General features: G+C 34.5%; 8 protein-coding genes and 1 non-coding gene across 10 annotated transcripts; 4 read left to right on the top strand and 5 right to left on the bottom strand.

Annotated features, from left to right (window-relative positions):
* The first annotated feature begins 8,548 nt into the window (after positions 1 to 8,548).
* LOC104884458 (glucuronoxylan 4-O-methyltransferase 3) lies at positions 8,549 to 9,655 on the top strand. The gene has a single exon (XM_010669106.4). The coding sequence runs from the start codon at positions 8,703 to 8,705 to the stop codon at positions 9,570 to 9,572; it is 870 nt and encodes a 289-aa protein (XP_010667408.2). The 5' UTR covers positions 8,549 to 8,702; the 3' UTR covers positions 9,573 to 9,655.
* Positions 9,656 to 16,801: 7,146 nt separating this feature from the next.
* Positions 16,802 to 17,494, bottom strand: LOC104884456 (protein RALF-like 34). Its single transcript, XM_010669104.3, has one exon. It carries the CDS (start codon positions 17,362 to 17,364, stop codon positions 16,966 to 16,968), a length of 399 nt encoding a protein of 132 aa, XP_010667406.1. The 5' UTR covers positions 17,365 to 17,494; the 3' UTR covers positions 16,802 to 16,965.
* Positions 17,495 to 18,469: 975 nt separating this feature from the next.
* On the bottom strand, positions 18,470 to 18,542 carry TRNAR-UCU (transfer RNA arginine (anticodon UCU)). Its single transcript has one exon. It is a non-coding gene; the product is annotated as a tRNA-Arg (tRNA).
* Positions 18,543 to 19,190: 648 nt separating this feature from the next.
* Positions 19,191 to 21,689, bottom strand: LOC125498921 (uncharacterized). Its single transcript, XM_057395456.1, has 3 exons — positions 20,441 to 21,689; positions 19,861 to 20,309; positions 19,191 to 19,709 (listed from the first exon to the last, which is right to left on the bottom strand). The coding sequence occupies exons 1-3, from the start codon at positions 21,687 to 21,689 to the stop codon at positions 19,191 to 19,193; spliced, it is 2,217 nt and encodes a 738-aa protein (XP_057251439.1).
* A 4,644-nt stretch (positions 21,690 to 26,333) lies between these two features.
* On the top strand, positions 26,334 to 30,497 carry LOC104883749 (triacylglycerol lipase OBL1). The gene is made up of 5 exons (XM_010668305.4): positions 26,334 to 26,899; positions 27,091 to 27,263; positions 28,299 to 28,332; positions 28,428 to 29,074; positions 29,886 to 30,497. The coding sequence occupies exons 1-5, from the start codon at positions 26,596 to 26,598 to the stop codon at positions 30,180 to 30,182; spliced, it is 1,455 nt and encodes a 484-aa protein (XP_010666607.2). The 5' UTR covers positions 26,334 to 26,595; the 3' UTR covers positions 30,183 to 30,497.
* A 12,303-nt stretch (positions 30,498 to 42,800) lies between these two features.
* LOC130591710 (triacylglycerol lipase OBL1-like) lies at positions 42,801 to 43,445 on the top strand. The gene is made up of 2 exons (XM_057395455.1): positions 42,801 to 43,333; positions 43,437 to 43,445. The coding sequence occupies exons 1-2, from the start codon at positions 42,839 to 42,841 to the stop codon at positions 43,443 to 43,445; spliced, it is 504 nt and encodes a 167-aa protein (XP_057251438.1). The 5' UTR covers positions 42,801 to 42,838.
* Positions 43,446 to 47,871: 4,426 nt separating this feature from the next.
* Positions 47,872 to 52,698, top strand: LOC104883777 (triacylglycerol lipase OBL1-like). The gene is made up of 5 exons (XM_048647529.2): positions 47,872 to 48,218; positions 50,302 to 50,501; positions 50,594 to 50,627; positions 51,086 to 51,717; positions 52,296 to 52,698. Exons 1-5 carry the CDS (start codon positions 47,933 to 47,935, stop codon positions 52,617 to 52,619), a joined length of 1,476 nt encoding a protein of 491 aa, XP_048503486.2. The 5' UTR covers positions 47,872 to 47,932; the 3' UTR covers positions 52,620 to 52,698.
* Positions 52,699 to 53,294: 596 nt separating this feature from the next.
* LOC104883751 (uncharacterized) lies at positions 53,295 to 60,463 on the bottom strand. Its single transcript, XM_010668306.3, has 14 exons — positions 60,212 to 60,463; positions 59,766 to 59,966; positions 59,584 to 59,673; positions 58,219 to 58,284; positions 57,241 to 57,306; positions 57,030 to 57,118; positions 56,865 to 56,910; positions 56,700 to 56,754; positions 55,509 to 55,585; positions 55,011 to 55,200; positions 54,792 to 54,916; positions 54,608 to 54,712; positions 53,840 to 53,986; positions 53,295 to 53,617 (listed from the first exon to the last, which is right to left on the bottom strand). Exons 2-14 carry the CDS (start codon positions 59,781 to 59,783, stop codon positions 53,549 to 53,551), a joined length of 1,143 nt encoding a protein of 380 aa, XP_010666608.2. The 5' UTR covers positions 59,784 to 59,966; positions 60,212 to 60,463; the 3' UTR covers positions 53,295 to 53,548.
* Positions 60,464 to 63,880: 3,417 nt separating this feature from the next.
* LOC104883752 (uncharacterized) lies at positions 63,881 to 68,575 on the bottom strand. Of its 2 annotated transcripts, none has more exons than XM_010668307.4 (4): positions 67,616 to 68,575; positions 65,577 to 65,955; positions 65,292 to 65,373; positions 63,881 to 64,219 (listed from the first exon to the last, which is right to left on the bottom strand). In XM_010668307.4, exons 1-4 carry the CDS (start codon positions 68,253 to 68,255, stop codon positions 63,998 to 64,000), a joined length of 1,323 nt encoding a protein of 440 aa, XP_010666609.2. In that variant the 5' UTR covers positions 68,256 to 68,575; the 3' UTR covers positions 63,881 to 63,997. The 2 variants fall into 2 exon arrangements, with proteins under 2 accessions (XP_010666609.2, XP_010666610.2); XM_010668308.4 differs by having other exon boundaries at positions 65,577 to 65,952; positions 67,616 to 68,568.
* Positions 68,576 to 71,677: the final 3,102 nt, after the last annotated feature.

The following is a 71,677-nucleotide window of genomic DNA, read 5'->3' as shown; positions in this document are numbered from 1 at the left end:
TTAAAAACAAAATTGAGTAAAAAGAAACAAGCAATGCAGCTTAATTTCATTGTTTGTGAGCAATTTCTTTGTTTAAGTGAATTTTTTTGTGTTTAACCATGAAAGTAATGGTTGGGTGTGATGTGTTGTTGGGTTCCCTTTTAGCCCATGAAAATGGATTTTAATTCAGTGAAAAAGAGGGCATAAAAAATTGTTGAGTTGAAGATCGAGTAATCTTTACGAGTGTGTGGAAGTCGTAGTCAACACAGAGACGGTTTCCGAAATTAAAGTAGTGGACTTAGTCAATTTGCAAGGCAACGTCAAAATGAGTTTATGGAGAGAAGTGCTTCATTGAGTGAAGGTTGATGATAATGTGCATCAACAAATTAAGATATGGTGTTGGTGATAATGTGTATCAACAAAAAATGGTGGTGATGAGAAGTGCATCACATTAGGAAGAGAAGTGTTTCCATGTTAATGGAGAAAAATGCTCCATTAAGATAAAAAAAAAATGAAGGTCCATCATGTGGGAAGAATTACCAAAAATCAAGATTGTGACATAATGTTTAATATTGGCTCCTACAAATTTTGGAGCAAGGGGGTATGTTGGATTATGCTCCAAAATTAGTCAAATAGTTTTCCTGATAGCTAGGATTAGTTGCTAATAATCAGTTAGTGGGTTAACAAGTAGTTGTCTAGATAATGGTCTAGTTAGTGGGATAGCAAGCAAGTAGTGGGCTACATAGTGGACATGTTATAGTGCTTTGTATGTCTATTTAAAGGTTGTTTTGTTTATTCATTAAGTGAGTATGAAAAATATATAAAAATTTATTCTTTTTAATCCTCTCCAAGTTTCTCTCTTTCCTCCTCTAAAAATTCTACAATTTAGGGATATATATCCGAAACAATATGTGATATTTAAGCCATTTCTTTCGGTTAGACTAGACTTGAATCAATTTAGTTAAACTTAAACTCGACCCAAAACCTTTAAGAATTGAATAGACAAGAGTCAAGACCCAACTCTACTAGTAATTCTATGAGTAACTTGATACCTTCTCTATTATTAATTTTATGCGTAATAAAGTTATCTCTTAGAAGAAGAAAAACACTCGAGTTCTTTTTGTTATAATTTCAATCAATTTGGTGAAAGTGGCAAGTTGATTTGGCGAAAAATATATATGTGGTTGATATAGCTTGATTCATTCACGGTTGACTCACTTAATTATCGTCAATTTAAACTTATGCAGTTGTTCCTAATTTTTCGTCTGAAAATATGAGATTCTTTCCATTAACCTAAACTTGTGAACTTAAGGAGTGCTATATGCAATTATTCTTTTTTTTTCACAAAATGCCCTCGGTTATATGGTGGGCATGCATCATATCCCTAATATGTCATATTACTTCAGTTTGTGATTGCCCCATATTATTTGTGTTAGTATTTACATTTCATTAGTTTAAGACATCAAATGTCTTTATGATTATAGTAAGACAGTTTTTCCGGCCTTGGTTATGGCTTGTTTTTATGTTTAAGCAGTGCCCATTACATCGACCTACAACTCTTTCCCACACGTCTTAATAAAAATATATATTTAGTATTATCATTTTGTGTTTTAAATATGGTTTTGATATATATAGCCATCATATTTACAAATAAACATTAAATATATTTTCTAGAATAATATTAACTTAAGAACTTATGACATAAACACGGATCAACTAAAGTAACTAATCCTTATTTATTGGTTAATATTTTCATAGAGTTGCATGTATTATTTTCTTATATCCTCAAATTTCATTGTTTTGAGATATGGTTATAATCCTAGAAAAGAAAATTTATGTTTTTTATGCATTTACTCTTTCTGAAATTAGATGTTTGTTATATTACTTAACATATTATCGTCATGTGTTACCATCAATGCAATTGGTATATCATGAGAAAGAGATCTTCCGTAGAAAGATGCTTTGTTCAATTTTTAACTGTGTGTCAATATATCAATATTGGTATGGTTATCTTTCCACTCACCAGACACAAAAAAAATGGTGAGTGTAATCCTAGTATAGTATACCTTCATCATTCTTGTGAAAAGTGAAAGTCAACATTTTAATTGAGAACTAGTTATTAGGCTCGGGTATACCTCAGATAATAAAAAAATTCATTTATTAATATAATACTTTATGACAATAACACTAAATACAACTTAGCCTATCGGTTAGAACTTTTTTTTTTTTTGAAAGAGAAATTTCATTAATTGAAGGCCAAACGGCATCTACAATAGATATTAAAGAAAAACAAGATACAATTAAACAAGGTTAAATCAAATTCGTCCTTCGAAGAAACTATAATGAACCAGATCGAGCAATACAGCGCAGCCCCCTTGTATTTGCTGAATCAAACAGCTATTGATGAGGAAGTCTATCATTCTGACATAGTTTGGGAAGAGTCTTCTTGATCGAGCCATGTTAACCGCATCCGAGATTCCAATACCTTCATGTTGAGTTTTGAACTTCAACCAACAAGAACAATTTCTCATACCTAAAAACAAAACAACCACACTCACAACTCCCATAGAGGAGAAGGAGATCTCCACAACAAAGACTAAAAACCCCATAACAGGGTTTAAGAAATCTCATAAAGAGATACTGATTTATTCAACAAAACAAGAAAATAAACTAAAAACTGAAAATAAAAGGAAAAAGGGGGCTTACCATGGATGAAATCATCCATGGCAGCCCCTAACTGATGAAGAAGAAGTAGGGGAGGCTAGGGTTTTAGAGAGAAAAAAGAAAGAGGGAGGCTAGGGTTTTTTTTGCACTCCTATCGGTTAGAACTTTAGTATATGTACTTGAGGTCTTGAGATCAAACCTTATACTATGCAATTTCTTTATTTTTTTTTATTGTACATGGATTACATGAACTAAAACTCCCTAGAAAAAGCGTCACACCGCACAGTTTCTTGTTTTCGCACGCCTTTTAATATATTTGTACAGATGATTTGCATGAAAAACACTTGGTAGAAAATAGCTGGTTTTTCTAAGACCAGATAGAAAGCAGCAAGCCCGACCCATACATAAAGGTTTGGGCCCTTCTTTAGTGAGGCTATTATCCTTGTGGGGCCTATAATCATGATCACGTTAACTAAAAGAACCCAATCATTTGCCACTTATATGCACCACCGTTGAAGCCCAATATTGTATGTAAGTCTGGACCATATAGATCAATGCTTGCATGATTTGTTAGGATCCAACTAAGGCTTGATATTTTATGTCTTGGACCTTTATATTTGACAAGAAAAGGCCTAAGAATGATGAAGGTAGGCCGTATTGTCAGCTTTGGACCAAATTAGTGCCCTTCAATACAATTACGGGGTGCAAATGTGCTAACACGTTCACAAGCTATTCGTGAAAGAATTCGGTCAAAACTCGATTTTCAAGTCAATAAACACGTTTGATCAAAATTTCAACTCATTATTAAATGAGCCAAGCTCGAAACTTCATGTTCGTGAACCACTCATTTAAGTTTGTTTTAAAGGTATGTTCTATTCAGCATAGAACATCTAAACTAAACTCGAAAAATTATCACAAAATTTACGATTTCTTGTTCAAACTCGAAAAAATTTCACAAATTTCAAGATTTTCTGAAGGTAGATGACCAATCATCAATTGTTCAAACTCGAAAAATTGTCAAAAGTTTTAAAATTTCTTGAGTACCTTTGTATATCTTTCACAAGACATTACAACTTTTAAAAGTACAACGTATATTGTATATTGTATATTGTATAATGTATAATTATAAAATGTTAACTTTTTATATGGAATGATTGGCAAAAATACCAGTTTAATTTACTAAATGGATTAGATCTTCAAGGAAATCCTCATTTCATAAGGTAACTCAAGGCTCAATTATTTAATATATGAAGCTCCAAAATTTTAGCTCATTCAAGCTCAAGTTAGAAATGAAAATACAATTGAGCATCAGAGCATGCATGCATATTCCTAAACAAAGCTCAAACAAGCCAAATGAAGTGTATCCACTACTCATGCGGAGAGATCAGAGTACCTTTGCCACTGCCACAGAGAACACCATTAGATAAATCATAAAGCCACTTAACATGATTAGCCTTAATTAGAGGCTAGAGCTTACAACATTTTTTACTTTAAAATTCTTTAATTGGGACATTCTAATTCAATTGTAGATTTAAATTAGAAAACCAAATTTCTTTTATAGATGTATCCATCCCGATGAGACTATTATTTCAAATTCGACATGCAGATGTTACATGAAAATTATTCAAGGTTGGTTAGTCAACCTTCAACATGTAGTGCAAGGCACGACAGTTTCCTTATATTCTCCATACCATTTACATGATGTGGCTAATATGCCACGTCCTCAAACTCTACTCTCTCTTAAGTATTATTTTTATGTTTTGGGGGGTGGTTGTTTGATCGAATAAAATGTCAACGCATTGATCTAAACGTGTGTTCTCTGATTTTATTACCTCCGTATTTTTTTAGTTATATTATTTGGTTTTTTGACACTATTCATTAACTAAATTTGTTAAATTAATTATCTCGCATTATTGTATAAGAAAAATCATAATTAAGAAGGTCTTCTTAGATTAGTCTCAATGAGAGGAATCCAAATATCAAATTTTTATAATTTTTACTTACACCAAATAAAAGATATTGAGGTTTCAAGAATCGTTTCGATAAATGTGAAAAATTCCTATCGATTGATCGTGATTAGGCCTGGCGGCAAGGTAATTGGATAGATTGATGCTAGTCGTTATTAAGTCAGGTTCATAATAGATCTTAGATAAGTTGATGACGAGAGGATTAAGGGTCAGGCTAGAGCTAGGTCACAATTTGCGATATATACAATATTAGCAATGATATTTTGGTTTAAAGTAAATTATCATGATTTTCTTTTTTTGAAGAAAGACAACATGAAAAGAGAAAGTAAATGAGCTAAGAAGAAAGAAAAAAAAGCAGGTTCGATAAATAACTAACCGATAGATATATTAGATACAAGTTTTTGTGTATTAAATGTTTGTATTTATAACAAATGTTGTTTGTGTATGGAAAAATATTGTTTCTTTTTCGTATAACAAATAAAAGGAAAAAAAAACAAACAATATATTTACATATACAAACAATATATATATATTATATATACAAACAATATTTATTATACGAAAATTTGTATCTACCACATCTACCTGTTAAATGTTAATCATTCCTTTAAAAAAAAAGCCTTCGCACCAAATTTGATGCTAAAGATCTTAATATATTGGTGCACTATTGCTTTGTAATACCATCGTCGTTCACAATCATAATTCATTATTTGAAACACCTCCCCTTGCAAGCGAAGATTCTTCTATGATTCAACTTAAGTTCCAATCATTGGTGGATGTTGGAATTAATTAATTAATTCATGGTCGACACAATAGAATTTCGTGATCTTGGCTATTATTTTGTAAAACTATGCATGCATGAAAACATACATAGTCATCTATAATAACATGCTACCATTTGTTAATTGTTTTAGTTGAAACTAATATTTATAATTGGTCATTGTCAAAGGACCAACTCAACCAAAAGCTTAAGCTGATGGTTGAGGCTCCATGAATAGATTTATATTCTATCACGCCCCCTCACGCAAGAGCCCTTTGGGATTGAAGTGTGGATGCAGCACAGGTCTCCCTCATACCTGGCGCTAAATATTCCACTGAGAAAGGGGGTGGATGAGATTCAAACCCGTGACCTTTTTATCACGCTGGCTCTTGATACCATGTCAAAGGACCAACTCAACCAAAAGCTTAAATTGATGGTTGAGGCCCCAGGAATAGATTTATACTCTATCAGTCATCAGTTCTGACTTCAGAGGCTTTCATTAGGGGGCAAAGCGGAGCAAGTACTTGCAAATTCTAATTGAGAAATTCATAGTTAGGGACTTAGGGGTGAAATCGGATCTTTTTCCTATTAATGTGAGTTAAGATTATACGATCATATTTCACATTTCTTTTTTTTTTTTTAAAAAAAATGGTAAGAATAATTCCTCTGAGTTGTCCTCGTACAGGGTCCCCACCTAGAAGCTCATTACAAGCCAGACACTCCTAATCCCTTCTCTTTTGAAATCCCAAACATGGGGTAAGAATTGAACCCTAAACCTTACTAAGAAATATGGGAAAGCTCACCACTTGAGCAGACCCCACTTCTTAGTCATACTTTACATGTCATTGGAAAGTGAACATCAATATACTTCTATCTACAACTTTTTGTAATTGCCCAAAACAATGGGATGATATTCCCATATCCAATATTATCCAATACCATGGCATTTATGTAATTTTTATGACAAAAGTAATATTAAAAAATTATAATTTTTTTTTCTGTATATTTTTATTTTGGGGATTATTAATTGAAATCTTATATCATATCTTAACACTATCTTATCATATTATTTAGCTATTTATATTATATCTTAACACTATCTTATTATATCATTTAGCTATTTATATCAAGTAAATGATATGGAAAAAGTTGACCTATTTTAATCGGAGAATACTTCCTTAAACAATGGGGCAGGGAGGCAGGCCACCGCCTACGTCAACCTTTCTGTTTTCTTCCCGGAGTACTTCAAAATACTGGAAGATGGATTAACTTAATTAGCAAATAAGTAGATTGGCTTTTCAAATAATACTCCTATTAACCTAATTAAAATTGTTAGGTAGAAGAAAGGGATAACTTAAATGTAACACAAATTATTATAATAGACGGTCTAATTTTAATATAAAATTAGACAATGCAAATCTACGTTCTCCTAAGAAGCCCATTCAATTTCTCTCTAACCTAACACTATTTTTAGGTATCTTGCACCATCCTAGTCGTTCATTCTCTTCTCCTTCTTTTATTTCCCTTCTAAATTTTGAATTAGAACAAACAATTTTTAAAAATAGTCCGTCAGTCTTACAAAATGGATTAAGCTAGTCACTAAATGGATTAAATCAGTCACTAAATGAACTAAAGAATGTTATTAATGAATAGATTAAACTGGTCACTAAATAGATTAAAATGGTCACTAAATAGATTAAAGTAGTCACTATATTAAGAAATATGATCTATTCTCTTCTTAATATTGGGCTTGGGCCGCGCCTACTTTTAAATTAAAAGTAGACGGTCTCTTACAAGACCAACTGTAAAAGTGCTACAGCTTGTAGAAGTATTAAGCAAAAACGCTCCTCAATAGTCATATTTAGCAAGAAATCCATTTTGATTGTATTACTTAAATAACTCGAATATCATAAAAAAAAAATCAGAAAGTTGCGGTAATAATCCAATATAATATTATAAATACAAGGACTAAAAAACCGTCGTAGTTAGAACATTGGTTTCTTTGACCATTGTAATAAAAATTATTTGCAACCAATCATCTTCATGCAATTGGCGACCCCTTCATACTACTTGTATTATCTATTCTTTATCAAGTAATGTGAGAAACTGCTCAACCTCATCTCCTATCGGTAATAATGATCAAAATTTGCTCAACAAAATATATTCCCTCCACAACTCCTAAACACACCCTTAATCTTTATAATATATATCTAAAATTCTTGATAAACAAATATCATGCTGCCACTTGTACTCTCCTCTGGACATAATCAAATGAGGCATAAGTAATAAAAATGTGTGATTCAAGACTCGAACTCATGACTTCTCATTTGATATGTTAATGCACTAACCAACTACACTACAATATTCATGTTGGTCTTTGTGGGGAAGAAATCATTTAAACACAATATACTATATCTATTTTCGAAGACTTCAAAATTCAAATGCACATTGGTAAATAATCCAGGACGTCTCGTCCAGGACAAGAACTAATTATACAATTAAAATACCAAGCTAAGTTTGGCCTAGGAAGATTAAAAAAAAAAACCTTACCATTCCCCCCACTTTCAAAGTGTCTGTCCGTAAAATCCAAACTGCCTTAACTCACGAGAAGTTATGATCTGACAGGATCATTCATCTTACCATAAAATACTACACAAATTATTATAATAGACGGTCTAATTTTAATATAAAATTAGACAATGTAAACTTACGTTCTCCTAAGAAGCCCATTCAATTTCTCTCTAACCTAACACTATTTTTAGGTATCTTGCACCATCCTAATCGTCCATTCTCTTCTCCTTCTTTTTATTTCCCTTCTAAATTTCGAATCAGAACAAACAATTTTTAAAAATAGTCCGTCAGTCTTACAAAATGGATTAAGCTAGTCACTAAATGGATTAAATCAGTCACTAAATGAATTAAGAATGTTATTAATTAATAGATTAAACTGGTCACTAAATAGATTAAAATGGTCACTAAATAGATTAAAGTAGTCACTATATAAGAATATGATCTATTCTCTTCTTAATATTGGGCTTGGGCCGCGCCTACTTTTAAATTAAAAGTAGACGGTCTCTTACAAGACCAACTAAAAATACTATTAAAATAATCTTAATTAGGTAACGTAGAACTAACATAAACATGGGTCCCATACTCCAATATAATGATCAACTCGTTTGTCATTTTCTTTTGCCACCAAACAAACACCTCTCTACTCTCTTCTTCTTTTTTCTTACAAAACCCCCTTAAATCCCATAAAACAAAAGAAAAAGTCATTTCTACACATTGCATCAAAAACACCCAATTTCTCACTTCTAAAAGCAAAAAGAAAAATGAGAGGGGCAAATTTGAAATTTCAATCTGCTATAAACTTGAAGTTTATAATATTTTGCTTTGTTTTCATTTGTTTAGCATTCTTAATAGTACGTTCATCTTTCTCTTCATCATCAGAAAACAGCAAAGAAACCTTAATGTCATATGTGAAAACCCAAAATTGCCCTTGTAACAAAATCCCACCTTCTTTATCCGACACCATAATACACTACGCAACATCCAACATAACTCCCCAACAAACGGCGAAAGAAATCTCCGTCACAGAACGAATTCTCCGCCGTAAATCACCGTCAAACTTCCTTGTATTTGGGCTGGGCCGCGACAGTCTAATGTGGGCCTCATTAAACCACGGAGGTAGAACCGTCTTTTTAGAAGAAAACGAAGGTTGGATCAGCGAAATCAAGGCCCAATTCCCTACCCTCGAATCATATCTCGCCACGTACGACACCAAAGTACGTCACTCCGATGATCTCATGACGTCAGCTGTGACGTCAGAGGAATGTTCCAATGTGGTGGACCCCAGGAAAAGTAAGTGCAACTTAGCGTTGAAGAGTTTACCAAATGAGATATACGAGGTAGAGTGGGATTTAATTATGGTGGATGCGCCCACAGGATACCACGATGAGGCACCAGGTAGGATGAGTGCGATTTATACAGCAGGGTTGATGGGGAGAAATCGTGAGGTGGGTGAGACGGATGTATTTGTACATGATGTGAATCGAGTTGTAGAGGATAAATTCTCAATGGAGTTTTTATGTGAAGGTTATATGATACAACAAGAAGGAAGATTAAGGCATTTTACTATTCCTAGTCATAAGGCTCGCCGTGGTAGACCTTTTTGTCCTCCTCCTAAACCTAATTCTACTTAAGAGTCTTAAGAAGTAAGAATTAAGGTTGTTATTATATTCTTTTTACCTTCATTTATAAATAATTTCTCATGGTTTTGTGTTAATTATTATACTTATGGGTTTTTACCTTTAATTTGTTATGTTAGTGACCCTATATATATGTTTAAATCATTTGATATGATATATATAGAGAGAAAGGGGTTAGGTGTTATTTTGGACGAGTGATAAAACGCTTATGAGCGGTTATCACTGTCTATTTATCAGAGTATGTGTAATTTAACAATTACAAAAAGAATAAAGTGGTAATTTAACAATTAAATGAAGTCGATATAATATTAGGGAATTGACTCGGGAATGGAAGGGAAAAAGGGACACATGAGAGAGTAGACAAAAACATGAATTTCAAACACACAAATAGGGGTTGATTTAACAATAACAATATACAAACATGGGTTCGTATCAATAATCAAATGTACTTTTTTGGGGGGAAGCTGAATGCGATATGCAAATCAATGCTTTACGACAAAGATCACATGTTTCCTTTTTCACAGATATGGGTTGAGTTAGCAAAAATATGTGTTTTAAATACACAAATATGGGTTGATTTAACAATAATCAAGGTTTCAAAACAAACATGGAAACTTAGGATTTGATGGCATTTCTTTCATGTTTTTGGATGAGTAACTTTTAAGACATTCTACATCTATCATATGTGATATGACTATAGAGTAGTATAGACTATAGACTATAGTATACGTGTTGAGATTCGATGGAAAGTTTCAATCAATGAGTTGTGAATTGTCGCGAAGATGAAGTAATAAACTGTTTTGTAATTTGGATGAGTTGCTTTTTTTTTTTTTTTTCAATTGGTTTTAACATAATTCATTATACAGAATGAAAGACTTCTCGATTATAAGTTTTTTAACAAATAATCACGACATACAAAGTGCACTCTTTTAAATTGGGTTTATAAGTTTCCAGAATAACCTTATTTGACAAACTTGACAATCACAATATAGATTGTCATATCTCATATGACATCACAGTTGCATATTTGCATGATACATTGGATTTTCAATAGACCTTGAAATAGAGTGCGAAAGACTAGCCTTGAAGTTGGTCTAAAGTCCTAAATCCTAGAATAAACTTAGAGCATAACCAATGGTTAGACCAATTTTAGGGGTCACCAATTATTTTATTACTTTCTCTTTCCTCCACCTCATTTATGCCCAACTTACCCAAAAACCCTTATTTTTTTACTCCCAATGGTTAGACTGATTTAAAGGATCATCAAACTCTCTCCTACTATTTACCATACCCAAAAAATTAAAACCAAATTAACTAACCCAATATCTCTTGCCACATGTCCACCTTTATATAACTTTGGCTGACAAGTTTTTGGGATGAACGGTCCATCCCAATGCCCAGTTCATCTTCTTCTCTCTCCTCTTTGTACTCTCTCTCCTATTTTTTATTATTACTTTTTCCCTCTCTCTCCTCATGAACTCCCAAGAGTCCAATCACTGGGTATGCTCTTAAATAACGGAAAACGGAGTAATGATCTTGTCATCTGAGATTTGACTGCCTAACTTCTTTTTTGTTATGATTTATGAATCATCTAGTCTTTTGATTGGCTACAGAAATTTGAACTTTTTGAAGAATGTTTTTTTTTTTTTTTAATAAGGTAAGGAAAAACTATAGGTTGGGATCCTAATTTATTAATGGTGAGAATTAATCCCAAGATAATCGAGAGAGAAGCTCTAACCACTAAACTATCTCCCACTCTCGAACTTTTTGAAAAATTGCAGTTTGGTAACAGGTGGGATACTGGAAGGTCCAACAGTAATAGTTCCATCCCAAATAATCCTTACTTTGTATGAACTCCTATTCATCATAGAACTCATCGAAGTTCATGAGTCTAACTGATTTTGAAGCAATTTTTTGGGATTCAGCATGATTTTTAAATATAGAAGGTTCCTTTTAAAAAAAAAGTTTTTCTAAAGTTTGTTACTCTCTCATGGGTTATGTTCCTTTATGTTCGGCCATTTCGAGCTAAGTTATTTTTAAAATTCGTGATTCCATCTTAGGGCCTGTTCTCCCCAGCTTATTTTCAGTTCAGTTCAATTCAGTTCAGCTCTTGACAATACTTTTACTCTCACATATCACTATTCATTTCAGTTCAGTTCAGTTCAGTCCAATCCAGCTCTTTTATGCCGAAAAGAACAGGTCCTTAGTTTATAATCAACAAAATTAATGAGACCAAATAGAGTGATTGTGATAGTAATTCAATAGCACTATAGTATCGAAATCATTTATGATATGGGACAATATTTTAGATACGTCCAAAAAAAAAACATAAAATAAGATAGAAAGTGAGTATAATAAATAATGTATATTCTTATGGCTTAAAAGCAAACATTGGCCAACTGAATCTAGTTGGTTTCGGCAGATCATAATAGGCCCAGCTTGAGTTGGGAAAAGTACGGCCCAAAACAATCATAACTCAAACTCATGATTGTCGATGAAAGGTCCTCAACTTCATCTTTTCAGTTCACTACGTTCAGCTTTTATTAATCACCAAAAAGTAAAAATCACAAAATTAATGTTTCTTTCCGTTACTAACTTTTGGGCCTTATTCTTATAAAATAAAATCGAGTTCTTAAGCTTCATGGTACTTCATAAATGGGCCGGAGTACTAGTTGTGATTCTGAGAGTAAGAAATAATGTGGGCCAGGACTCAGGAGGTTTAGCAGTAGTAAATTTCAGTACTTTGTGCTTTTTTTTTTTCTTTCCTTATTATTTTTCTTTTATGCTAGTACTTTGTGCTATTGTGGGGAAAGCCGGAAAGGGCATTTTGCGATTATATTACTCCTCCGGTCCTCCCCCTCTTTTTACACTAACCTTTCAAGTACTCGGTCCCATTGTAACCAAATTTATTTTATGATGTCAAAGGTAAAGGTTATAACCCCCCTTCATTTTTTTATTACGATATTTTATATTAAAAATCAAGTTACTAACTTTAACGGATTATTTTGATATATGTGATTTTGTTAGATTCATCTATAGAAGTGTGAATGAGTCAAACCTGCTCGCAAACTATTCGAATTCAGTTCGGTCAAAGCTCGGCTCGAGTGGACTCGACTCGAGTTCGGATTCGACTCGATATATAAACGAGCTAAGCCCAAGCCGTATATGGCTCGGCTCAAAAGCTCGTGAGCCTGGTGAATCCGCAAAAGACAAGATAGGTAAATTCCTATCCTTGTCATTCTCATCCGACTGCCTTTGCTTCAGCCTTCCCTTCTTAATCTCTTTCATCTCATGTTGATCCAGCCGATGCGAGGGAATAGGTGAATACAATAGATCCATACGAGGTACGTTCAATATCTTACTCGCGCTCGTACTCGAGGAGGGAATAGTCTTTCTAGGAGGCTAAGGAAAATTCCATTGTTAAGATAATAGGTAGCCTAAAGGCCCTTATATCATTATCTCTCTAGGTTGTAGCATTTGAAAGCCTTTACATCAGTCCAAGGCTCTTTGACTATTAAGACGACTTCGCCCCCTTTTCAGAAGACCGAGGATCAGGAGCTACTTTATACATACCAAGCCAATCTTGCTGAAACAACAAGCTAAGGAAATACTACCATGCTCGAAAACTTTTTACGTAGGTAATATTTATGCAAATTACTAAGTGTCCCAAATCAATTTCAAAGACAAACAACACCCTTATATTTCCTTACTTATTGCTTGCCATGTTTAACTTTTCTTGACGAAGGCTATTTATACTTTGACAATTTATAAGCTGCACAAATCTTATAAGCTTCTAACAAACAACTTAAATACTATCTAATTGTTATGCAATATAAAACTATTACGATCCACTAAGGTAGCTGAAAAGTTTGTTTTGGAATGGGTGGTGGGATATTTTACAAATAGAAGTAGCTTACAAATCCTCCAAGCTAAGGCTCGTAGCTGGATGATTTTGCTTTTTAACTTCCATATGTCCCACATCGAAGGAATAACAAGTGTATTGGGAATTCAACATTATAAATGTGGGTGTATCTAGAGATGTTTAGATAGTTTTAGATGTTGGGCCTAGCTTTGTCGTTGAGACTGACTCTTCAGCATCTAAATCTGTAATGAACAAAATATTTGAGTTGACAAGATTAAGTTGGGCCGTAAAATTTTAAAGCTTGATTTTCTAAGTTCAATCAAGTCAGTTTCGAACCGAACCGAGCCTCACATTCAAAGACACGAGCTTGACTCGAGCCTCACATTCAAAGACATGATCCCGAGCAAAGCTCCATTTTTTAGGCTCGACGAGCCTCGAGCTCGAGCCGAGCCTAACACTATTCAGGCTCGGCTCATTCCTACCCCTATTCATCTCCATTTTTAGATTTGTAATTTCAATTTTTTTTATATATAATTTTAACTTAAGAGGAATAAGAGATATTAAGGATTAAACACATTTTGAAAACCGTGAAAAACAAATGTAGTGATTGAAATAAAACTGAGGAAGTAACATTTTAAATAATTTATTGGTCCCAAAATTTGAAATCATTTTAAATAAACTAAAAGTTAAAACTAGTGAGCAAAGATCTGTAGAAATTGATATTATTAACGTCAACTTTGTCAAATATGTTTGGTTGTACTTTAATTTGTACTTTTTGAGGTTTATTAGATTGTTAGTTGTTTAAATTCCATGAACAACCACGTGAATGTAAGTATTTGATCAAAGTCCGTTCTTTAACATCAACGAATTTTTGACCATGGACCCATGAAGCATCCTTAACGTGAAAACATGGAATACAACATTTGAAGAGCCCAAGTTCTGTTTGGGTCGCAAGCAAGAATGTAAAGGAATCCCAAGTTCTATTTGGGTTCCTATTTATTTTTGTTGTTTATTTCAATGCTTAGAATAAAGTCTAGTCATTATTTGTATCACTTAAGCAAGTAGGCGTGTGTTTTTCTTCAGATATTAGGCTACTTAGTTGCTGATGTTAAGCTCTTGTAACAACTCATTGAAGTAGAGTTATGAGGGGAGTGAATTAAGGAGGCTTTTAAGCTCCTCTAAACCGTTTCACTTTGGGCGGTTGTAGGGTGTGTGTGTGAAGCCTTTTGAGTTTCTTTTGCTGCTCCACCATCTATATAAGGAGAGTATATGATAGGCGAAGATCAGATTTTGAGTGATATAAAAAAACCTTTGTGTTTATAGTTTTGTACTTTGAGTTTGTCTCAAGTTAAAACTAACCCTTATTGCTTTGAGTGTGTGTTGTGTGATTAATTAGGGGAGATTGAGTAAGTCTTGTCTTTGGCCTAAGATCCCAAATCATTGAGTTTGTCTTGTGATTTGGTCACTATCCTAATTTTGTGAGTTATAAAGTGTTATTGTGAGTGTTCTTGTTGTTGTTCTTGAGTTTAAAATCATCATCCAACTCTTTGAAAGGTGTTTTTAGATTCACATCAGTATTGTCCCATGTTAAACACGAAGGAAGGAATAACCAACTTAATAAGTTTGAATAGTTATTCATTCTATTGACAATTGGTCTTAAATGAAATCCAACCAAAAAGTGCCTAGTATGAGTGTGTGAAAAGATTGAAAACCCACATTTCACAACAGGTTGAGTAACCAAAAATTAAGGATTGGCATTGGCTAAAGTTGGCATGAACCATGGTCCAAGGCCTTAGTTGATTGGTCATCATATTTCTCGTACTTGCCTAACCAAGATAGCTTCCTCCTCAGCCAGTCTTGTCTCTCGCACTGATAGTCTCACTCACTCTCATCTCTTGGTCACTCTTAAACATTCTATCTAAAATGGTGCAATTAAAACCTTTACAATAATTGGTTGTGAAATAAACAATTCCAAAGTTTATGCAGGCATCTCGTGCATCTTTATGAGCGGTGATTTTAAATTGCAATGAAATTATAAGATTATTACGGTACTTTTCATCGAATTCTAAGCTTCTTCTTTCATTCAGGTGTCATGATCATGTGTTAACTTTCTAACTTTGTTGTGTATCATACACAATCACACAACAAATACACAATGACACAAATAGATGATTAAAAAGGAATGAAAGAAAAATGTGTCAATTAAAAATTCCAAAAGTAGTAACTTTAGATCCATTCTCCTCACAGCGCAGCATAGGGACATAGACATATATAGGAGGCTAGATTTGCTTCAATTCTACTATGATGACCAAAATTGTTTGTATTCATGACCTGTGACTCTGTGAGTATCTCATCTTATATTAACATGTGAATTTGGATAATTCAAGAGAAGATCAAAACACCCAATTTTGGAATTTGAGAATTTGAGATATAACTTTGTGCTCTGCCCACTAACGATCACTATTCACTAAACGTCTAAACATCTGCCTCACTTTCACAATTCACATAGTAATTCTTTGATATTTACTCAGGTATGAAAGAAATAAAACGCTTCTAAAAAAAAAAAATCTCTCAAATAGACGCGTTTTATTTATTTTAGAATGGAGGAGGTTTTCGGTATAGTAATATGTAGTAACAAAATTGTACGATGAATTAAAATAAACCACACATGATGAGTAAAACTAAAACATACATTAATTTATGAACGAGAGGTGGTAGTTCAGTGAAGAATCATCCCCAATTTGTAGACTACTAGTCTAACAAAGATTGATCTTCGAACCAATTATCTTTCCTAATAAAAAAAAAATACACTAATTTTTGACCAATACATGATCAATAATGAATCTACCGAGTGGGTAGATTTAGCTTTTTTATTTTTTTTAAAAAAAAAAACAAGTTTGCACATCATTATTACACAATTTAGAACTAGAACTACTACTCCCTCCGTCCCATAATGTAGTGCTCACTTCTCATTTTTCACAAGAATTAAGAAAAATGGAAAGAGTTTTAGAATTTCACAAAAATATATATTTAAGTAAATATTTATTGGGTATATTTGTCTTGGAATTAGTTTTTTTATTTTTTTTCCTTTAAAATAAAATGAAAGAGCAATAAATATATCTTAAAATGGTGTAAAACAATAAATAGGGGTACATATTTTAAAAGAAAGTAGGGGTATTTTGAAAAGTTTTATATAGAAATGAAGGATAATTTAGTCCAAACAAATTGATAAAAAAGATATAGGTACAACATTTTGGGACACCCAAAGAGAAATGCAAGCACTATATTATGGGACGGAGGGAGTAATTACTAGTAGTTACTACATTACACACTTTAGAATACATAGAAATAGTGACATTAATTGTAAAAAATAAAAATCATAAAAATTACTTATAAGTTATAATAACATAATATAGAGTTTCTTCTGATGAGATAAACAACATAATTAAAACCCCAACCTTAAACCCTATTAAAAATCAATAAAAACCCACTAAAAACAAACATAAAAACTTAATACTCCATGAATCAACGGCGACAGCGAGAAATGCAGGAGCAACCACGATGATAAGGGTTAGCAGGTGTACGAGTTTTGAAGCAGTTGTGAGTGTAGTAGGACCTACCAGAACGAGGTGGGCAAGGGACACGATTTGCTGAGAGTGCACCATACGAGATGTAGTACACCTGATGTGGTTTCTTCCAGTAAAGAGATCTTCTGCTACTGCTACCGTCTGATTCTATTTCATCTTCAAAATAATCATCATCAAGATCATTTCCAACTGGGTAAACTATTGACATTGCAGAGGGTGAGGCCCAGTTAAACCCCAAGTCGTGGATCTGGGCATTTGTTGTAGAGAAGTGGAGACTCAAGTAGGAGATTGTAAGGAGGAGAGAGAAAGTAAGGAGGAAGGTTGAAGATGACGACATTGTTGTTGATTTTTTTTTTATCTGGAGAAGAGAGAGTGGTGGTTGAGTGGTTAGATATGGGAGTGGAAGGAAATCTAAAGGAGGAGAGAGTCACGTGGAGAGTGGGGGAGAGACAGCTGGGAATAATTAATGTTGCAATGTCATCTAAGACTAGTAGACCTGATCAAAGATCGGACCGGACCGGGTTTGGGCCGGATCAGCCCATCAATATTCTGCCCATGTTTGCGGGCCAGTTTGGTCTGCCCAAAGCCCGGCATACGGGCCAAGCGGGTCTGATTTTTTTTTTCTCTGCATTTTAATTTGTTTTGTGACTTTTGTTCACTAATTTGAACAAATTAAAATGAACAAAAAAAAAGCAAGAAACTTGAGAAAAGTCCCGAATGATCAATGGTTCTCACTATATATATATATAGAGGCAAGATCACTTGAGAGAACTCCTTATATGAGAAATGAGAATGAATCTCAACCACATGATTGGATTAGAGTTGCAACATTTGTTTATTAGAGTTATACCTCCCCCTAAAAAATTTTGAGCCCCAAAAAAAAATTTAAATTTTTTTTTCTCTAATATTATTTTTTGTTGGAGTTACATCACTTTTTCATAGAGTTACATCACGTATTCATAAGAGATATAGCGTGTAAAATTCATTCTCATTTCTCATGTAAGTATGCATTCTCATATGAACTCACTTATATATATATATATCTAGATTGAAAAAAAATTTATATATCATTGAAAATTTCAGAAAATGTCATTGCGAACCTAATAATATTCTGGAAATGCGCAAATATTGTTAATCTAATACATCACCTATTAAGTTATTAGTGTTTTAAATTTATTTTAATTTTTTCCCTCTTTTGTTTGGAGCTTCTCTTCTTAGTTATCAAAAATTTATTAGATCGTAGTATTGTGTAATTATAAGCCCATAATTGAACCGCGCAACCTGTATGATATATGGCACGAAATAACTTTTTTCTTGAACGTGGCTGTGGGAACTGGTTACATTTTTTTGATGGAAAAAAAAAAAGGAATACAGTTTGCCAAATATAGGCAACTCTAAAATTTAGCAAAAAGTCAAAAAGTCAAAAATACAAAAACTATTTTCACGCTCGGTGGGACTCGAACCCACAATCCTTTGATTAGAAGTCAAATGCCTTATCCATTAGGCCACGAGCGCTTGTTTTATTTTCATCTCCTTATATCTTTACATAATCTGTAACACCAAAACTCTATCACACATTTGGAAAAAAAACAAATCGTATCACACTTGAGGCCCTGAGGCGTTCATAACCGGGTACGGTACCTATGGACATGTTTGTTTTTTCCGGTTGGTTAATAGGGTACTCAACTCAATTTTTTTTAACTAAAATAATGAACATTCACAAAAGTAAATAACTATGCCCAATTCTCGCTTTTCTTCCTAAAATAAAAAAACTAATATAAACCCTGTGCACACTAATTAGTGTGCACCCGATCCATATCACGTGAGTTTAGGATAGTGTATGTTAAAATGATATAGTGTACCTATGTATAATATAATATATCTATTTTTGATATAGTGTACTTATGTATAATATAGTATATCTATTTTTGATATAGTGTATGTTTCCAGTGGCGGATCCAGGAATTTGTTAATGGTGGTTCACCATCAACTACCGTTCACTAAATCAAAATAATTTTTTTAAAAAAATACTCCAAACTAAATTTCAATCGAAAAGAAAATAAATATATAACCAATAATTATACAAAATACAACCAAATAGTACTAGAAAAACCAAATATCCAAATTATATTAAAAAATACAACCAAATACTAGTAAAAATGATTACAATTGCTCGCGACGAGGTTTCATGTTTTGATATCGATGTACAATATCATTCATGCTAACATTCAAAAACAAATCATTCTCTAAATGAGTAATCAAACAATCATTCAACATTTGATCTCCCATACTATTACGCAATTTGTCTTTCACTTGCGTCATTCCAGAAAATACCCTTTCCACACTTGCCGCTGCAACGGGGAGAAGTAACACCAATTTTAAAAGCAAGTAGACCCTATCATGAGTTTCAGATAATCCCGTCTCCACAAGTTTCATTGAAAGCTCAGTAAGAGTCTTCAAATTCCAAAACCTTTCATCTTCTCTCATAGCAACAATAAAATTCTGAAGTGTATGGTCAAAGAATATCAATTCTGAACTTGAAAATTCATTTGGATAGAATTTTGCAAGTTCAATCAATTTTGCTTTATCAAAAGAAGCAAACCGATTAGTTGGATTCAAACAAGACATACACACAAGTAAATCTTTACTTATCTTGGGGAATCGATTATCAAGTTCTTGCAACTGAAGATCAATGACACTCAAAAAACTTCCACTCGAAAATGATGTAAATTTGACACTTGTGGGCCCTTACCTCTAAACAACCTTCTCCCGGGACAACATATTTCCCCTCCATGCTAGGAACCAATGTCTACTTAGCCATAAAAGAAATCACCTTCTCCATATGAGAATCCCATCCTTCATCTCTCATCTCTTGCAAATTAATCTTGGTTACATTAACAATTCGCATTGCATTTACAATGTCTTGATCACGTTTTTGTAATGCCACATTCAAGTTATTTGTTATCCCAAAGATACCAACCATCAAATGCGCCACAAACACAAAATCAAAAGACATCAACAAATTTGTAATAGTTTGTGCTTTGTTAGAATCAAGTGCATCAGAGACTTCTGCAATGTCATCAAGCGACCCAAGGATTGAAGGATATAAATCAAGCACATTCAATATTGTTTTGAAATGAGATTCCCAGCGAGTGTCACAAGGTCTACCTAACCCACGTTCTTCATTCAAACCCGACCCTGTTTCAAGTTCACCTAAGGAAAATGCTTCCACAATTCTTTGAGCTTGTTTTTCACGAAGAAATTCTTTCCTCTTCGGTGAACCTCCCACAAAGTTCAACAGAGGTGCAAGTACATCAGCAAATAACCAAGCACAATCAGAGATTTTTTAGCAAGTGCAACTTGAGTCAACTGAAGTTGGTGAGCAAAACAGTGGACAAAATATGCTTGTTTACATTCATTCTGTATTAGAGTCTTAAGGCCATTAATTGAACCTTGCATATTACTTGCCCCATCATAACCCCGACCTTGTACTTGAGAGAAAGACAAAGAATACTCCATCAACAATGAGTCTATAGCAGTTTTAAGAGTCAAAGAAGTAGTATCAGAAACATGCACAATACCAAGTAAACGCTCCCAAACTTCTCCCTTTTTGTTCACATATCTCAAACAAAGAGCCATTTGTTCCTTATCAGAAACATCAGCAGACTCATCGGCCAAGATAGTAAAGAAACCACCATCAATATCTTTAATGATTGCTTTAGTTGTCTCTTTTGCACATGCATTTATGATATCTTTTTGGACAATTGGAGAAGTAAGTTGACAATTACCAGGAGCATTATTAAAAACAACTTTTGAATATTCAGGATCTTTTTTTGAAAGAAGAGTCAACAACGAAATAAAGTTACCTCTTCTCAAGGAACTTTCTTTCTCATCGTGACCACGGAAAGATAATCCTTGGAGTAGAAGCCATTGTATAGTTTCAATCGAAGCTTCAAGTCGCTTCCTATAAGCACTCATAGTTTCCTTTGTTTGTTTTGACAAGGCAGAGGAGATACTTGACTTTTGTTTCTTGAATAAATCCATGGCTATCACTGCTTTGTTGTGAGCACTCGTGTGTTTCCCGACATGATTTTTTATCGTATCTAATCTATTCCAAGATTTGAAACCCCCACTAACAATAGCATCGCCTCCAATTGCATTCTCATCCTTGAATAAATAACAAATGAAACAATAGGCAACATCCTTTTCCACACTATACTCAAGCCAACTCCATGTTTCAAACCACTTGGCAACAAATCGACGGTTTTTTTGTGCAATAAGTGTTTGAGGAAATAGAAAGTCTTTGGGTTGACAAGGTTTTCTCTCAATGTAAGTTCTCCTCACTAAATCTCTATCATTTTTATGGAAATCACTCATCTTTCTCCTCAATCCTGGGTCTTGTGGAAGATTGGCGCAATCAATTTCACTTAGTCTTTGACCAAAGACCGGAGCGCTAGGAGGATTATGAGGGGAATTTGGAGGGGAATTATGAGGGGAATTTTGAGGAGAATTTTGAGGGGAATTTTGAATTGAATTGTGTGATGGAGAGGAATGTTGTTCACTTGCTAGTTGAGGAGACAAAGTTTGTTCACTTTGTGTTGGATGTGGAGGAGAATTTGGAGTTGGATTTTTCTTAGTGAAGAAACTAGCAATGTTTTGCATTTTGTTTGGAGTACGTTTTCTCTTCATTATCAAATATGAAAATCAAGTAATAGTTGAACTAAATTTGATGTATCTCACCAATGAAACATATGCCAATTTGTGATAGACTCATAGACCATCAATTATCATCAACAAAATCAGCAATAAAGTGATAAAACCCAATTCAAACATAACATAGTTTCAATTATCAAACATCAACAAGGCAAATGCAATAACACACAAATCAATATACAACAACAAAATCAACATTTATAACAATTCTACATTACATAATCTGATATATAAACACCCATAACAACTAAAATTGCAATTTATTTTTCAATTCTCATGAAATTGATAAACCATAATTTATAAAGTAAAACATGAAATCAAGCAAATTGAGTAGATTAAGATGTACCTAGAGAAGATTCCGTCCATCGTCGTCCACCAAGGAAGGAATTCCGACCACTTTTGTGGCTGCACGTCGGCGAATCGTCAAGGACGATGGCGAAACCACGAATCGCCCACGCACGAAGGACGAAGCCACCAGCAGTACTGACGATTTGATGAAGCCACGAGTCGCCCAAGACTGTTAGTCAATGAAAGCGTCGCCAATGAGGCCGCCGGACGAAGCCAGTCAAGCCACCAGCGTTTATTTTTTTGCGTGAGACTGTGAGAGAGAAAGGTAGAGGTCTGCAGCGTGACTTGTGAGAGAAAAGAGCGTTTATTTTTTTGCGTGATTTTTTGAATTTTTTTTTATGCTGGTGCACGTGCACCAGCGTGTTATTACGTACATTTGCCACTGTATCTTTCTGTAATGCGTTTAAGTAAATATTTTCCGATAGGATATAGTGTACCTAGTTATGATATAGTGTTCTTATAGGATATAGTGTACCTCTGTATGATATAGTGTACGTAGTTATGATATAGTGTATCTATTTTTGATATTGTGTACCTATGTATCATATAGTGTATCTATTTTTGATATAGTGTATCTATTTTTGGTAATTAAAAGTGACAACTTCTTAACCGGTCACGTGCCTGGGCCTGGTCCACACTTTTTTTATTGTGAACCGGGTTCATACAAGACGGATTGTTCCTAAAAACCCTAGTCATTCTTTAGTCAGTCAGTTTAGCATCATAAGATAGAAGTTGATTGCACATATCTATCTTAGATAAAGTTAGTTTCCTAGTTGTGTTAGGAACTTTGCACTATATATATACCTCCTTATTTGAGACCTACATAAAATAATCCATACTTGATACTTATAAAAAATGTTGGCTCATAATTGAGACTAAAATTTTTCCAAATAATAATTTGACATCAACCAATGAGATTGAGTAAAAATAAGTTTGTAGAAGATTTTTGTCCTTTTCAATGCTTCCACAACACAGGTTCACCATCATAAACAATTAAACATAGCGTAGCTAACATATGGTCCTACTTCAATAATAATATAATATCATGCAGTTAATTGATAGGTTACTTTTTTTTTTATCAATTTATTTATTTTTTGTTTATAGCTTTTTTTTATTAGAAAAGATAATTGGTACGAAGACCAACTTTTACTAGGCTATTAGCTTGCAAGATACACCAGCTAAGAGGCTGGGTATAAGGCTAAACAGTCCAAAAGTAAAGCCCCAACATATGGTTGGAATTAGGACTCAAACCTCGGACAATGCTCCGAAATTTAAAATGATATTTTACTGAGCTACTACATTTCCCTTTTGTTTCTAGCTTTATGTTTGACAAAATTATTGTCCTGTAACAGGATGATTACATGAATTATAAAAAAAAAAAAAAAAAACAGCATGATTACATGATTTACATCTGAACAACCAAGACTAAGACTATGGTCGTGTATTATGTGCTTAAAATTCTATATACTCAAAGATTAATTAGGATCAAATTATCTGTTTCATCTTATTATATTCCAACTCCTTTTCCTTTTAACATGTCACCTCTTTTGCTAATTTTATCATCATGTGGAGGAGCTAGGACAGAAAAATGAGACATGTGATCTCATCTCATTGCTATGATAATCTTATTATTTTTTTTTTTTTTTTTTTTTTTTTTTTAACTAGGAGAGCATTTCTTTGAAATAGCAGATGATTGTAAACTACTACCTCCGTACTTTTTTAGTTGCACCATTTGGTTTGATGGCACTATTCATCAATCAACTTTGTTAAGTTATCTCTCATTATTATATAAGAAAAAACATAGTCAAGTGGGGTCTTGTTAGATTCGTCTCAATGCGAGGATTCCAAATATCAAATTTTTATATTTTTTTACTTGCACCTAATAAGAGATATTAACGTTCAAAGAATCGTCTCGGCAAATGTGAAAAAGCAAATGGTGCAACTAAAAAAATACAGAGGTAGTATCATTTAATGTTCATTTAAAGTGTTTGAAATCTTTTGGTATAAAGTTATTAGGAAATTAATTTCTTTGAATGTTAGCCCTTCTAGAATAAGTAATCGCGACTTAATCGCGAGTTACCCAAGTCATCGTAACTCGTAAGACTTTGTTGATCATTCATTTTTGTGAAAATAAACAATACTGCATTTTATAAATTAAAATTGATTACATTGTCTAAAATTAAATGCTAATAATCATATAATCCCACTGTATGAGGGAGAGCCAGAGAGATAGTAGCTCAGTGGAGTACCACCCGAATTTCAGGGCATTGTCCAGGGCTCGAATCCTCATCTTACCCATCGGTCGTGCCGGGCCAAATTTTGGGCCAAAATTTTGTGTTTAGAACCCATTATATCGGGTCAAAATGAGTGGACTTTTCGGGTTAAAATTGAGCCGGGCCAAAAAATAGACTAAAGTCATTTTTGCCTTGCCCAAAGCCCGATCCCCAAACCAAAAAAAACAGGGTCGGGCCAATCTTGACATTGGGCCAAACCCGTCCAAAATTTGACCATGCTTAAAATGCAACTTCCAATGCAAGTACATAATAATTATCTATACTAATATATTAAAAGGCGTTCCTAAGCACGGAACATTGCCACGTGGTGCCTTCACTTGGAGAATGTTATGCTATGTAATGCATTATGTAAGATTCGATCCCGAGATCACAAGTACATATACTAATGTCTTAAACCACTAAACCAAGTGATACTTGATGTTAATATCTCAAAGTAAAATATTAATAAATGAAAGATATAATTACCTGGGGCGTAGCCCGGGCCTAAAAACTAGTTGTTCTCTTAATTCTCGTGCTTAAAATGAAATGGGAACCATAAAATAGGACGGAAAGGGCATTGAGTATCTTATGCCTAGCTAGCTTTGATTAACTTTCTGTAAAAGAAAAAAACTTTAACCTCAAAACAAAAAAAAAAAAACTTTGATGAACTTTCATGTAAAACACATTTATGATTTATCTTGCGCCTTATACAGTTATACTTACTATAAGAGTCAATTATTACCCGTCGTTGTCAGGGTCTCGGGGACCCGCTCCAAGAACAAATTTGGGCTCGGTGTCTATCTGGTGGCCGCTGGCCGGTGGGTAGTAGCTAATGAACTTTAAAAACGTGGAAGATGACAAATTGACAGAAATAGGGTCATCTTTTTTCATTATTTAGAGTCCAATAACAGCAGTTCCAGGTGATTAAGTGAAGTTTTTTTAATAAAAATAAATCAACTTAGTTATGTCCTTTTTTTTTTTTTTGAAGGGAACTTAGTTATGTCCTTCGTTTCTTTTAATTTGTTATATTTTTCTAAAATAATTTTTTTTAATTGTTATATTATTTTAATTTTCCTTATTTACAGTGCTTAACCCATCACAAAAATAATACTATTATATTTATTTTCTCTTTTTCCATCAAACAATACTACTTTTTCATTTTTTTCCGATTATTTTACATTAAATGAGTCAAAAAATACTCTTTAAAATGTTTGAAAATGACATCGTTGCTTAAATTGTTGTGCATAATACAACATGTTTTTTTTTGCTAAGTAAGAATAGATGTATTATGACCAAAAACAAGCTTTACAACCAAACAAGCCTAACTAAGGCCCAACAGGAGCAACTATACAATTACTAGCTCCTCAATAATCCAAAATCTATCTCGCTGAGAAATTTTATTAAAAATAAATAAAGGGAGTATAAATTATTAAAAAAATCTTTGTGTTGGAGAAAAGCCATTTATTCTTTTCTAGGTGTGACTTGTGACCCTTGCCACAAATATTGACAATCAGAGTTTTGGAACAAAAAGAGAGTTTTGGATCACTTTTAGAGTTTTGACAAGTCAAAAACTCTAAAATGAGTGTTTGGTAAAATATAGTTTTAAAAAGGGTTTTGGAATGAATACTCTCAAAATAAAAAAGCTCATAATAGAAGCTTTTTCTTTAGATGATTAAGTACAAATATGTTCAATGACTTTTTTTTACCTCTAATAATACTACTACATATTGTATTAAAATGTCTATATAAATGTCAGTTTACTCAAACAAATAATGGCAATAAACTTTTAACAATCAGTTAATTGTTACCAAATACATTTATAAAATAAAAGTTGTCAAATAAACAGTCAAATCTGCTGAACAAAAAGTTAAAACTTTAACTACAAATTATACACTCTAACAGCTAAACTCTATTTGCCAAACAGGACCTTTATGTGGAAAAGTCATTTCAATCCTGTACAATGTACATGGTGAAGCAGCAGCCAGTTGGTAATGGAGACATCTCAATAACTTTACACGTGATTAAATTCATAACTTTTCATTAATAATGTTTGATTTTTTTTGTTTTTTGTTTTGTTTTGTTTTGTTGTGTGTTGGTGTAAAGCCATATTATACATCTAAATTTTTTTTTTTTTTTTTTGAGGGAGATATACTAGTAATACATATACATCTATATATTATCCGCGCTCTTATTTATTTATACATACACCAAAAGGTCGACCAACTCTCATCCAAATGCAAAGAAAACAAACAAACATGGCAACTAATGAATTAGCATCATGTAACCATGTAAATTTGCTTCCTGATAAAAACAAAGCCACCTTTCGCAACTTCTTTAAAAACTTATGTTTTAATCGACATATTAGTGAGACTGAACTTTTGGATCACAACTGTTACGAAGATGAAGAGATCAAAATCCTACATAGAGGAATGATTTATTTGTCCATGTTTATTCAAATCTCTCTCAAGCATATGTCCAAGCCTATGAAGATTTGTCGATCATTTATTGAGGGTTTTCTTAATCGTGGTGTAACTCAAAGTATGTATATATATTATTACTTCATTATACTTTGTTTTATGTATTAAGTGGTTAACTCATACTACCTCTGTTTTTTAGTTGCAACGATTAAATATTTTCCCTCTCTATTTTATGTCAAATCGTTGCAATTAAGAAAAAACAGAGGTAGTATATATGTGTTTTATGTATATAATATGATTCTTATTTAACAGGGGAGAGTGACAAGTATTACAGTTTTCTGGGTCATTCAGACTATAGACTAGACCTCAGCAAAGATATAAAGCATGGAGATGCAAGATATTATCCTGCACTTACTGTTATGGCATCTAAGTTATCTTATGAGAATAAAGCTGTTATAAGAACAGCAGTAACTGACCATTGGAAGGTGAGTAGTACTGAAAATTATTTGGTTGAACATTACTATAGAGTTTTTTTCTTCACTTTATGGGAACTGGGAAGTAGAACTTTCTAATTAAACTGTTATTCTGCTAACTGAATTATTGTTTAATTAACTATAATTAAGTGGATTTGGATGAGGTTGACATGGTGGGTTTTTGGAATAAAAGAGAGAATATTAAGTAGAAGTTGAACAACTACGATAGCGATTATTCTCCCTCATTTTTTCTTATTTTTTGAAAGATGGAATCAATGTATGAATTATGAGTATAAGATATAGAAATAGTTAAATCTTTTTATGATGTACATTGATTCCAATCTAATAATATTCCACATTATTATAATGTTATGATGTACTCATGTATTATATTGGCACTTTATTGTTTTTATTTTTCTATTAGAAAATATAATTATTGGTCCGAATACCAATCCATGCTAGGCTACTAACATGTAGGACACAACAACTCAGAGCTTTGGTATAAGGATAAACAGTGCAAAAATAAATGCCAAGCTTATTGTTGGAATGAGCATGCGAACCTTAGGCAATGACCTATAATTTGGGGTGGTATTCCACTGACCTATCACCTCTACATCTATTGACACTTTATTGTACTATTTATAACTTACAAGTTTGACACATAAGTTAGAACGGGTAAACAAAAAGATACTCTGACCGTTTGACGGAGTAACAATAAACACTAGAAGAGCTTCGTTTTCTTTAGAGGTGATCCTGTCTGGGCTTGATCACTCCTAAAAAAAATTACCTATTAGTCGGGTCGGACCAAAAATTTGTGCTCAGAGCTCGCTATTTCGGGCCGACATAATCGGATTTTCGGGCCAAAATTGGGTCGGAATTGGCCCGACTACATGCCAAAAAACTGCCCAAACCCGTCCAAAAATCGGGTCGGGTCAGGCTGGAGTTGATCAGATCGAGATTTTTTTAACAACAAAAAAGTGTACATATTTCTTGCAAGGATACATATTTAAATAAAACGTATTCTTACTTTTCTCACTTGCATTGCAGATGGAATTTGTGGACTTCTACAACTTTTATAATGGTAAGAGGATAAAACAGTTGATTTCTAAGACCTTGATTAAATATTTACATGAAAATTCTAAAAGAAATAAAATCTGTCTTGCAATTTATCTGCAGAGTATCAGCGTAAATTAACAACACAAGCATTTATCTTTCGCGAGAGAAATGCAGATGGTGACAGAATCATCGTAGCATTTAGGGGTACCTCACCATTTGTGGCGGATGATTGGAGCACCGATTTCGATTTTTCATGGCTAAAAATTGGTGGAATGGGAAAAACTCATATGGGTTTTATGATAGCTTTAGGTCTACAAAAGTTTTCTCGTGAAGATGATGATTATTATGGAGATTTTAGTGGTTCTTGGCCTAAAGAAGTTGACCAACATCCTCAACAACCTCTAGCATATTATACCATTAGAGAAAAGTTGAAAGAATTGTTGGGTGATGATAAAAATGCAAAAATTATAGTCACTGGCCATAGTTTAGGGGGTGCACTTGCAATTCTATTTCCAGCAGTTTTGGCTTTTCATGGAGAAGTGGAGTTATTAAATAGATTGGAGGGTATATATACTTATGGCCAACCTAGGGTTGGAGATAGAGAATTTGGTGAATTTATGAAAAAGAATTTGAGGGAGCATAAAATTAAATATTATAGAATTGTTTATAATTATGATTTGGTGACTAAGGTACCCCTTGATGATGCCTTGATGACATTTAAGCACTTTGGGAAATGCATCGTCTTTAACAGCCTCTATCACGGAAAGGTTAGACTTTGTTTACTTTTACTGATTTTGTTTATAATATTGATAGATTATATTATTATCTAAATAGTCTTTTGTTTTATTTAGACTTATTATGTCTAAAAACAATTTATTTTGTCTGAAATTATCTCATTTATATCTTAAGTCGTTGTCTAGAAAATGAAAACAACTTATTTTGTCTAAACTTAGGGCTGTTTTTCCCAACCTATTTTTAGTTTAGTTAACTTCAGTTCGGTTGCGAATTCAGTTTAGCTCAATTCAGTTCACTTCCATTTAATTCAGTTCAGCTCCAATTATCATTTTTATTAGTCATAATTTAATTCAGTTCGGTTCAATTTAATTCTGTTGCAATCAGTTTAGTTTAGTTGCAAACAATTCAGTTTCATTTAATTCACTTCTCAGTTCAGTTCAGTTGTTTTATGTCGAAGAGTATTAACTCTTATCTGAATCCATTTAAACTTATGAATAAGTTGAATTAAACGGACCCTTAGTATAGTTTTTACTTTTAACCTCTTTTTGTAATCTATATGGTACTTAATTCATTGAAAATAAGCTCCATATCCATAATGACCGTGACTTTTGGTTCTTGATAATCAATTTTGATAGTTATTTTCTCTCATCAAATTTATTGACAAAAAAAGCACTTCATTAGCTTCTATGTAGTTGTATGATTTTGGCTAATATTTAGGATCAATAATCTAATATTTGATTAGTTGATATATTGATAACATACTCTGAAGTCTATCTTGCCAACAACATTTTACATAATAACATTTATTGGTAACTATATTGTTTTTGGGATATCATAATGCAGGTTGTTAAGGAAGAAGAGGAAAGAAGTGGCAACATAATATTGAGGATATTGATACTAATAATTGTGACATTATTCAACTTCATTGTTGCAAGGCTAACTGCCGTGTGGGAGCTAATAAGGGGGTTCTTCATCGGGTTAGTAAAAGGCCCAGAATATAAAGAGGGGTGGATGCTTACATTTTTAAGAGTAACTGGGATCTTTTTACCAAGTATCGTTAATCATTTTCCTCAAGATTATGTTAATTCTACAAGATTGGCTTCCGAGGATTTGTTCAAAGTCTGTCCTGCATTGCTTTAGGAGCGAGACTTTTAAGTTACACGATCATTATAATTTGTTCTGGCTTAGCTGTCAAATAAAAGTATTTCGTATGCTTTAAGTTGTGATTAGTAATTTGTGATAATAGTATGTTGTTGAGTACTTGATGTAAGTTCTATTGACTATCAATCTAAGAATAATAGCAAACAATAATAGAATATCAAATAATAAAGCAGGAAAGAACACACCAGAAATTTTACGTGGAAACCCAAGAACTGGGAGAAAAACCACGAATCTGCACTAGGAATCGATGAATATTCAAGAAAGATTACAAAAACACTCAAGAACTCTCTCTACAGCTTTTTCTCTCTCAAATATGTGTTTAGAGATGATGAATAATGAATAAACATAATTAGGGTTTATATTTATATCCTCATTAATACCAAAAACCGGAAAAAACTAGGCTTTGCGGTTCGACACCCCGCGGCCGCGCTCGACAACCCGCGGCCGGACAGAACCCCGTCAGTTTTGTCAGTTCTTCGTAAAATCGTCATAACTTTCTCGTTTCTCACCGGAATTGGACGTATGACCTATCATTGGAAAGCTCTCGAAACAAGCTATCACCTCCACTTTGAATCACCTCAAAATCATTTATAGATTGAAAGATATGTCCATTCAAAGTTAGCCTTATGTCCCAAATGACGTTTTTCTTCTACGCAACCTCATCTCCACACCCATACACCTCCATGAGCTTCATATACTACCATATACCCAACAATCTCCCACTTGGAGATAGGTGTAAGTGAAGAAAACTTCATACCTTCATCATCCTCTCATTCATCTTCCTACACACAACTCCCACTGCAAAAGCAATCTCGAGTCGTGTCCAAACCATGACATACATCAAGCATCCCATGACAACATCTCCTCTACACCAAGGAAACTGACATTGAAGTTTGCACCAACTCCAATTCAAAGATATCAAAGTCTACACCGATTTTGATTCTTAATCACTAACCTCCAAATCATTGCACCATCACTCCATGAACCTACACACCCTCCTACCCCGGAGGTCGGATCACCTTAGAGACAAGCACAACCAAATGAAGATCCCTTCCTCTAAACTAAAGAAGATAACCACTTCCTCTCCAACCAAAGAAGCACATTGAAGTCTCATCAAACTTCAATAAAACCAATTACCACCTAAGCCAAAGAAGCTTCTCATTGTTCTAAAAAGCAAACTCACATTGCTCCCACTCGAACAATACACCCTTTGTTCCACTTAGGATTTCCGGCACATCATACTTGTGTGACGTTCTTCACCTTTGTACGCTTACCGGTCAATTTGCCACCGGGATACCGCTTCACCACGGTTCTCATCCCTTGGCCCACTATCGATAGTTTTCCGACCAAACAACACTTTACATGAAGTTCTCATCCCAATCTCGGGCTCCTTCACTGTGCTCCCCATGGTGTAAAGTGTTCCAGTCCTTGTCCCACGAGCTATGATCATTGCTCCCTTGACAATTTTCCAAGAACCACCATCAAACACAACCTTGTAACCCGATGTAGCAAGTTGCTACGATATCAAGTTTTTCTTCAACCTTGGGATAACTTGACATTCTTCAACTCCAACGAGCCACCATGAGTGAGTTTCACACTCACATCACCTTTCCCCATGACTTCCACTGCCTTGCCATCCGCAAGGTAGACCTTTTCAAGTTTTCCGGATTTGAAATTCCGAAACAACTCCTGCATGGTGAGGAATGATGAGAAGAACCCGAATCCAAGACCCATGATCCCGAGACCCAACCAACTCTTCCTGATCATCCATGCTTACCATCAAAGCATCGGAATCGTACTCAGAAATCAAGTTAGTTGATGCTTCTTCTTCATCATCACTTTCTTGAACCTTCTTCTTCCCTTTCCCATTCTCTTTCCTAGGACAATCTCTCTTTAAATGTCCTTCATTACCACACCCCCAGCAAGTAACACTAGCCTGCCTTTTGACTTACTCCGATCCCCCTTTGACTCCGATTTTCCCTGAAAGTTCCTCCCTTTTCCCCTCCCTCTACCTTCTGCACTGTATGCTCCAGATGATTCTCCACTCTCCTTCCTTCGAATGCTCTCACTCAAAATCAGATCACGGACAACATCATAAACCAATTTCTCTTTACCAGAGGAATTACTAACAGCAGTTACAACAGTTTCCCAAGCAGTAGGTAAAGAGGACAACAAAATTAGGGCTTTCACTTCATCCTCAAAGGCAATATTAACCGAAGATAACTGACTTATTAATGAATTAAATTCATTAATATGTTCAGCAGCAGAACTACCATTATTCATCTCTAAACCAAACAAACGGCGCATCAGATATACCTTATTCATTGCAGAGGGCTTTTCATACATATCTGACAGTGCTTTGATCAATCCAGCCGTTGTTTTGATATCCTTGACATTGAACGCCACAGTCCGAGCCAATGTCAAACGCACCACCGCTAGTGCCTGTCTGTCCAGTACTTTCCACTTAGCCTCCTCCATCTCAGCAGGCTTTTCAGACAAAGGTTGATACAGATTTTTCTGATATAAGATGTCCTCTATTTGCATCTTCCAATATCCAAAATCTGTCCCATCAAACTTCTCAATTCTAATCTTTGAATCCTCCATTGTTAATTATTCTAGATCTAGACAATAATCAAACCTAGCTCTTGATACCACTTGTAAGTTCTATTGACTATCAATCTAAGAATAATAGCAAACAATAATAGAATATCAAATAATAAAGCAGGAAAGAACACACCAGAAATTTTACGTGGAAACCCAAGAACTGGGAGAAAACCACGAATCTGCACTAGGAATCGATGAATATTCAAGAAAGATTACAAAAACACTCAAGAACTCTCTCTACAGCTTTTTCTCTCTCAAATATGTGTTTAGAGATGATGAATAATGAATAAACATAATTAGGGTTTATATTTATATCCTCATTAATACCAAAAACCGGAAAAAACTAGGCTTTGCGGTTCGACACCCCGCGGCCGCGCTCGACAACCCGCGGCCGGACAGAACCCGTCAGTTTTGTCAGTTCTTCGTAAAATCGTCATAACTTTCTCGTTTCTCACCGGAATTGGACGTATGACCTATCATTGGAAAGCTCTCGAAACAAGCTATCACCTCCACTTTGAATCACCTCAAAATCATTTATAGATTGAAAGATATGTCCATTCAAAGTTAGCCTTATGTCCCAAATGACGTTTTTCTTCTACGCAACCTCATCTCCACACCCATACACCTCCATGAGCTTCATATACTACCATATACCCAACACTTGAATCATAGGCAGATGTCTTTAATTATGAATCTACGAGTTAGCACGAGTTAACCTTATAAGACTATTGTAATTGTTTGAAGTACTACCTTTGCACAATTGCACCGTGGCGGATCTAGAAATTGGGTCCGTGGGTTCGGAATAATTTTAATATAAATTTTATATTAATTTTTTATATTTGGAGTTACACTTTTTTAATGAAAAGGAAAAAAAACTTTCAACAATTATACTTAGCGAGGCTTTCATTTTTTATTACATCATTAAAAATAGATATTGTAATTAATTTCTTGTAGTAATGAAAGACTATCAATTTTTTAACAAGTTACAAAGTTCTACAAACTACGAATCGAGTATTAATGATTACGAAACTTTTTATAATTAACTTATCAATTAAATATTAAAAGTTAAAACTATATATATACACGTATATGTATCACAAAGTATGAACCTTTAGCAACTAGCTAGCACAAACATGATGTAGACAAAAAGATAATGGAATCAAATTCATCACCTTTTACTATATTTGTACTTGGTGGGAGGGAGATATCTATACAAATATATTAAAAGGCGTGCGAGAACAAGAAAATGTGCCACGTGGCGCTCTCCCTAGGGAGTTTTAGTTCATGTAATCCATGTACAATAAAAAAAAAGAAATTGCATAGTATAGGGATTGATCCCGAGACCTCAAGTACATATACTAAAGTTTTCACCACTAGGCTAAGTTGTATTTAGTGTTATGATCATAAAGTATTATATTAATAAATGAATTTTTTTCTTACTCGAGGCATAGCCCGGGACTAATAACTAGTTTATAGTTAAAAAAGAGAGCTTTACATGTTTTATCGCTGAGCTAATATGTCTTTCAGTGATATTATGCGCTGTGTTTTATATATATCATATATTTTTTTTTTACAGTTTTCTTATTTTTGTCCCGGATCCACGTGGGTTCAGTTGAACTCACTGAACCCACGCTTGATCCCCCACTACCTTTCATTTGCAAGCCCAAGATCAAGTTAATCTTCAAATTGGGGAAGCGACTAAAAATGACCAATATGAAAAAAATAAATTTGACATCAAAATACAAACAAATTTAATGCGCAAAGTGTAGGAATATATAGATGCATGTAGCGAAATCTCAATAAACAATTTCCTAACATCTATCATATGATCGCAAACATAATCAAACACATGAATCATTCATCAGGGATTAAATATCAAACTTTTGTTACATGATTTTCCTGTTGTATGCAAGCTTTGAAAATACAAGAGCCTCAATCGTTGCTTCTCTAATTAGTCCACGAGCACCAGTTGAACACCAATGTTTTCTAGAATCAAAGAGAAGAAATCTCTTGCTTTTAGGTGGTTTAGGCACCAGTCAGAGATAGTTTCGGGTTTCACTTCTCTCTCTTGTGAACAGAAATTTATTAATGAACTTGATCACCTAAACCCTAATATCATGGGAAATGCCACTAAAGAAGCCAATTAAGAGAGCATGTATGTTTCACAAACAACCAATGTACAGTTCCAGAAATTTCCCATCCCAAACAAATGAAAAACACCTCCAAGCAATTAAGTTCCTGCTCTAGTTAAGAAACTTATTCATTCTTCTATAATCACACTTAGCCATCATCAGCCTCCAACATATAGAGTGGCATTAATCAACTAAAGACTACAGAACTCGGAATTTTCAACCCCATACGCATAAGTGTGTCCGACTGTGACTAGGCTATTTTACGAAAAGAAATGCCATGATTTTGGCTCAAAATGAAGCGTAGAAGTGTCTAATGCCTATAATGAAGTACTTATCACAGTGTCCCAAGGATCGAATACGATATCTAAGCTATCATGAAGTGTTCGAGTAACATAGGCTAGTGATTACATAATGACTAAACTAACAACAACTTAACAACAATAACTAAACTCTATACTCTAACAACATATTGGTAAAAATTTTGTCGAAACATATGAAGTTTTACATTAGAAAATTGAATGGGAAGGGGGTTAGGTTTCAAGTTTTCGGTAAAGGGTAATAATTCCTTATTTGTTTAGTCAATTAAATAATTCATTTTGTCCTACCTTTTGCCCCAACGTCCTCTACATTCACTTCCCACCCCCAAGGCTTTGAAATCATCATGTTCAAAATAAATTTGACTAATTTTTTTTCATTATTAGACATATATCATATAACTTTGTAAATCAAAAAACAGAAAAACCACGGTAATACCGAACGGGCCTTAGCTTTCCATTCCGTTTATTAAACATTTTATCTTTTCTCTTTATAACTGGAATGCCCCCTAATTGGGAAGTTTAAAAGTGATAGAAGTTGACGAAGTCAACTCTCGTAGGTTGTTACAACAACCTTATCATTGTAATCTAATGTAATCTCTCTGATTAGATATTCTTTGTATATCTCCTATTATCTAGGATAATATTGTTAGCTTGCTTACTTATCTTTTACCTCTTGTAACCTACTGCTAGTCATGCATTGTATTTAAGCATTTGCTTTACACGTTAATATACATAACTTTTCCTAATCTTTCATGGTATCCAGAGCCTGAGTCTTTCACCTCCATTTTTTTTTTCTTTCCTCCGTCGCATCATCATGACCACTGAAGCTGCCATTATCCCCAACACTGTTGATCCCTCTAAACCTCTTGTGATGATCAACGTTCACTCCGTCCAAAAACTAACCCCCTCTAATTACCTCATTTGGAAGGCGCAAGTCTCTGCTCTCCTTATTGGATACGATCTTCATCAGTTTATTGATGGCTCCAATCCGTGTCCTCCTCCTAAAATTCTTCTCAATGGCGAATCCACTCTCAACCCTGCACATGTTACCTGGATTAGCCAAGATAAACTGCTTTTTGGTGCGCTTGCTGGCACTCTCTCCCCCTCTCTTGGTCCTCTTATCACCCGTGCCTCAACCTCGAAAGATGCATGGGATATTTTAGCCAAAACTTATGCTCTCCCCTCTCGTGGTCATATTAAACAATTGAAACACAAATTTAAAAATCTCAAACAAGGCTCCCTCACCGTGGATGACTATATGCAATCTGTGAAACGCGTTGTTGACGAACTAGCTCTCCTTGGTACCATCCTTGACCCGGAATACATCACTGATCAAATCATTACTGGCCTCAATCCTGGTTTCAAACCCCTCACTGATGCTATACAAGCCCGTGACACTCCCATTCCCTTTGAAGAATTTCATGAGAAACTCATTCAACTTGAACTTGCAACCGAAACCTCCCCTCCCTCTCCCCCTTTGGCGTTCCCTGCCACGGCCAACCCCGCCAACACTCGCCCTTACCCCCCTCCCTCTCCTCATGCTGCCGCCAAGCCCCCTCACAACCAAAATCCTAGAAACCCCTTCAAAGGTAAGTGTCAATGGTGTAATGTTCAAGGCCACACCCTCCACTACTGCCCTACCTTCAAAGCCCTACATCCTACTGTTCGTCTTCCCCCTCGACCTACTCGCAATTCCAACCCCACCCCTCAAGCCCACACGGCTGTTGCCCCTGTTCACCCTCCCCCGGACTCCTCTTCCTCCCCTTGGCTTCTTGATAGTGGCGCTTCCCATCACGTAACCTTCGACTTGGCTAATCTCTCTCTCCATCAGCCTTATGATGGCACTGATGAACTTGTTATTGGTGATGGTTCGGCTCTCTCTATCTCTCATACTGGTTCAGTTCATCTTTCTTCCTCTCCTCACATGTTTACATTATCTAATGTCCTACATGTCCCATCTATGCATAAAAATATTATTTCCATTTCTCAGTTTTGTAAAGATAATAATGTTGTCATTCAATTCTCATCCTCTTCCTTTTGTGTCAAGGATTCCAGCCACGGGACGACTCTCTTAACCGGACCAACTAGAGATGGCGTGTATGAGTGGCCGCGCCTCCCTTCGCACCCTCAAGTCCACACCACCACAACCAAGCCCTCCGATCTTCATCACCGCTTTGGTCATCCGTCCTCTTCTACTCTGCAGCACTTATTATCTACTCTAGCTATTACTAGTTGTTCCATTGATCACTGTAATTCTTGTTTTATTAATAAAAGCCATAAACTCCCTTTTGGTAAATCATCTCTCACTACTCAGTTTCCTTTAGAAGTTATATTTAGTGACTTGTGGACATCTCCCGTTCCCTCCTTTGATGGCTATAAATATTATGTTATCTTTGTCGATCACTTCACTAAATTTATATGGCTTTATCCCATTAAACGCAAATCTGACACTGCTGATGTTTTTCTTCGATTTCGTGCCCTTGTTGAAAAACATTTTAGTCGTCCCATTCTCACCCTATACTCTGATAATGGTGGTGAGTTCCAAAAATTCACTTCCTATCTCTCGCTCAATGGCATCCCTCACTACACTTCTCCTCCTCACACTCCCAAACACAATGGTTATGTCGAACGTCGCCATCGCCATGTTGTTGAAACTGGCTTAGCCCTTTTACATCATGCGTCCATGCCTCTCATCTATTGGTCTCATGCTCTACTTGTTGCTGCCTATCTCATTAATCGCTTGCCAACCCCCACACTTCAAAATATTTCTCCCTACTCCAAACTCTTCGGCAAATCCCCGAATTATGCCAATCTTCATAACTTTGGGTGTCTTTGCTACCCATGGCTTCGGCCCTACTCCACTCACAAATTGGACCCCAAGTCTATTGCTTGTGTCTTCCTCGGTTACTCACCTACTCAACATGCTTACTGGTGCCTTGATCCTACATCCAACCGCATTTACACCTCCCGCCACGTTCGGTTTGTCGAACATGTCTATCCCTTTTCAACCCCTTCTTCTCCCTCTCACGCCACACCTCACCCCTCCCCTGATGAATGGTGTAGTCTCTCTCTTCCCATTCTTTCTCCTACCATCTCCCAGCCCCCTCCTTTACCTTCTCCGTCCCTTCCCCAACCCACTGTGTCCTCTCCTCCCTCACCTTCCTCGCCTCCCTCGCCTCCCTCTTCACCTCCCCCGACACCCCCCTCCTCCTTACCTTCCGCTTCCGCCCCCCCTCCTCCTCCCCCTCACCCCCCCCCCTCAGCCCACGCATCACTACCAAACCCGAGCCGCAAATAATATTTTCAAACCCCTCACAAAACTCAATCTCTCGGCTCAGCTAACCTCACCCGAACCCACATCCGTTAAAGCTGCCCTTGCTGCCCCCGTATGGCACAAGGCCATGACCACCCAGTACCATGCTCTTCTCGCCAATCATACATGGGAACTCGTTCCTCGCACTCCTACTCAAAATGTGGTTGGTTGCAAGTGGGTGTTTCGCACCAAGTATAACCCGGATGGCACCATTGATAAATACAAAGCTCGACTTGTAGCCAAAGGTTTTAACCAACGTCCTGGCCTTGACTACACTGAAACCTTTAGCCCCGTTATAAAATTATCCACCGTTCGCCTTCTCTTAAGTCTTGCGGTCATTAAAGGATGGTCCCTAAGGCAGCTAGATATCAATGATGCGTTTCTTCAAAGTTCTCTTACTGATGATGTTTACATGGCTCAACCACCGGGTTTTAAAGACTCCTCTCACCCGGATTATGTTTGTCATCTTCGAAAAGCCATTTATGGCCTCAAACAAGCCCCTCGGGCTTGGTACACCGAGCTTCGTACTTATCTACTACAAGCTGGCTTCACCAATGCGGTCTCCGATACATCTCTCTTCTTTACTAACTCAGCCACTAACCCACTTTATGTCCTTGTTTATGTCGATGATATTATTGTTACAGGACCGAGCCCGTCTACGGTGTCCTCCTTCATTCTCAAGTTGGCGCACAGGTTCTCCTTAAAGGATCTTGGCCCCCTTGCTTATTTTTTGGGTGTTGAGGTCCAACCCTGCTCTCAATGACTCTTCCTCAATCAAAGAAAGTACACCATGGACCTTCTGGATCGTGCCTCCATGCGCGATCCCAAGCCTGCTTCCACATCTATGGAAGCTCATAGTCATCTCACGTTGGGTTCCGGCATTGCATTGGACAATCCTGCTGAATATCGCACATTGGTGGGTGGCCTCCAATACCTTGCGCTAACACGCCCTGACATATCATTTGCCACCAACCGCCTCTCTCAATTCATGCATCGACCCACTTCGGTCCACTGGCAGGCACTTAAACGTCTACTTCGCTATCTCAATGGCACTATTGACTGTGGTCTCACCTTGTATCGTGAGTCTCCTCTTCATCTTCATGCCTTTTCGGACGCCGATTGGGCGGGTGACCGTGATGACTTCATCTCCACCGGAGCTTATATTGTTTACATGGGTCGAAATCCAATCTCCTGGAGCTCTAAGAAACAAAAATCCGTAGCTCGCTCCTCCACCGAAGCTGAGTATCGATCCGTTGCTCAAACCGCCGCTGAACTTGTCTCTCTTAATAATGTCCTTCATGAGCTACATATTCTGAAGCTTCCCACGCCAGTTATCTATTGTGACAATGTTGGTGCAACAAGACTAAGTGCTAATCCCATATTTCAGTCACGCATGAAACACCTTGGTGTTGACTATCATTTCATTAGGGAAAAGGTACAAAGTGGCATTCTTCGCGTTGCACATGTAGCACAAGATGATCAGCTTGCAGATGCATTAACCAAGCCACTGCCTCGACCTCGACTCACTATGCTACTGTCCAAGATTGGTCTTTCCCGACGGCCGACCATCTTGAGGGGCCATGATAGAAGTTGACGAAGTCAACTCTCGTAGGTTGTTACAACAACCTTATCATTGTAATCTAATGTAATCTCTCTGATTAGATATTCTTTGTATATCTCCTATTATCTAGGATAATATTGTTAGCTTGCTTACTTATCTTTTACCTCTTGTAACCTACTGCTAGTCATGCATTGTATTTAAGCATTTGCTTTACACGTTAATATACATAACTTTTCCTAATCTTTCAAAAAGGACATGGAGGGAGTTAATAAGATAATTAATTAGATGGATGAATACGTAATAATTAATACTAAATCAAACTGCATATATAGAGAGTAAGAACAAATTAACATACAATAGCAACTTTATTTGGTTAGGATCAAAAAACAACATTTATACTTAATATGTAGATTGTTGCAAAAGAAACCATATACACAATAACCATAACAAGGATGACAACTTTCATTTATTTTGTTACAACCAGAAAATAGCATCTACACACTTATTTAATACTTGATAATCCAAATAAAGCACAATAGAATCAACCAGATGAGTCATTCTTAGCTTCTTAAAAAAACATATAATGTTTTCGGACGAGGAAGCTTCAGTAGCAAGAACCTGAATAATCAAAGGCGGGAAGTGTGCACCACAAATGGACGAGATCTTTAAAATCACAATAACACTTTCCACAACATGGGTACCAAGCACTGCATGGATCTTTGTATACTGAGCAAGCAAGAGGATGAGTCTCGACAGCAATATCTTGAAGCATAATGTCTGAGAGAGGACGAACACCAGAAATTGTTTGAGGTTTCGTCGCTAGCATCACAAAGGCTAGCATCATTGCCAAACTAACCACCCCTACTTTCGCATTCATACTTTTCTCACACCTAATAACTACTAATTATTCTCTTTGCTGTATAGGTTGTTTGTTTCTCACCTATTATTTGATTTCTCAGTGTACTACTAACTTCTGCAAATAGACGTTTTTATAGCAGAGCTAGCTACAGGGCTATTATCACCTTTATAATATAAGTTAATTCTATATGTTATAAATATATACAAAACAGCTTATTTGTCATTTGTTACGTCGAGATTCCTACGACTAAATAAAAATTAGAAAATGCAAGTTGCATTTAGTCTTATCATGTTCCCTTTCACAACGTTAATATATGAGCGCAGCAACTTAACCGACTATACATAGTACCCGTCGTTAGTTAAAACTATTATATGCACTAATCATTGTGCAAAACTACAAACTAAGGTGAGATTATCAATGATTTGGGAGTAGATTCTTGCAACAAGCTAAGATTTCTCCCAAGATTTGCAATAAAGTATTACTCGTTAGAGAGTTAAAGAGAAAATAATAATAAATTTAATATTGTGGAGAGAGATAAAATGTCTCTACAACTAACATGTTTATTATTATTTTTTTTTATCTCTTACATAAGGGTTGCCAACAACTCTATTATTTTCCAACAAAGACTTCCAAAAAGTTGTCATCTCATCATTATTTCCCAATTAATTTCACGCCCCTTAACGCAACTTGTTGTAATCTTTTGTCTTTTTTATTAAGTAGTTGTTGGCTGATAGCAAAATATAACTATTGATATTAATGGTGTTATTATTTTAGATAAAGTCGTATTTTAATTATAATTGGTTGATGTAATACTTCTTCCGTTTTCTTTTAGTAGTACCGTATTGACATACGTTTAACACTATTCACTAACTTCATTTTGACCCTCTTATACTATTTATATGTAAGGAAAAATATAGTCATGCGAGAGCGTTTAATTGTTAGATTCATCTCATATTTTTTCAAGATACCAACTTTTAATAATTTTTTCTTGTGCATAATGATATTAAATTTTAAAGTTGTGTATTGACAAACGTGCAAATTATTTTAAGTATGACTAAAGGAAAACTAAGGTAGTATTATTTTGTATTTATGGGTAAAAATCATATTGTTGATGTAATTTTATTTATAACTAAGATATGTTATCTCAAGTGTATTATTGTATGACATGGCTGTGTAATGCTTTTTGTCCAAATAAACAAAAATACATTGTATTATGTAATGCTTATTTTGTAATATTGGTATGTAATGAACTAAAGCAAATGTTTGTAAATTATCATAAGCCGGTAGTATAGTGCAATTTGACAATATTGAATTGAATAAAAAATAGTTTGCAATTCCAAATTTCAATCATCAACCACCGCCCCATTTCAATATGATAGATACTTATGTTATAGAGCTTGGCTAGGCGTCCAACCGTTTGAGTCTCTTGGTACCAAAAAATAGTCTCTTGGTATCAATAAACGGGAGCAGTTTAGTCATTTTATGTGTTGGAAGATTTCACGCGCGTGTGACAAGGATTTGATTGGTACCAATGCTAGCTTATAATGGTACCATTGTCCGAAAATATTGATACCTTGGTACCAACCCTGATAACAATTTGATACCAATGCCAGATTATAATGATACCATTGTGTCTTTTTTTGGGTGTTTGAGTCTCTTTTGGACTCCATCAGTTGGTTACCAAGTGTTTCTCTTATGTTATATGGGTGCTTTTTTTTTTGACAAATTATGGTTACCCTTAACCCATGGGACATTAAAAGAATGGGTTTTTGAAGTTTGGAACATAGTCCCATTTCAATCGTCCCATTCGAGCACCGATTTCGATTTTTCATGGCTGAAAATTGGTGGAATGGGAAAAACTCATATGGGTTTTATGATAGCTTTAGGTCTACAAAAGTTCTCTCGTGAAGATGATGATTATTATGGAGATTTTAGTGGTTCTTGGCCTAAAGAAGTTGACCAACATCCTCAACAGCCTCTAGCATATTATACCATTAGAGAAAAGTTGAAAGAATTGTTGGGTGATGATAAAAATGCAAAAATTATAGTCACTGGCCATAGTTTAGGGGGTGCACTTGCAATTCTATTTCCAGCAGTTTTGGCTTTTCATGGAGAAGTGGAGTTATTAAATAGATTGGAGGGTATATATACTTATGGCCAACCTAGAGTTGGAGATAGAGAATTTGGTGAATATATGAAAAAGAATTTGAGGGAGCATAAAATTAAATATTATAGGATTGTTTATAATTATGATTTGGTGACTAAGGTACCCCTTGATGATGCCTTGATGACATTCAAGCACTTTGGGAAATATATCGTCTTTAACAGCCTCTATCGCGGAAAGGTTAGACTTTGTTTACTTTAACTGATTTTGTTTACTTTAACTGATTTTGTTTATAATTATATTGGGGTTGTTTGATAATCGATTGTTGGCTGTTGGCTTTTAGCTGGTTTAGGGTGCGTTCTATTCAACTTATTGAACTTGAACTTATTGGACCTTATCTGAACTGAACTTATTGGAACTTATTAAACCTGATTGGACCTGATTCAACTTATTGGACCTGATTGGAACTTATTGGACCTTATTGGAACTTATTGGACCTTATTGACCTTATTGAAACTTATTAGACCTTATTGGCCCTGATTGAAACTTATTAGACCTTATTGGACCTGATTGAAACTTATTAGACCTTATTGGACCTGATTGAAACTTATTTGACCTTATTAGACAAAAACATTGACCATGAATAACATAAATATTACCACTAACATAAATACTACCCCTCAAAATTTTTCATGGAGTAATAATTATTATAATTCGTCCTTTAAAAAATAATGATTAGTAATTATCTCTTATGTTAATTATTTAACAAAAAAATTTACTATTTATATATTTGCTTATACATAACTTTCACCACTAATATATCTAATAGTCTTGTTTTGATTTTATAAAACACTAGTAGAAAATCAAAAATTTATATCTTTCATTGTTATTAGTAACGAAAACATGTTATCTCTAGTTATTTAAAGACGAATTGCAAAATATTATAATTATAATTATTATTATTATTGTTAACCTTAATTATTTGACCATGATTATAATATTATTTAATAGCAATATGAATAATCAAATAATAGACAATAATACAAGTATAATACTATACATTGGACCTTATTAGACCTTATTGGAACTTATTGGACCTTATTAGACCTGATTGGAACTTATTGCACCTGATTGGAACTTATTGCACTTGATTGGAACTTATTGGACCTTATTGGAACTTATTGCCCTTATTAGACCTTATTGCACCTTTTCTGAACTTATCTGAACTTATTGGACCTGAAACTTAATTTTTTAAGTTGAACAGAACGCACCCTTAGTTGGCTTCTTTGACTGGCTGGAAGCATTGGCTGTATGTATTGACTTTTTAAGTTAGCTGTTTAATCCAGCTGTTTGAAAAAGTGTGTGGCAAAGTTAATTGTGGTTGTTGGCTGTTTATTAGAGTTTTTGTGGGCCAATAAGCCAATCCAAAAAGCTGCTCCAGGCAGCTTTTTTATATTGGCTTAAAAACCAACTTTCAGCCAACCAGAAAGCCAATAACTAAACAATTTTTTTGACTGTCTGACCAAATTGAAAAGCCAAAAGCCAATGAAAAAGCCATTTACCAAACATGGCTATTAACTAAATTGCTTTTGTTTTATTTGGACTTATTATCTCTAAAAACAATTTATTTTGTTTGAAATTGTCTTACTTATATGTTAAGTCGTTGTCTAGAAAATGAAAACAATTTATTTTGTCTAAACTTAGGGCGTTCTCCCCAGCTTATTTTCAGTTCAGTTCAGATCAGTTCAGTTCAGTCCAGTTCGAGTCGGTTCAGTTCGGTTCAGTTCAGCTCAGCTCTTGACAATACTTTTACTCTCACACATCACTATTCATTTCAGTTCAGTTCAATTCTGTTTAGTTCAGTTCAACTGTTTTATGCCTAAGAGAACAGACCCTTAGGTTATGTTCTACCCAACCTATTTTCAGTTAAGTTAAGTCAAGTTAAGTTCATTTCAGTTGCAACCAATTTAGTTCAGTTCAGTTCCAATCAATTCAGTTCAGATCCAATTATGATTTCTATTAGTCATAATTTAATTCAGTTCGATTCAATTCAGTTCAGTACAGTCCAGTCCTATTCAATTTAGTTTAGTTCAGTTCAGTTGCATTCAGTTCAATTCAATTCAGCTCCAATCATCATTTATATATGTTAGCTATAATTTATCAGTTCAGTTCAGTTGCAAATCAGTTCAATTCAGTTGTTTTATGTCGAAGAGAACATACTCTTATCTGAATCCATTTAAACTTATGAATAAGTTAAACACAACGGATCCTTATTATAGTTTTTACTTTTAACCACTTTTTTAATATATATAGTACTTAATTCATTGAAAAAAAGCTCCATATCCATAATGATCGAGCCCTAGCTTTCTGTTCCGTTTCTTAAACATTTTATTTTTTCCCTTTATAACTGAAATGCCCCCTAATTGGGAAGTTTAAAAGGACATGGAGGGAGTTAAGATAATTAATTAGATGGATGAATACGTAATAATTAATACTAAATCAAACTGCATATATAGAGAGTAAGAACAAATTAAGATACAATAGCAACTCTATTTGGTTAGGATCAAAAAACAACATTTATACTTAATATGTAGATTGTTGCAAAAGAAACCATATACACATTACACAATAACCATAACAAGGATGACAACTTTCATTTATTTTGTTACAACCAGAAAATAGCATCTACACACTTATTTAATACTTGATTATCCAAATAAAGCATAATAGAATCAACCAGATGAGTCATTCTTAGCTTCTTAAAAAACATATATAATGTTTTCGGATGAGGCTTCAGTAGCAAGAACCTGAATAATCAAAGGCGGGAAGTGTGCACCACAAATGGAAAGCATCTTTAAAATCACAATAACACTTTCCACAACATGGGTACCAAGCACTGCATGGATCTTCATATACTGAGCAAGCAAGAGGATGAGTCTCGACATTAAACTTTTGAAGCATAATGTCTGAGAGAGGACGAACACCAAAAATGGTTTGAGGTTTCGTCGCTACTCGCTAGCATCACAAAGGCTAGCATCATTGCCAAACTAACCACCCCTACTTTCGCATTCATAGTTTTCTCACACCTAATAACTACTAATTATACTCTTTGTATAGGTTGCTTGTTTCTCACCTATTATTTGATTTCTCAGTGTACTACTAACTTCTGCAAATAGATGTTTTTATAGCAGAGCTAGCTACAAGGCTCTTATCACCTTTATAATATAAGTTAATACTATATGTTATAAATATACACAAAACAGCTTATTTGTCATTAGTTACGTCGAGATTCCTACTAAATAAAAATTAGAAAATGCAAGTTGCCTTTAGTCTTATCATGTTCCCTTTCACAACGTCAATGAATGAGCGCAGCAACTTATTAACAGGGTCTAACCGACTATACCTTAATACCCGTCGTTAGTTATTACTATTATATGCACTAATCATTGTGCAAAACTACAAACCAAGGTAAGATTATCAATGATTTGGGAGTAGATTCTTGCAACAAGCTAAGATTTCTCCCAAGATTTGCAATAAAGTATTACTCGTTAGAGAGTTAAAGAGAAAATAATAATAAATTTAATATTGTGGAGAGAGATAAAATGTCTCTACAACTAACACGTTTATTATTATTTTTTTTATCTCTTACATAAGGGTTGCCAACAACTCTAATATTTTCCAACAAAGACTTCCAAAAAGTTGTCATCACATCATTATTTCCCAATTTCACGCCCCTTAACGCAACTTATTGCAAGCTTTTGTATTTTTTATTAAGTAGTTGTTGGCTGATAGCAAAATATAACTATTGATATTAATGGTGTTATTATTTTAGACAAATTATTTTAATTATAATTGGTTGATGTAATACTTCCTCCTTTTCTCTTTTAGTAGTACCGTATTGACATAAGTTTGACACTATTCACTAACTTCGTTTTGACCCTCTCTTATACTATTTACATGTAAGAAAAAATATAGTCATGCGAGAGCGTTTAATTGTTAGATTCATCTCGACACGTATTTTCAAGATACCAACTTTTTATAATTTTTTCTTGTGCATAATGATATTAAATTTTAAAGTTAAACGTGCAAATTATTTTAAGTATGACCAAAGGAAAACTAAGGTAGTATTATTTTGTATTTATGGGTAAAAATCATAATATTGTTGATGTAATTTTATTTATAACTAAGATATGTTATCTCAAGTGTATTATTGTATGACATGGCTATGTAATGCTTTTTGTCCAAATAAACTAAAATACATTGTATTATGTAATGCTTATTTTGTAATATTGGTATGTAATGAACTAAAGCAAATGTTTGTAAATTATCATAAGCCGGTAGTATAGTGCAATTTGACAATATTGAATAAAAAACAGTTTGCAATTCCAAATTTCAATCATCAACGCCCGCCCCATTTCAATATGATAGATACTTATGTTATATGGGTGCCCTTTTTTTTTGTGACAAATTATGGGTGCCCTTAACCCATGGGACATTAAGAGAACGGGCTTTTGAAGTTTGGATCATCGTCCCATTTCAATTGTCACACGTGAAAACAGCTTTCGTAAGGATATTTAAGTAGCTAAGCTAAGCTATCTAAATATTCTAAACTAATCAGTAAGAACTAAGTATAAAACATTTTCTTGAAGTCCATCCCTTTCTTTTTCATTATGTACGTAAGGTAGCTATGCATGCTATCGATTTGTAAATTTGAGCTATAAATATGGCTCTTATAACAGCTTAATTATTTAACAAGACCAACTCCAACTTCGCAAAAACTCAATAATCTTTTTTATTTTGGCATTTTACTTTGATTTCTAAGGAGCTTAATTATAAAATATGGATGCCAAAAATTCTGCTTCTCATAAACATGTGACATTGCTTCCCGATGATATAGAGAAAGTTTCTCTTTTCAACCTCATCAAAGAGTTATTTTCTCCCAACATTAGCGAAAGTAATCTTTTAGAACACAACATTACTAAGGACAAAGAGAACAAATACTTTCATAGGAAAATGATAGTTCTCTCTCTCTTGATTCAGATTTTGCTTAAGCGCTTCATGGATCGTCCCTTGAGGATACTTGGAACTGCAATTGAAGATTTTCTTAACGGCAATTTATTTCTAAGTACGCATATACTTTCTCTCTCAACAAATATCCTAACCTATCTAATATATGATTTTATAATAATGGTTTTGTAGTTGCTACTATCTTGATGGTTATCATTAATTAGTATGCCATAAGTCTCGTATAAGATCGTCTTATCATGAAATCATGGTAAGACATGGATAACTTGTTATTCTGACATGGTCACTTTAAGATACGAAATGATCTATTATCTCAAAGCAAGTACTGGCCCCTTTCACTCATATAGTGACTCTTTTAACTTATAAAGTGATTCTATTTTTGAGAATAAAGTGAGATGGGCTTATACTAATTTTATGTATGATAATCTTACACAAGACTTGCTAATTAATATGAGTGTATGACCTAAGTAAGGGTACTTGAGAATTTCAATTACAAACTTATTGGTGTTTAAAAGAAAAGGTAAAGTACTTTTTAACATTATAAAGAGAAAGTAGGTCCCGTTTTCTTAACAAATTTTACTTACTAATCATTTGAAAGTAGTCAAAGTTATAAAACTTTGACCACGTATAGATAATATATTAAATAATCATGTATAATCTTATTAAATTTATAATTAATATGTATTTTCCCAAATTTTTACTTTCTTATAATTTTAATCAATTCCCTTTGTTCTATTTTAATTGTCATACTTTACGAATATTAAAAAGATCAGGGAACATCATTTATTATTATGTTTACCATTTTCTATATTACTTTTGACCAATAAGAATCAAGGGCATGTTCTATTAAGCTTATTTCAACCCTTATCAAACAAAATAGGTTCTATTAAGTTTTAATAAGTTCAATTCAGCAAGAATAAGGTCTGGGCGAAATTGATAGACGCTACGGACTTAAATGGCTTGATCCTTAGTATGGAGACCTATTAAGTGAAACTTTTCAAATTCAGAGAAACCCTAGAATTAATAAAAATGGGCAATCCTGAGCCAATTCCTTGTTTCAAAAGCAAAAAAAAAGGATTCCGAAAACAAGAATAAAAAAAAAAAGGATATGACACTCTCACAAAATAATATATGATAAATTCAAATAAGTTCGATAAGGTCTAATAAGTTAAATAAGGTCTAATAAGTTCAATTAAATTCGAATAAGTTCTATTTAGTTCAGATAATTTTATTTAAGTTCAAACAAGCAAAAACAAGTTTAATCGAACAAGCCTTGAGTTTAGTGGTACATTAAATATTTTTGTTGTTTAATACTCCCTCCGTCCGATAATATAGCGTTCGATTCTCTTTTTTCACGGAATTTAAGAACAATGGAGTAATAGGATTTCCCAATAAATTATATCTAGGAAATTCACAATTTGGGTTGGCTAGTCCACGGGCTGAGAAATCTTGTCCACACCGGTCTGCTACTGATTTTCGCGGTTTGAGAAGCAGTTCGGTGGTTCGTGGGCCTAGCGGGAAGGCATGAGAATTTTTTTTAAAAATTATTTGATCATTAAAATCATTTATTATTGTTAGATAAAACTTTTAAAATTAATTAAATATATATAATTATTAATATTAATGAATAATTTCATTATTTTTGAATTTTGATTGAATATAATATATGCAATTTGATTAAAATATACACAATTTGATTAATTACTTACTTGAGCTGGGCGGTTTTAGTAGCGGGCTTTCGTGGGTTGGGCTTACAAAATCTAGTCCATGGTCCACACACCAATTTCACAGTTCGAGCAGGGCTGGATCGGGCTTTTCTCGGGATCAGCCCACACGGCCCAAAAGACGGCCTAGGCTGGATGGGCTGGATTGGCCCGCACGGTTGGCAATCTCGATTGATGAGTGTACAAGTCGATCTATACTAAAAATGGAGATAATATTGAAAGATCAATATAATGAAGGAATCTATAATAAATTATTAGAATATTATAAAGTTTAGTTTTCTTATTGTTAAAACGACTCATCAACTTCTCATTTGTTTATTATGATAATTGTCTATGTCATTGGTTTAGTTAAAATTCTGTAAATTTAAAATCCTAGATCCGTCTCTGATCATACAATATATACGACAATGTAGTATTACGGGATCAGATTTTTAATAAATATTATTGAACTCGAAGCAGGAAATAAAAGAGAAAGGGCAGTGGAGGAAGACGACGATGGTTTTGTCTCTTTCCTTGGACAAATTGACACCAGGAAAGAGCTCAACAAAGATATCAAGCATGGAGATTCCAGATATTATCCTGCACTTACAATGATGGCATCTAAACTTTCCTACGAAAATGAAATTTATATTAGAAAAACAGTTTCTCATCACTGGAAGGTCAGTAATGACTAATGCGTATCAAATAAAAGTTTAAACTATGACCGTTAAAAAGAGCACAAATAATGGTGTCTGTAATTTCATACGTGCAGATGGAATACGTCAAGTTCTACGATTGTTACAATGGTAAGAGCGTTATTCTAATTTAATCATATACCCCAAACAAACTACATTAGGTTCTCTCTTTATAAGGGTCGCCTAATATTTTTTCTTCTTATCTTATTCAATAAGAGAAAATATAGCCTTAGCAAATAAAAATACTTTCGACAAAACACTAAAAACTTTAAAATGCCTTTTAACGAAGGCTCTCTATCATGCTATATGCATATGGTAGCCATGGCATTGCGCAATATCAAATACTTCCTCCGTTTCATAATAAGTGAAACACTTTTCTAAAAAAGCTCTCACATAAAAGAGACAAGTGTTTCACTTATATATTATCGAAAGGAGCGAGGAAGTATGTTTTTTTGGTATATATTGAATTTGAGGGTTTCTAGTGTGATCTTTATGATTTCCAATATTGATATATACTTCAAATTTTCAGTTATTATCTAACTAGAGTAAAACAAACTTGCTCTTGGCAGAGTCTCAAAAGAAACCAACAACACAAGCATTCATCATGCTAGAGGAAACTGAAGATGATAAAATCATTGTAGCATTTAGAGGCACCTCACCCTTTGATGCCGATGATTGGAGTACCGATTTCGATTTCTCATGGTGCAAAGTTGATGGAATGGGAAAGATTCATATGGGTTTCATGGTAGCCTTAGGTTTACAGAAATATTTTCCTGAAGATGAAGATTATTATGGTTATTTTCCTAAACAAATTAAACAAGACCCTCATAAACCATTAGCTTATTATATTATTAGAGATAAACTAAAAGAAATGACGACAAACAATAATAGGGCCAAAATTATTGTAACTGGACATAGTTTAGGTGGTGCACTTGCAATTCTATTTCCAGCCATTTTGGCTTTGCATGGAGAAGTGGAGTTATTAGATAAACTGGAAGCAGTTTATACTTGTGGTCAACCAAGGGTTGGGGATGAACATTTTGGTGATTTTATGAAGAAGAGTTTAAGAAAGCATAAGATTAGATACTATAGAATTGTTTATGGATATGACATTGTTCCTACAGTTCCCTTTGATAATACTTTGATGACTTTCAAACACTTTGGGACGTACATCCACATTAACAGCTTCTACCAAGGAAAGGTCAGCATATATACAATAACTCTCGTCTTTTATCTGATTCTTTTTTAATGAACTGAACTGAAGTGATTATTACTATTTTTTTGTCGAAAATTCACATATGGAATCCAAAAAACCGAAAACTTAGCTTGCTTTTATAACTTGAAGATTATTCCAGTATACCACCATACAAAATCTGAATGTAGATTACATATTATTCATAACTCCAAATATTAAGTTATAAAGTTGAATTTTATTGTCGATCAAGTTTCATGCCAAAAGAAACTCACTATGTCCCATTTTAATTGACAAATTCTTCATTTTAGGAAGTTTCAAAATAGTCGTCAAGTTTCCATCATTAAACAACAACAAAAACATGTAAGGTGCAACTAAACTCAACTTTCATTGGTTAAAAATAACATAAAAAATGAAAAACATAACAATAAATTATGCTCCCTTATTTGTTTTTATATTCCCAAAACATGACAACTAAAATGAGACGGAGGAAGTACACATTACTACTATAAGATCGGTGACAACCTTTTCTAAGCGTCTTAAAGTAGCCAGGAATATAAGCATAATAGTTGCATGTCTTGATACAGATAGTTGAAGAAGAGCACCAAAAGCTAGTCAAGAAAAATGGGAAAGAAGAGCGTGTGAAGAGATACTTGAGGCTTCTAAGAGTAGTAGTTATGATAATAATAAAGTGTATGATAGCAAGATTAAGTGCATTGTGGGAGTTAATAAGGGGTTTTATCATCGGCTTCACTATGGGGCCCTATTATAGAGAAGGTTGGCTACTTATAGGTTTCAGGATCTTTGGGCTCTTATTACCTGGTGTTGCAAATCATAATCCTCAAGATTATGTTAATGCTACTATGTTAGCCACTGAGGATCTGTTCAAATATTACCCTTCGCATACTTAGGCTTCGGAGGGATCTTCAAAAATGAACAATAGAGTAACTTGTGATGTTTTTTTTAATGTAAATATTGCCATGATCTTCTTCAAAGACCTTCAAAATCATGTAGCATTCTAACCTTTCATCAATAGGGTCTCAACTACTGTTGATCCGAATTCTAGAGGAGCTCTAAAAAATACTTCTTTCATTTTTTAATAGTTGTACACGAAGGAAATGACACATGTACTTAGAGTAGTTACATATATGCATGGAAGAGAATGAGGTGTTATAGACGTCCATAGTGAGATGTCAAAATGACATCTCACAAAAATTTGGTACCAAAATTAAGTCAATGTAGTATCAAGGTAGAGTTATTCGGTACCAAAATGTAACCTTGATACCAAACTGAAATTTGATACCAAAATAAAGTTAGTACCAAAAGACTCTATTTTGATACCACTTTGACTTAATTTTGATACCAAAAATTTTGTAAAATGTCAAATGAGTTGCCAATACTTTCTCAGAGAACCTCCCCAAAAGAAATGACACAATTAATTTGAATTCAAAAAAGGAATATAAAATGAAAGTAGTAGCAGCAAAAGGAACGACACAATTAATTCGAATTCCAAAATGGAATATGGTATAACTATAAAAAAAACCAAGGTAATAGCAGCGAAGCTTCAATTTAGGAAGAATCTCAAATGCATTATGCAACAATTCATTCATATATGCATTCAAGTTTTAAAAACCACATGGCTTAAACATTTGATAAAAGGTAACTTCCAAATCCTGATCTTTATCACATCTTCATTAAGTTGCAAATTCCCGACTGTCATCCAAACAAGATGTTCCTAATAAAGTATATAGAGCTCACGAACCAAATGCACTAGCTTGACGAATGGTGCGAACCGCTACCATAAAACAATCAAGTACAAATGATAATTCGAGACACCACTCTAGTACGGTCGGTACCTCCACTCTGTTCTGGAAGGCCTTGAGCTGCTGAAGCCATAACCTCCCCCCCACTGCAAAATGCCAAACAAAGACCAACATTAGGTATTTTTAATAAATTATATGACCATAAATCAGGAAATGGAGAATAAGATAAACTATAGCTCATTAGCTGCTGAAACAGGCATGTTCATATAATTTGAACATTGTGCAGCATATGCCAAAATCATGTGATGAAGTTAGATTAGACATTATTAGATAGTAAAATTCATTGTTATACAGTCTCTCATACTCACATCATCAAAATCTAGGCTTGGAGTTGGATACATTCTCCCATAACTACTACGCATAGGACCATAGCTGCCATACGGTTCCGGATTGTCCATAAATTGACCTCCACTGGGACCAGCATCATCAACTGGGGTAGCTGAATCTATGGCAACCTGCAATTATAAACAAGAAATGGTGAAGATACTAGTTATGCTCAAACAGTCAAACTACAGAGTGATTTCTAACACCAGCACCAACCATCAAAAAGAATTTATTACAAGGCAGCTTAGATTACCTTGACTAAAACAGAAAGCATAAAAGAGCGACAAAGAAGGCATCTACATAAGTCTCTCTTAAAACTGAGATCACTAATTAGTTATTTGAAGTTGCAAAATTGATCAAATAAATCACATACTTGAGATAAAATTATGACACAAATAAAGATGAAGAGTTGGAAGGTTAAAAAGCAATATAAAGGAGTGGAGATATGCAAATATAATGGTGTTCAGTGTTTGTCATTAAAATATATTCATAAATTTAAGGAGACTAACCAACAAGTTCTGGTCGAACCAAACAAAATAATCTACATTAGAATGCTTCAAATTCCAAAACCCACACTCACGTGAATATTAACATACACCCATCAAACGTAATACGTAAGTACCATGTAGTCGTAATAGTAATTGAAAGCTATTGACAAATTCCCTTGCTTAACTCACTCCTCACCTTCTTATGAAAGCAACATGTCATCCCAAGGTCAGCACAGAATAATTTAAAAAGTTTTCCTTGCTTACCGGCTGTCCTAAAATTTCATGAGACCGTCTAGCCACTCGATCAGCAACACCATCTTCAGAAAAAGTCACAAAACCAAAACCACGGTGCCCAGATCTCTTGGGATCCTACATCAAGGAGTCACGTCCTCAGTATATTTCCCACAAAGAAACTAAACAACCACCTCACACATGAAAATAAGAATACCTTTGGGATATAAACATCCAAAATGCGACCAAATCTACCAAAATACTGGCGAAGATCATCCACGGTTGCTTCCTGGGGAAGCTTTCCAACGAAAATCTTTCTGCCAATTCCCCTCATTGGTTCCCCTAATGTTTGTCATAAGAGCATCACTAAACTGCAATTTACATAGTACCTCCAGAACATGCAAGAGACACAGACAAGCAAAAGAAAGGGCCTTACTTCCATACAGAGAATCTGGATGGTCATACAAGGTAGGAGTACCTAGTGCTGCATATCTTGTAGCAGCACTTATATAGGCATTGTATGCACCATATCCACTAGGACCACCCGGACCACCATGACTACCATGACTACCATGACCACCATGACCACCATGTGGACCTCTGCTAAATGGCCGGAAATCATCTTCCTAAAACAATGAAACACAGTTTCAAGTCATTAGTGATAGTGACATTAACAAAAGAAAATTTGTTGCTCCATCATAGGATTCAACAGCTGTAAGAGCATGGTTACATAATACATGCTGCAAAGAAGAGTAGAGAGAAAGAGAGAGTAGGATGACAAGAGAGTGACCAAATCACAATCATCAAAAGGTAATCTTTCTCTCTCTTCCATGAACAGCCAATGTTTCTCCTCTTACAAACCATGGCTTTCGCCGGGGATAATCATGCTCAAAAGAATCATGACAGAAACAAAGAAACACGAGAATTGAATTACCTTGGGCGTTGCCCGATCAACAACTACATTCGAACCTCCCAACTCATGAGTATCGTTCATCAGACTGTCTACAGATTCTGCATTATAATTACAATATATGATTAATGTAGATTCAATGATACCAGAACCTACAACAAACAATTCGGCACAGAAACAAGCTCAGCAACTAGAACACCACCCCCCACCCCCGACCACCCCAAAAAAAAAAAAAGAAGAAAAAATTCAAGCTTCCATGTATTCATATGTATGAGATGGGTAATTGGGGTGAAATCAAATCATCAAACAAAATTTAGAGAAAATGAAAATGGATTTACAATGAAGTGTAGCATCATAAAAATAAGAAACACTGCCTCCATATACACCATCCAGAGTCTTGAAGAGAGATATTTCTATGCTAGTGCTGCGAGACAGTTTGCATAACTGCATGCTTACGTCTAAAGTGTATAAAGAACCTGGCATCCCATTTTACCCAACAGTGATGTAAGACAATCAAAATAGGAAAGCTATCTGATCCTACAAATATGATTTCCAACATTTTTTATATTATAGCAACAATATTGCTTTATCAAGACAGTGCTCTTAATCAAAACAACAAATCTTCCAGAAGTCCTAAAATGTATGAGATCCAATATCTTCTATCTTACAGCAAGAAGATTGCAGTGTCATCACTGTGATGTTATGTGAGAATCTAGTACAAAGACGCACCAGAAAATTGGCCCTAAAAATGGTGATCTTGACTCTTCAAGTAGATACACTTACAACCCCGAAATGTAATTTTTCACTCTCTGTACATGTTACTGTTAATCAGTAACTTCACCGATCCTTAAATTACAGACGCCCTTTATAGAAAATTCCCAGATATTAAGGTCAGGTTCATTGGAGTTCTAAGGGCATCATCTTAGAGATATTTCCTATCCTGGGGAAAGTGCATTTTTCACATCCCAAAGTATTTACCAACACCTCTTATCTCTCCATTTAATATTCATATCCTTGTTATTATAATATAGCACATAACGTATAAGACTCTTTCCCCAACCTCCAAAAAACCACTTAGATAATTTTCTCAGTCCCTCCTTAAGCACAAATCTTTAGCTTAAATGCAAGATATGTAGACATCAGCAACTTAAAACATAACAAACACCATGAAAAATGCTAATAAAAAGCACCAACTGGAATTGGAAATAAGTTTACCTGAACTAGCAAATGTAATAAACCCAATTCCACGATGGCCTTTAGTGGTGGGATCCTACAGCCATCCATTGAACAAATGTTGAGCTCAATCTCAACTTTAAGATAATCAAGCACTAGTCATTTAAGTACAGAAGAGGCACTCAAGAGTAAATACTAAAAACTTACTTTAGGCATATAAAGATCAGTGATCTCTCCGTATTTCTCAAAATGGCTGAAAAGTAGGTAAGAGGTAAAAAAAAGGTAGGAATAAGATGAAAAATATTAGAAAAGTTAAAATTAGAACTGCACAAATCGTTGAAGTAACTGAATTCCAGACAATGCAAAATTTACCTCCGGAAGTTGGGTTCGGTAACAGATGGAGCTATTCTAGCCACAAATATCCGAGTGATCTTTTTTGTTGATGATCTCATCATCTCTTCCTGCAAAATTCTCCATGTTCATAAACAGAATACCAAGAATAAATAGAAGCAACCGCTGAAAAGAGGGTGAAACTCTATATAGCTTCTAATAATGCCAAAAAAGCATAACAAATGAAAGAGACCTTTGGTGTTGCCACTTTTACTTCCAGCGCTCTGTTGCCAAGCTGATGCTCACTTGACAATGCTTTCTGAAAGATATGTATGAGTACAAATCAATTGGCTTCAACACAAGCCCAAAAACAAGGAGCCAAAACTAAAGCAGATAAAAGAGCAATGTCATCCACAAATTCTAAATCATAAGAAGTCGATCATGACAAGGAAAATTTCCCAAAAAACTATCATCCCATTCATCAAATTTAAATCATAGACTTGGTCAAATCCTGAAAAGTGATGCCTTGGTTCTTTGGCTGGGTTCAAGAAAAAAAGTGCTAAAAGTCCATATGATTTTCCACTGTTATACTTCCTCCGTTGTTTTTCTACATGTTAAACTTCACTTTTCACGCATGCTAATGCAAAACTTTGAGAACATATATCTCTAATTTTGTATATGTAAAAAATATAAAAAGTACATATTAAAAAAATACATATCAAGACAAATCTAACAAAATCCAACATGACTATATTTTTATTCACGAATAAATCACAAACGATGGTCAAAGTGAAATTTGTAATAGTGTAACTGTCAAAGTGTAACATGTAACAAAAACGGAGGGAAGTAATTGTTTTAAATTTGAAGGTAAAAGTTAATAGTAATTTTCAAATTCTTAATCTAAAAATAAACACTCATGTTGATATATTTTTATCACTGATTTCAAGACATTACATTGTTAACTACTTTGCTTTCTAATTCAATATGGTCGAAGAAGCTCGCATAAAGAATCCAAATAAAAAAAAACTAGGTTCCTTTCTAGTAATATTCCCAAGTTAAAGAAAGACACGGATGGAACATTTATGAATCATACGGGATGAGGAAGAAAAAGTAGGAGAGAGCTATACCAGAAGTCTTTTAATCATGGATGACATTGCTATTAAAATATAGTAAAAGTTGAAAGGAAAAGTATATGCAAAAATTAAGAAGCTTTAAGAAATAGCTATGGTACCTTAGCATCATCAACAGAAGTGAAAGTGACGTAGCCAAAACCACGTGATCTGCCAGTATTACGTTCCTAAAGACAAGGGATAAGGCAGGAAAAATCTGTTTAGTAGCATAAAAACAAAAAACTTGCAAAACTAAAATCAATGTAATGCATTCTCTTACAGACAAAATGGAGACAGAAACAGCAGAAAATGAAACATATGACCCTAGAAAGGGAAATCAACAATGGGTGCTGGAACTAGCTTACTCAAAGGGGGGAAATGTACCGGATATACAGGTTAAAAAGTGCTCAGGGGTTTTTTCAGTATGGCAAATCAATTATTGTATCAACAATGGGCCAATTAAATGGAAATTTGGGGTATAACAGGTTATTATCTGAATATTTTAGTAGGCAAAGTGCACTGCATGCATCAACTTTTTTCCAAATTGCAGATTTCAGGCCCAATTTCCAATTGGAACCTCTTTTTACCAAACATGTAAAAATGCTGATAGATAGTCTCAATCCTAAATTTAGTATGCCAAAAGATTTACCATTTAACATGGCTGACATCAAAAACCACAAAAAAGGAGCAAAATAATAAATAAAGGAACTCCATTCCATAACTACAACTCTCAAAACATCTATTATACATCTCCTTCACTAAACTTACGGAGGGTTTCGCTAAAATTCGGAAAGGGTGGTAAGGGTAAATCTGGAACCATAATACCACAGTGAGCGCACTGCAGATCAAATAATCCTTAGCTGAACTTCAGAAAAAAAAAACTAAAACCAATAAAAGCATAAAAATTCATTGATTCTTGAGCAGCAGATATCATATGATTATTAATTGTGCTCACTGGCAGCGCCAAGGAAATTTCGAAAGGAAATTTTAGGAACAAAACAACCATTTGAAATATCTTCAGATTAAAAAAATATAATAAACCTTGATATGTCCACACTTTCACAAACCATGCTTCTTACCTTAAAAAGTAATCAAGTCAGAAGCCTCAAGCCTCTCAGGTCTCAACACTAGGGGAATTCTTAATTAGCAAAGAAAAAAAGCATAATTTGACTATTGCATAGAGTAAAACCAAATTGGAGATCTCAGCAATACAAGATCAATAACATTTACGTCTATTCTGTGCTGTAAAAAAAAGTTTCCACCTAGGATCAAAAGAGAGGTTGGAATTAAATTCTATCTTCGACACATGAACTTATACATTATCCCGGAATTGCCAGCAAAGTATAAACATTCATTCAAATCACCATAACATGGTAAGCACAACTAGTTAAGGCTTGATTGGTCTAAACTCTAAAGCAAACAACATGAAGAGTGGTGTTGACGAAAGATAATGCTAGATATAACAGAAAGAATGAAGCATTTGATACCTTCATAACAATGCAGTCCTCCAATTCACCAAATTTAATCATGTACTCCTTCAACCCATTGGTATCGACATCCCAAGGGATACCAAGAACCTGAAAAAGAACCATAAATGAATGGATTATATGTAAACCATCCCACTTTCCAAGCATATCAAAGAAATACTTATTACATTCATATCACTTACCACAAGCTTTCTCTCCATGGAGACGAGGGGGCGAAACACGGCGAACCGAAAACCCTAGAAACGCTGGAAAGTAGCAGAAAGGAGCAGAAGAAACAACCTGAAAATTTGAAATAATCGTCCTCTCTCTCCTCCACGAATTCTCGCTCAGCTCTCGAAGTCTCACCTCTCTCTCTCCTTTTCCTCTCCTCTCACACTCGTAGCCTGCACATAATAAGCACACCTCTTTCTCACACACATACATCGTCATCGTCATTTTATATGTTCAACCCCCAAAATTTACCCCAAATTTTCCAAATAAGAATTCAAAAAATTTCAATTAGCACTCAAAAGAATCAATCAATTGAGGATGAGATCCACAAGAATCACGAATTTTACAAGGCGAAAAACAACGAAAACAAAGATTAAGTATATACTTTATTATAAAAAATACAAAAACCTAATGTTACCTTTCGAATTTTAGGGATTTTGGAAAACCCTAATCGTCGATTTTCTCTCTCTTTTTCCCACTCTTCTCAGTTCTCCCTCAACGGCGATCTCTAAACTATCCCCTTTTTTCTCTCGCTCGTTCGCTCGCGCCGCTCAGCCTTGATATGATACGCAAATAACCCTTCGCACCGGCGTACAGCGGACTTATAACCCTTATCGGGAGAACTCTATATTAACCACCCTTTTTATAATTTTTGTTTTATAATTCGCCTCTTTTTTTCTTGCCAAGTAATGTTTTTATGTTGGTTTTTTTTTTTGTCTTTTATGGTAATGGTGGAATGAAAACCAATTAATCAAGCAAGGCTTGTTTATTATAGTTTTTTGTTCAAAAAGAAGGAAAGAAAAATACGCAAAATCAGAACAAGTAGTTTTTAGTTTTCAAAATTGACGTGTTCAATATAAGTAAGACTGGTTTTAAATTTATTATACATCTTATATCATATTACTTTTATATTTATAAAATCGAAAATTGGAAACTTCCTGTGATACCAAACAGGCTACAAATAATACTTCTATTTATAAAAGGAGGAAAAAGGGGGGAGAGAAATGTTATGAGGAAAAAATATTTTTGCATACTAATGTGTGGTTTTGCATAGGGGGTTCTTCTTTATATATTTGCAACATTGTCTTTACCTTGAGCACATGTTTCCTTGTTAAACATGAGAATTTTGTTTTCCCTTCAACAATAATATAAGAAAAAGAAAAAATCATGTATGATCTTTTAAATCTATTGCAATGTGATTTCGAGATATCAAATTTTATAAAATCCGTTATTACAAGGTTGAAGATCGGTTAGGCTTTAGTAGAGTATTGAACTTCTACGAGGCAATTATTCCTAAATAATGCCGAAGATTAAAGAATCATTCACAATGCCATAACATGGGCAAAAATGTGATTATGGTCTAATTTTGACTGAGGCTCGAAAAAATCTTAAAGCCTGGTCCAGTTTTTCCTGAGTTGGGATAGAGACAATTGGCCCAAAATGTAACTCAAATCCTAGATGTAGGCAACTTTTACGCAAAAACTCAACTGTCACGAACTCTACTAAGTTCTCTTTTGAAGGATCGCCTTTACTAAGTTAATTGTGTCTCGAAAGTGATTGCTTGCAAGCAACCAACAGAAGCATCAGTCTGACAATAATGAATTCTATATAGAGGTAGTTTCTGGATACATTTGTTTCTTGTTAAGTACTCTGATTTTGTATATCTAAATAAGTATTTGTATATTGTTTTAAAATTTGTATGTTTCTAGGTAAGCTAATAAGTCGGCATGTATATTGGCACAATTTAGCCTTATCGAGTATTCCACTAGAGTAAAATTATAGGGTGTTCACCGATTATAGAGGTTATAATTGTTGAAAATTTTGTATGCTCTATAATGAAAATTAAATGCATTGTGATCTCTTGTGCACAAATTAAAATAAGAATCTCTTATCTTGTTTGATACCAATACCATATACTACCATGTAAAACGAAAAAAAAACTTTCTCTGATTTTTTATCGCACCATTTCATTTTAAGCATTATTCATCAACCAACTTTGTTAAGCTATCTCGCATAATTCTATAAAAAAAAAGTCAATCGGGGGCTTGTTAGATGTTTCTCAATTCAAGAATTTCAAATATCAAATTTTTATAATTTTTACTTATACAAAATTAGAGATATTGATATTCAAAGAAGCAACTCGACAAATGTGAAAAATGATATGGTGCAATTAAAAAAGGAAAAATATAATTCTAATAATCCAACATTTGGATCGTTAGCTCAAATTAATTCCATCTATTTCAGGTATATTACCCTTAACCCAAACTCAATCTGGTTTTGATTTCAGGTCAAAAACTATCACCCGATCCGTCATGTCAGGCTTCGATTTGACCCGAAACCAACCACATATGACATGATTTATATTTTATAATTGCAATAGTTATAAATTATAAAATCAAAGCATTGCAAATCGTAATTTCAAATGCAGTTAAATCAAGATTCAAATTTCAAAATCATAAATTAGCCACTGGATTTAAATTAAAAGATGGCTTTCGCCCTAAACAAGTTTATAACTAGTGAATTGGGGACATAAATTATAAAAGTCGGGATTTTAGATTGATCAAGCCCGAACCTAATCCAAAATTTAAATCAGGTTGTTAAAGTTATTTTCGGGTTCAAAAGGTCAACTGAACCTAATCTATTAAGGTTTCAAGTCAGGTTGGGTCCATCCATTTTAATTTCCGGTCGAATATCTAAATTCAAACACAAAAATTTCAGGTTAGGTTCAGGTAAAGTTATCAGGTTGGGCAACTTTGAAAAAACTTTGCCAACCTTAAATTACTACAACTGGATTAAGTTTTGTTATTTTGTGACGAAAATATTAAGGTCTGGTCAGAAATTTAAATTATTTTTGTGAGTTTTGAGATGTTTTATTTTGATATTCTACAATAATGGTCTATGATTTACGTACCGATTGAAGTGCTTCTTCCTTTTTCTTTTTTTACTATGCAAACTCGTTCTAATGACCCTTTATCAATGGCTCCTTTCTTCAAAGTTTTGTCCTAAAACAAGTAAGCTCAAATTAACTAAAAACTCCATTAATTGAAACTCAGCATAAAAAAGGAGGAACTTAAGGGATTTTGAGAAGCCCAAATTTCCTTTATCGTCAACATCACCACCCTGATATGGGGCAAAATGGGATTGTTGGCGGTGGTGGGTGGGTGGTTATGTGTTTTAGTTATTTTAATTTAAATTTTAAATTGAGTAATTAGATTAAAACGAATTAGAGCAAGACATGTGTCCAATTAACTTATTCTAATGGCCACCAACCTGTTTCAATAGGTCAGGGTTCAATATGAACGGATTATTCTAAAAGATCGAATTATTAAGAAATAGTCAAATGGTGAGATTAATTTGAGCGAACGATCCAAAATTGGATTATTAGAAACAATTTTTTTAAAAAAAAATATTAAAAATACACAAATGTAATGAACAAGCGAAATGGTTTGGGCTTAACAAAATAGATCCCATCAAAAAGATGTATCCCCTCATATCTTATAATCTTTTAAACTTAGACAAACTTTTTTTTTCATATTTGGTTTGGTAATGTTGTGGGCCTGATCCAAGGTCTATCTGGCATATGATAACCTATTTTAGTGAAGTCCAACTTGTGAGAAAGGGTGAATGAGGTAACTCCCACAATGATTCTAGTCATTCTACTTAACTAGTACTTTTTGCAAATATAACTAGCTAACTTTGCATATCAGACTCATTAGGAACAAGGGAGAATGGTAAGAGAATTCTCACTCCTAAAGAACTTCTAATGGGTTTAGATCACACTAATAAGTGTTGCCAGGTAGGGTGAGAAACTGATATGACATGGTAATTGTATACAATAGTACTTTATTTAATGAGAAAAGGAATAATGTACATGGTGAGAGCTAATATGTGAGCAAACATTATACGCCGCCACGTATCATCCTATCTCACATATTGATATGGCACCGCTTTGTCTCTAATCTGACATTCATATGCTAACATGTCATTTTCTTAGAAAATGATCAAAAAATTTGCATAAGGATCTCAAACCTATGTTCTACTTTGTAAAGTCGACCGCTAAACTGTGACATGTACTTGTGACAAAATGTCAGTCCCAAACTATACACCAATTTTATCTTATTAAATTACCCTGAACATTGCCCATATCCAACAACTAGTTTATAATTTACAACAAAATAATGCTAGCATCTATTTTCCATAAACTCTAGAACGGGTAGCAAGTAGAACAACTTCTAGTCGATGAGTTCAGTCGGAATTTTTTACAAAATGAAGGAATTTTAGAAGCTGTTTTCAAAATATTTCGGCTTCTAGTCTGATCACCATCACTAGATAATGAGCTTCTCATCTTTTGTGATTTAATTTCTGCCCTCTGTAATTTCTTAATGATTTTTTCCATTGATGATGCTCTTTTCTTTTCCAGCTTATCCTGCAACAAAATATTCCAAGGGTTTTTAATCGAAACATCTCACTGAATTTATAGCACTTATATTATCAGTGATTCCAAAATTATAGCTTTATTTCAAACTTTTCCAAACTACTTTGAATTGTGCTGACATTTTAACTCGATTTTTAAATAATGATCCATAATAGATGCAGCCTATTATAACTTGGGATAAAAGATAAATTTGTTCTTTTGGACTTACTCCCAAATCCCCAATTCTTCAAGCCGATTTCGTTCAATCTTCGTGCTCAATTCAATTTAGTCTCAAAGACCACTTTTATATTACTCTCCTTGTCCCTAATTGTCATACTATACTTGATGAAAGAATATAGATCACATTTAAATGTGTAGTTAAAATATCACATTTACCCTTATTATATAAGCTTTTAGACTTTCCATTAGTCTTTGGGGTGCATTATCTTCACCATATTTTATTTTATTAGGTACTATTGGATCTGTCAATTTGATCAGTATATTACTATCTTAAAGATATTTTATTTTATTAGGTATTTTCATCTTATATTTTCACCTTATTAGACTCGGGGTTTTATCCCTGGCCCTCGCTCGTTCAATTTCCAAAAGGAATTAAATTAGGGCGTTCCGGATCTTTTAAGTGGTTTGGTTTAAAGCCTAAAAATCTCCTTTTGTGTTGTTTCTGCTTAAGGTCTCCATCGGGGGTTCAAGGGGGGGAAGCAAAGGGGGAATTTCATTCCCGACCTCACCCGTTTAATTTTGAAAAGGAAATTAAATTAGGGTGTTCCGCATAGTGACCCATTTGGCTACAGTTCCCTATCAATTATGCTACTTGATGGAGTCACAGAGGGAATATCATATATCTTTATTTAGGCTTTCCTTTTCGCCCTTTCAATTTTCTCTTGATTAGACTCGAACTATATTTTTCAGAAGTGAAGAGAATGCACCCTCAATTAAAATTTGAAGTAAAAAAATATCATTAAGATAGTAATATAGGAAAATAAAAGGTTTAGCATATCTATAAAGTGGTTCATGATTTTGGAATGGCTGGGATTAGAAGTGTGACACATGACCCGGAATATACCTCAAGTTTTTGAAGAGCTGCTTCAGCTTTAGCTCTCTGCAGATCTTCCCATGCATTTATCTTGGCTTCTTCTTTTTGGGACCTGCTCCAGCAGAACATAAAGTCAAATTATTCACTATACATACGTCTTTGCCAATTGGACAACAAAAAATGTGTTGTCGTCCTCTTTAAGTAGCTACATACTTCCTCTGTTTCTAAATAAGTGCAACACTGAACACTTCAAATTCAATTTGGGAAGAGAGTAAGATGCATGAAATTCAATTTGAATGAGTGAAAATAACATACTTGGGGATTTTGTTGGTAGGCACAATACCGGCACTTGAATTTGAGGGATAATCTCTATCATCATTGAGAAATGGTCCAGACGTTGTAGCACTTACTTGCTTGTCCATTTGCACATCCCTGACTTCAAATTCAACAACATTCTTTTTGGGATCATTTAGGAGTATTGGACAAGGAGAAGTAGTAGAAATTGAAGATTTTGGGGTCGAAATTGCAGAACAAGGGCTGCTACTTTGACTATCTGGAAACATTTGAGTAGCCATGTCCCTTCTTGAAATAGCACGATCAAGCTCAGGTTCACCACTACTGTTATCTTGTTCATCAACATTAGCATTGTTCATGCTCTCATTATTCTCATCAGCCAAATTCACCACTTCACCTACTATTTGATTTGATTGTTAGCATAATAGTAATACTCTAAAATGCATTCTCAACAATATACTTCTCCTATCTCGTAATAATTGCAACATATCCTATTTGCACATATCTTTTAAAACCCATGGGAAAAGGAGAAATATAGCGATAGATAAAAAGTGTGGGTCATGTGATGGGAGAAAGATTAAGAGAAGATATTATTAAATAAAGAAACGTTGCAATTAATATAAACTTCCAAGTAAAGGAAATATTGCAATTAAACGTATCCTCAACATGTATAACATGTTATTGGGTACACTTACAACCATGAACCATGTGTAGCCAAAACTGTTTATTGTTGTTCATTTTCTCCTTTGGGGCTAGAAAATATAGTCTTAGATTATATTCTCTTCAGTCTTATCCATTTCTTTTGCATAGAGTTTTAGGAGAAATAAAGTTGTGGGACATTAAAAAAAGAGAAAAAATTAATTTCTATTAAATTGAATGTATGTTTCATGTAAAGTTAGTGAGTCTATTTCAAAAATAGAAACAAAAGAAATGTGGGTAAACTAATAGGGGACATCCCTGAAAAAAATACGGGTAAATTAATAAAAATTGAAGGGATTATTTAACTCTTTCTTTTTTATCAACGTGAGCCATGAAGGGAGGGTGATTCAAATCTTAACCACTAGGCCAAAGACATCCTTAATTATGGAATATTTAACTCTAATTATATAAAAAGTACCTAAAAGTAACTACATAATCACCGATTAAATTAGTTTTTTTAAAGGGACCTATTAAATTAGTTGATTCTTGTATGATAGTTTTCTAGTGATTTTTCATCATTAAACTGTCAATTTAATCAATTTTCCTTGGCATGAGTAAAAGAAATCAAGGATTAATTTTTTTGTGTGGCACTTTTAAGTAGAAAGGTAAATACATTAATCTAGATGGTCAAAGGTGGTGCAGAATCAAGAAATCAGCTTCGAAATATGGTTTCTTAATAAAATTCAATATTATGCGGTTACTTGTACAAAATCATATATAGATTATGATTTTGACCAAAAATTTTATTTTAGTGTCATACACTCATTCTCTATGCCTATCACAATTCTTACCTAATATGGAGTATATGGTTGTATTTTTCTTTCATAGTAGTAACATACCTATTACCTAACATGGTGGATAGGTGCCTTGCATAAACCTAACATAAGACTTTCTGAATTTTAACTGCGGTAGCCCTTTGAATAATTCCCCTAACAAGAAATGACGCTTACATTGTATTATGAAGAAACACTCTATACATCTAAGAATTTGTTTGGTTAACCTTCAAATATATGGGAAATTAGAAAACCTAAGAAGTAGATATATGTATTGTTGTTTGGTTGGCAAAAACATGGGAAGTAGAACTTCCTAGGAAGTTCTATTTCCTACAAAATAGAGGAAATAACTTACTTATGGCCCCCTAGGTAAGTGGAAATACCCATGGGAAATAGAATTTCCCATGTTCAACCAAACAAAAAAATGTACTTCCTAGGAAATGAAATTTCATGGGCAATGCAAATTTAAGGAAAGCTATACTTCCCAACTTCAACCAAACGACCCCTAAATCTATACATTGGCACATGAGTCATTACACATTCACACTCTTCTCAAGCGTTTAATCAATTCAAAGTGCATTAAATTACCTTGGGTAGGACTAGTCGGCCCGCTCCATGAGTCCAACCAATGAGTGGCATGCCCAGGGCAAGATCTCCTACCTCCTTCACTTGCACCACCACCTTCCATGGCAAATCTTTCTTCAAACCGGCCCGAAGCCAAGCCCGAAGGCTCAATCGTAACCGAATTTCTCCATCTCCCACCATTAATCACCCCTACCCCCAACACAGGGGAGAAACTATTATAACCACTACCATAAAACTCCGGCCCAACCGGGCCTAGCGGGCCACTCTTAGATTTAGCCCGCCTTTGGGACCGGGCTATTTGATAGCCAGTCCTAGCACCATCCCCAGCACTAGCCCCGCCATAATAACAATAATTACTATTAGTAGAAATATTCCCCAAACTAACAGGACTAGAAATCCACCTCTCAGCATCCTCCCATTTAGAAGGCAAAGTCCTCCCACTACTAAATGGCATCAATGCCGCTGCTGCTACATATCGTCGGCTACGATAGCTCGAGCGAGGAACACGCTCCGAGCTCCAACCTTTCGGGAGCCCGATGCTCGGACCTTCTTCATCATCGCCGCCTACGCCACACAACGGCGTTTCAGGGCTCGGAAATGTGCCCGACAAAGTGCGAGAGCTCATCAACTTGCTGTTAGCCATTTGGTAGTTTGGCTAGCCTATAGTATACTAGTCAGTACTCAGTAGTCACTACTCACTAGTGTGATTGTTGCTTCATCTCCCTTTTTAACGTACGTCTCGTTGTAGCTAGCACGGTTGTTTTCAGCTGAAGAAGTTTTTTGATCTTTCAATATTGCTGTTGATAATTTGTTCCTTATATTGTATGGTAGTACTTTATGATTGGACAAAACGATGGAGAGTCGGTCCAAGATATGAATTTGTCTAAATACAAAGTCACAAGCTGGGTGATTTTGAAATGAAAATTTGGAAATTTCCTAACTTGTGAAGGAATATGTAGCTGTATTTGTGTATTTGGTGTTTTGTGAATTATGGTATGGACATTGGTCATTGGACAAGCCAATAATTGAATTTTGCCACATGCTTGGTTCGACTTAGAAAATACACTCGGATTACGTGGGGATTGCGGAATATTTGCTCAACGATGATTTTCTTCCCTCATAGAGTGTGTTTTTTAAATTATCTAGCTTTTAGTGTAGGAATTTAAATGACTAAGTCAATTATTTAATATCGTATTACTTTTACTTTTACATCAAGTATAACTTCCAATTTAATAACTCTATCTTAAGACGTACAAAATGAAAGACATTTGACATTATAACATTTGTTCTTATAGACTTTCTGTTTTTTTGGTTAAATACAACTAGTTGTTGGTTTCAGGCGATGCGTCGAGTAATCTAATAAGATAATAATGATTTTTAGTTTAGGCCATAATTGATATTTTGTTTCCAGAGCCAAGATTATAAATTCGGGGATGTAAATACATAGAAAGGAATTCTGAAAATTGAATTTGATAGACCATGCGTAGGGGGCGGAGTCAATGCACTGGGCGCGAAGACAGTGTGTGAAGCACGTAGATAGTGCGCGGGGCACAAAATTGCTGGTGCGCTTGTGAAAAATGGTTGCGTGGAGCGCACATCTAGTGCGTGTGACGCAATAGATTTTTTTACACAAAAAAGTTTATTTTATTTCTCCTAATTTTAGGGTGCACGTGCATATACCCTCATTAACTGGCTCCACCACTGTTTGCCACAAGCACAAGCCACAATATATTAGTAATATTATGACATTACAAAGTAAAAGGTCATGGATTTGAGACCTCTGATGCAATTTTTTGATCCTTTTCTAAGGTAATGTTATGTTGAGACAAAGCGGCGTCACATCAGCGTATGAGATAAGGTGATACGTGGCAGTGTGCAATGCTTACACACACATTTTAATAATATATATAAATATTTGATTTTTTAATTCTCTCACCAAACACCAAATGTTGTATCTAAAAACATTAGAGGAAGTATTATTAGCAAAAAAGAATGAGTCGAATGGGAAGTGTCATAGCTAATACTGTGGAAGTATAATGAATAATTAAACAAAATTTGACATAAACATTTAGAATATGTGTATATGTCCATCTTTATTGAGTAGTTCCAATTAATTATATCGATGAAATTCAAGTAGCTAGGTTTATTCATACCCCCACCGGCCACCGCGCTTGAATCACTTAGCCTACGCAAGCTCAGGTGGGTGACGGCGGCAGCATGCGCGCAAGGTTGGCCACCTTTAACTAGTCCATACTCCATAGTCATAACTCTCATATTCTTTCCATGTAAAACAAGTGATGAGTATTCACTTTCTCAGCAAAAGAGGAAAACATAGAATTGTTCAAACCTCCATGCAAATATTACCTTTTGCTGTCTTTTGCATTAGCCAACAAAGTATCTCAATTCAGCTTTAGTGAGCTGAATCTTTGGTGGTGATTTGGTGAACTAGGTGGAGATAAGAGAATTCCCACATCTGGAAATCTCGTACTTGGGTTGGAAGTCAAAAGACCAAATTTTATCAACTAGGCCAAATCTTGTTTGGTTTAATCAAGCATTGATATGAAACGTAAATTGGGGGAAATACCTCATTTCTAAAATATATATTTCCCCATACATCTAAGTATCTAATTATATATTTTTAAATACAAAACAACAAGTGATAGACTATTGATGTTAGCTTTATCTCTGATTCCAGAAATTTTGGGATCAAGTCTCATTCCTTAGAAATTCCTAAATCACTGCTACTTACAAAGGATTTAAACTTATTAGACAAAAAAAAAAAATCTTAGACACATTACTATCAAAGGGTTTGACTTATTAATTGACTCCTAAAAGATCTCAAATTAGTAAAATCTCTCCTTAATCTCCTTACCATATTAAATTTTAAGAAACAAGTGTTTTACAAATTATAATGAAGACTAATATAATGTCTTAATAAATATATGTATAGAAGTATATATGATCGATGGGTGGGGACGCAAGCAAATTAATTGGAATCTATCATCCCTAATTCAACATGTACTATTAAATTAATCATCCCCACGATAAATAGATAACGATTTCTGCGCCATGATCCTAGAAAAATGGAGCAAGAAGGTTTCTATTTTTTTTAAAAAAAAGGGAAGCATGCAGGTTTCTATTTTATGAATGGGATTGATCACTGTTCTTAGGTAAGCTAGCCGACCAGCCTCCTAGATTCCCTGTAAGACTGTAAGTTAGGGTCTTCTATGTGTTAGAATTTCACACTAATGTCTCGCTTTCGTTTAGAGTACTTCAAAGTTGAAAACGTATTCACATATACTACCGATCAACCAATTATAGGGGGGAAAAACACAACTATGAATACTTAACCTTTCAATCAACCAAATGTAGATAGTATCAGTTTTTTTTAACACAGAAAGAACTTACAAGGATTAAAAAAACAAGTAAAGGAAGACAATTGGTCATCATCTCGTGTGCGTATCTAACTTGGTTGCGTGATACTTTTTTTTACCAGACACTAGACTAGGTTTGTTTTGGCCTCGCGGATAGTTTGGATAGTCCACTTAATGGATATGTCAGATGTATTAGGGTTTCAGAGTTAGTTGACCAGTAATGTGGAATCCATCTTGATGATGATGCTAGAGTACCCTTTTTGGATATCCTATAGAGAATAGCTCGTAGACAAGCATTTACTTCTGTGAAAAGGTTTTAACTTGCATATCGCCATTGTCCCTACCAAGTCATCTGTCCATTGTGATCCTCTAATACCCATGTAGTACTCCCAAAATTGTTGTGCTTGTTCCATGAGCCATCAATTTGAATGCAAACCTGCGGTGTGCCATGGAGTTGTTGGCCTATATTTGTGTTGGTGCAAAATTAGTTCATTGACCTTGCTAACAAGTCAATGGACACCCAATAGTTTGGTACCGAATGCCTTAGAACGGAGACTTAGTCCCTTGGAGTTATAGGTTTTAATTAGATAAAACCTTGTTAACGTACTCTGTTGCAATTTATCTAATGATCAAACTACCACAAATTAAATTCAGGCGAAAAAGCAATAAATAGAGCAACAACAATTAATCT

This window comes from Beta vulgaris, chromosome 6 (genome assembly GCF_026745355.1).
Source record: "Beta vulgaris subsp. vulgaris cultivar EL10 chromosome 6, EL10.2, whole genome shotgun sequence".
NCBI lineage: Eukaryota > Viridiplantae > Streptophyta > Magnoliopsida > Caryophyllales > Amaranthaceae > Beta > Beta vulgaris.
This window is presented reverse-complemented; position numbering and strand designations above follow the sequence as displayed.

Coding starts and splice junctions, on each gene's coding strand:
- LOC104883751 (XM_010668306.3), bottom strand. Junction 58,285..59,583: donor AGGACTGCATTGTTATGAAG/GTATCAAATGCT, acceptor CCTTGTCTTTAG/GAACGTAATACTGGCAGATC. Junction 55,201..55,508: donor TTGATCGGGCAACGCCCAAG/GTAATTCAATTC, acceptor TCATTGTTTTAG/GAAGATGATTTCCGGCCATT.
- LOC104883749 (XM_010668305.4), top strand. CDS start 26,596: ATGCAAAGAAAACAAACAAACATGGCAACTAATGAATTAGCATCATGT. Junction 26,900..27,090: donor TAATCGTGGTGTAACTCAAA/GTATGTATATAT, acceptor CTTATTTAACAG/GGGAGAGTGACAAGTATTAC. Junction 27,264..28,298: donor CAGTAACTGACCATTGGAAG/GTGAGTAGTACT, acceptor CTTGCATTGCAG/ATGGAATTTGTGGACTTCTA.
- LOC104883777 (XM_048647529.2), top strand. CDS start 47,933: ATGGATGCCAAAAATTCTGCTTCTCATAAACATGTGACATTGCTTCCC. Junction 50,628..51,085: donor GTTCTACGATTGTTACAATG/GTAAGAGCGTTA, acceptor TGCTCTTGGCAG/AGTCTCAAAAGAAACCAACA. Junction 51,718..52,295: donor ACAGCTTCTACCAAGGAAAG/GTCAGCATATAT, acceptor GTCTTGATACAG/ATAGTTGAAGAAGAGCACCA.
- LOC125498921 (XM_057395456.1), bottom strand. CDS start 21,689: ATGCAAAACATTGCTAGTTTCTTCACTAAGAAAAATCCAACTCCAAAT. Junction 20,310..20,440: donor GACTCTAATACAGAATGAAT/GTAAACAAGCAT, acceptor ACTTTGTGGGAG/GTTCACCGAAGAGGAAAGAA. Junction 19,710..19,860: donor GGGATTCTCATATGGAGAAG/GTGATTTCTTTT, acceptor ATTGATCTTCAG/TTGCAAGAACTTGATAATCG.
- LOC130591710 (XM_057395455.1), top strand. CDS start 42,839: ATGGGAAAAACTCATATGGGTTTTATGATAGCTTTAGGTCTACAAAAG.
- LOC104884456 (XM_010669104.3), bottom strand. CDS start 17,364: ATGTCGTCATCTTCAACCTTCCTCCTTACTTTCTCTCTCCTCCTTACA.
- LOC104883752 (XM_010668307.4), bottom strand. CDS start 68,255: ATGGCTAACAGCAAGTTGATGAGCTCTCGCACTTTGTCGGGCACATTT. Junction 65,956..67,615: donor GCCGACTAGTCCTACCCAAG/GTAATTTAATGC, acceptor CAAATCAAATAG/TAGGTGAAGTGGTGAATTTG. Junction 65,374..65,576: donor CCTACCAACAAAATCCCCAA/GTATGTTATTTT, acceptor CTGCTGGAGCAG/GTCCCAAAAAGAAGAAGCCA.
- LOC104884458 (XM_010669106.4), top strand. CDS start 8,703: ATGAGAGGGGCAAATTTGAAATTTCAATCTGCTATAAACTTGAAGTTT.